At 41.0% G+C, this 57,869-nt stretch overlaps 5 protein-coding genes across 5 annotated transcripts; 4 read left to right on the plus strand and 1 right to left on the minus strand.

The window, feature by feature from the left end:
• Positions 1-9,748: 9,748 nt before the first annotated feature.
• lrrc74b (leucine rich repeat containing 74B) lies at positions 9,749-16,638 on the plus strand (the record flags this gene model as incomplete). Its single annotated transcript, XM_080852066.1, has 8 exons — positions 9,749-9,796; positions 10,053-10,185; positions 10,702-10,908; positions 11,203-11,312; positions 15,674-15,789; positions 16,055-16,133; positions 16,315-16,410; positions 16,525-16,638. 8 exons carry the CDS (start codon positions 9,749-9,751, stop codon positions 16,636-16,638), a joined length of 903 nt encoding a protein of 300 aa, XP_080708192.1.
• Positions 16,639-17,103: 465 nt separating this feature from the next.
• On the plus strand, positions 17,104-20,437 carry nipsnap1 (nipsnap homolog 1 (C. elegans); the record flags this gene model as incomplete). Its single annotated transcript, XM_080852804.1, has 10 exons — positions 17,104-17,180; positions 17,583-17,710; positions 17,836-17,881; positions 18,134-18,228; positions 18,468-18,538; positions 18,711-18,851; positions 19,059-19,090; positions 19,291-19,385; positions 19,661-19,744; positions 20,373-20,437. The coding sequence occupies 10 exons, from the start codon at positions 17,104-17,106 to the stop codon at positions 20,435-20,437; spliced, it is 834 nt and encodes a 277-aa protein (XP_080708930.1).
• An 895-nt stretch (positions 20,438-21,332) lies between these two features.
• Positions 21,333-33,729, plus strand: castor1 (cytosolic arginine sensor for mTORC1 subunit 1; the record flags this gene model as incomplete). Its single annotated transcript, XM_080852174.1, has 9 exons — positions 21,333-21,445; positions 24,960-25,030; positions 25,685-25,878; positions 26,616-26,751; positions 27,233-27,356; positions 27,803-27,913; positions 28,009-28,091; positions 29,245-29,339; positions 33,661-33,729. The coding sequence occupies 9 exons, from the start codon at positions 21,333-21,335 to the stop codon at positions 33,727-33,729; spliced, it is 996 nt and encodes a 331-aa protein (XP_080708300.1).
• Positions 33,730-44,493: 10,764 nt separating this feature from the next.
• On the minus strand, positions 44,494-47,415 carry spring1 (SREBF pathway regulator in golgi 1). The gene is made up of 5 exons (XM_080852958.1): positions 46,079-47,415; positions 45,816-45,972; positions 45,577-45,728; positions 45,323-45,436; positions 44,494-45,125 (listed from the first exon to the last, which is right to left on the minus strand). The coding sequence occupies exons 1-5, from the start codon at positions 46,169-46,171 to the stop codon at positions 45,042-45,044; spliced, it is 600 nt and encodes a 199-aa protein (XP_080709084.1). The 5' UTR covers positions 46,172-47,415; the 3' UTR covers positions 44,494-45,041.
• A 6-nt stretch (positions 47,416-47,421) lies between these two features.
• rnft2 (ring finger protein, transmembrane 2) lies at positions 47,422-57,080 on the plus strand (the record flags this gene model as incomplete). The annotated part of the gene is made up of 9 exons (XM_080852959.1): positions 47,422-47,507; positions 47,673-48,169; positions 48,799-48,875; positions 49,055-49,155; positions 49,614-49,767; positions 53,611-53,760; positions 55,460-55,525; positions 56,176-56,277; positions 56,621-57,080. The coding sequence occupies 9 exons, from the start codon at positions 47,422-47,424 to the stop codon at positions 56,753-56,755; spliced, it is 1,368 nt and encodes a 455-aa protein (XP_080709085.1). The 3' UTR covers positions 56,756-57,080.
• Between the last annotated feature and the right edge of the window lie 789 nt (positions 57,081-57,869).

Genomic DNA, 57,869 nt, shown 5'->3' on the forward strand with positions numbered 1-57,869 from the left:
CCAAACCGGTTTTGTAACGACACACCAGACCCATGACAACATTAGACGATCTCTACATATTATCAGACATATAAACCAGAACAAAATAGAGGCCATGCTGATCAGCATTGACGCACAAAAGGCATTTGATTCTGTAAGATGGAAATTCCTCTTCAAAGTTATGGAGAAATTTGGTTTCAACAAGAGAATAATTAAGACACTAGAAGCTCTCTACACCAAACCAGAAGCTAGATTAAAAATAAATGGGGGATTTAGTGATTCTTTCCAACTGGAGAGGTCCACAAGGCAAGGCTGCCCGCTAAGTCCACTTCTGTTTGCCATCTTTATAGAACCTTTAGCCCAGTGGATCAGACAAAACAACCTCATTACAGGAGTTCAATTGGAGGCAGGTGAGCAGAAACTGGCTCTCTTTGCCGATGATATCCTTATCTATCTGACCAACCCTACTAACTCCCTACCAAATCTGATGTCCATTATGGAAGAATATGGAACATATTCAGGATACAAAGTTAATAAGCAAAAAACACAAGTCCTCAACTTCCACTATAATCCACCTCATTATCTCCGCTCAAGGTATCAACTTGACTGGGATAAGAAATGCATAAAATACCTTGGAATCTTTATGCCTTCAGACTTATCCAGAATACAGGAAATTAATTATGGGCCACTTAAGAAGGTGATTTTAGATGATATAAATAGATGGAGCTCGATCCCTTACTTGAGTATATATTCACGTATAGACTCAATTAAAATGAATATACTGCCAAGACTGCTGTATATATTTCAATCCATACCTATTGAGAAACCTGAATATTACTTTAGGGAATGGGATAAACATCTAAGCAGATTCATCTGGGCAGGGAAAAAACCCAGAGTAAGGTTCAAAACACTCAAGCTGTCTAAGGACAGGGGTGGACTAGCTCTCCCATGTTTATTAGACTATTACAAGGCTGCCCAGCTTAGGTTTTTAGTCGGATGGTGTACACCCAGTTATAGATCTAGGTGGAAGGCAGTGGTGGTCCGTCAGGGCCTTCAAGGCCTTCTCTGCTGGCCTAAACATCATCAGACAATAAATGTAATAAAATAAATTTAATTTTAATATTTTCTTTTCATAAATATGTATTAAATTATTCCCCATAGTCCATTATCTTCATTTCATAGCTTCCAGCGTTGTTCATTTATGTTAGAGCTTTCATCCAATCATATTTCAGCTATCATGTGTTTCCACGCTCCGAGAAATCTTCCCCGAGAACAGAAATCTTCCTTGAGGCCTTCAGAATTCACATTGAAGGCCCGTGTACATCTGATTGGTTATCACAACTGGCTGTTTCAGTTCATTTAAGTTGAATGAACTGAAACAGACAGTTGTGACAACCAATCAGATTTCGAGTTGGCGACACTGGGCCTTCTAGAAGGCCCGGAAGATTTCTTTCCTCCCTCGCGTTGAACGTGACACGTAAACGTCCTTTGATTGGATACTGAGGCAGACCGGTGCAGTGCTTCAGTGCTCAGTTTAGCTGGCTAACGACGTACATCGGTTTCAATGCTTATTATGCTAGTTGTTTCAATTGGTAAGACTGAATATAATTACATTAACCAACTCAAATAAACTAGTTTACACCAACTTGATCATTCCAGTTTTTGATACAATTACAACGCCATTTTCAAGACGGAACTTTCAAGAAAAACTGGATATCGTGAGGATGGGAAGTTTAATGAAACTGCTTTGCAGGTGGGACAATGCGATGTTTAGTGGACAAACTTGTTAAAGCTCACAAAGGCTACTTTCGGTGGACTTAATACAACTTTGTAGACTAACCCCTGAAAATCGCCTTTTATTTTTAAGTTGTGACAGTTATATTCAAGCGATCATATAACTGAGAGTTTACTACTCGTAATGTATTGTTAATACGTATTGATTTGAAATGCTCCGGATATATGAATAAAGTCTGTTGTACTCGACTATGTTATGGTGATGCAATGCTCACTTATACTGCCTTTCTATAATGGTTCGAGAGCCATGGCGTCATAATGATGGTATTAGGAGGTGGATTCACTCAGTTTAACATCGTGTAGGACATCGCTGAAGGCCTAGTCGTGAAATGCACGGACCGCCACTGGTGGAAGGAAATAGAATGCTCAATGGGAGGGAGATATCCAACGAGTATGTTAATTGGGGATTGTTCACTAATTAACCACCTTTCTGATCCCAGTAACCCCTGGATATCTTGCTCCCTGGGGATATGGAACAATATAACCAAACGACAACACCTGAGAGACAGGATGGGTATCTTCAAATGGTTTGCCTACGACTCTGAGTTTATACCCAGTATACATGACAAACGATTTCTTATGTGGAACAACAAAGGTCTCACAACATATAGCTCTTTAATAAAAGAAGATCGGGTGCTGAGTTTTCAGGAGCTGAAAGACAGATTTGGGTTAGAGAATCAAGATCATTTTAGATACCTGCAAATCAGAGATTTTATCAATAAATCTTTTATAAGGAAAGAGAAAGAGCCTGATAAAAACACTGTTATTGACATCTTTTTGAAAGCATGTGAAGATGCTTTTTACAAGAAAACTATTTCCAGACTATATGTTGCTCTTCAAGCCTTAACAGGAGTCAATACAATGCCAATTAAATCAAGGTGGGAAAAGGAGAGTAACTTACAACTATCAGAGAAAGAGTGGGAAAGGATCTGTACTCAACAATGGAGGATGACAAGTTCACCCACTTGGAGATTCTTTAGTTGGAAAAACATTATTAGATTCTTTTCCACGCCAGCTCAAAAGGCAAAATATTCTACTCAAACTATCTGCTGGAGATGTTGTGGATGTATTGTGGCAGATCACTTACACATTTTTTGGAATTGTACCTCTGTGGCTCCTTTCTGGACAAGTGTCCACAACCATTTAGAATTAGCTTTCAATATAGGACTTAACTATGATTTCAAAAAATTATATCTCTGTGACTTTGAGGAGCTTCAATGTGGAAAAGTGGTGAAATATTTGTTGAGAGTACTCTTAGTAGCGGCCAAAAAGGCCATGACAAGAAAATGGCTTCAGAAGGCCCCACCAACTGTTGATGACTGGATTGATGTGGTGTATGATATATATAATATGGAGAGAGTAACTTTCACACTGAGGACTCAATATGACAAGTTTTATGAAAATTGGTCAAGTTGGTTGTATTATGTGTTAACAATAAGACCGGACTTTGTGTAATTATAGTACTACAGGCTACTGCTCCTCCTCCTGATGTGGTTTTTGTTATCTATTGGATTTGAATTTGACTAACTCTTCTAAGATAAGAGATGTACATTTGGAACCTCCCCTGGTTCATTCTCTGTATCTGTGCTTTTTATTTATTTTTTTATTTATTTTTTTCTTGTTTTGTTTGTCCTACTTTGGTTTTACGTTTATGTCATGTGGTTTTGTTGTATTTGTAAAATGGAAAAACTTAATAAACAGTAAATTACAAAAAAAATATAATGCCAAGAAGAGAGTGGTAATGGTCTGTAGAACTAAGGAGGACATGGATGTTAAGTTTCCTGCCTTTCATCTTTCTGGGCAAGCTCTGCGGGTGTCCAATAGTACCAAATACTTAGGGCACATTATCACATGACACATTGGAGGATGATGCTGACATGTTTAGACAGAGGAGATTGCTCTAACATGTTGGTAAGAAAATTCCACCACTGTACATATGATGTAAAAATGAATTTGTTTAGAGCCTACTGCACCCCTCTCTGTACAGCTCCACTCTGGGTGAATTACAAGAAGGAGAGCTTACGTAAATTGAAAGTAGCCTTGACTGTCTTAGGATACTCCTGAAGAAACCAAGGAGTACTAGAGCCAGTCAGCTGTTCTGTAATATGGGTCTAACCACCTTCATGGCCTTGCTGAGGAACCTAACTTTTAAGTTTATGTGTCGGCTGGACCGCTCTTCAAATGTTGTAATTGATCTGATGACAGACCCTGGCCGCAGCTCTGTCAAGTACACATTAAAGATCTGGGAACACTGGCATAAGTGCCTTTTTTTAGCCCTTCTTTCCTTGTGTATTTATATGTATTTATGATGTTATGTATGTATGTATATTTATATGTTATTTATTGATTTTATGTATTGTACATCTTCCATGTGGGCCTGTAATAAAGTTTATTATTATTAAAGTTTATTATTATAGCAGATACAACTCTTGTAGCTGGCCCGTGGCTTCAGTCACTGAGTGTTTTCTTCCTGGGTTCAGAACATTGTGGGCTTTAAAGTGAGTTTTACAGTAAGACACCAAACATTCCAGACAGGATTTAACAGCTTTGAGTTTTCTCCCAGTGCAAACGTCACACGCCACATCTCCAGGTTCTGCAAAACCGTGAGCAAGAGATGGAGTATGGATTCTGGTCTTCCTGGTCTGCTCCACAAGCTCAGCAACAATATTATTTTTGTTCAAAACTGGTCTTGGAGAGAAAGTCTGTCTGCACTGGGGGCAGCTGTAAACTCTCTTCTGATCTTCCTGATCCCAGCAGCCCTTAATGCAGCCCATACAGTAGCTGTGTCTAAAGACAATTGTGACTGGATCCTTGAATATATCCAAACAAATCGGACATGTGAAAAGGTCCTAGTTATATGGAGTTGCGTCTGCCATTCTTCTAAGGCACCCTGAATCACTTCACAAAGTTGGAAAAGCGACAGTCCAGTAGTTTAGTTTTTAGTCAAAATGGATGCGAGTGATAAATTACTTCCTTGCTGAGTAAGTGTGAGAGGGCGTGTTCGTGCATATAACGTCCTCTCACTAAAAAATTATAATGTGAATCGCTTAAAGGGCTAAAATGCCTATGACCATTACAATTAAAGGCACCCAGTGCAACTTTCGAGGCTTAAAAATAAACATTCAATTTCTAGTCTTTTTTACACGTAGTAAGTTTCAATAACTCCATACCATTACATATCGACATTCAAGGAGCAAAGATGAGACGTTGTTGTGTGGTGAGAACTGATAGAAAATCGTCCGCCATTTTTTCCCCAAATCTTTATTTATTGGTGCCACCAATAAATAAAGCAGGATTCCAGTCAATGGAAAATGGCCTCTCCCCACCAGCGATTGTTGTTGTTTACGATTTTCTATCAGTTCTCACCACACAACGACGTCTCACCTTTGCTCCTTCAATGCAAAGTTATTGAAACTTACTACGTGTAAAAAAGACTAGAAATTGAATATTTATTTTTCGAGTCTCAAGCCTATAAAGTTGCACTGGGTGCCTTTAACACCAAACCTTAATGCCACTGTTGGCCACCTGTTCAAAGTTCGGCTATCAACTACACTGCTGCCACCTAGTGGAATTTTTTGGTAGATATGTCAAGTCAAGTCAAGTCAAGTGTACTTTATTGTCAAAAATCGATGTAACAGGGTTAGCACAGAAGTTTGAAATTGTGTTTGACCAGTCTCCAATGTGCAGTTTAAAACATTTAAATAAGACATTGACAAAATCTCTCTCACACACACACACACACACACACACACACAAACATTTAAATAAGACATTGACAATAATCTCTCTCTCACACACACACACACACACACACACACACACACACACACACACACACACACATAGCAGCAGAAGTACAATCAGTGGTCACAAGGTGCAACAGTAAAGTAAAGTGCCAGTGGCATGGTGAAGTGACTATGGAATGTTCATGTGATTTTCTTCAGTGTGTTGATGAGTCTGATGGCTTGTGGAAAGAAGCTGTTACTCAGTCTGCTTGTGCGGGCCCGCAGGTTGCGGTACCGCTTCCCTGATGGTAGAAGGGAGAACAGACTGTGTGCTGGATGAGTTGTGTCTTTGATGATGTTCATTGCCCGCTTGGAACAGTGTGAAGTGTACAGTTCCTGAATGGCTGGTAGGGATGACCTGATGATCTTTTCTGCTGTCCTCACCACCCTCTGCAGTGCCTTCTTGTCTGCAGCTAGACAGCTGCCGTGCCAGACGTTGCTGGTCATATGTATCTTCTAATCTTCTTGTTTCTAAGAATAAGAAGGACTCCAATGTTAAGACACATGAATCACACTGAATAATGGAATTGCAGAGGGAATACTTTCCAAAATAGCTTAATGTCCATTATCACTCAGTCATATAATTGACTTTCTTACCTTCTTTTAAAAATACAATACAATACACAACAACACTATCATATGAACCTATGTATATACAGGTTGGTCACACAAAAAATATAATAAAAACTGAGTGGTTTCTGTGTGGTTTCTGTGGTTTCTGTGTTTCTGAGGAACAAACTCACATACACAGTCATACAAAGCACCCATTGACTGATATCTCATTTTGTAACCTCATGCATTGTCAGTGAAAGTGAAATATGCATTTCTAATCTCCCAACCAGATATCAGAAAATACTTTGTTCCCCTTGATATGCTCTGTCAAATGAATAAATGCAAAGGGTGGAGTTTCCTTTAAATGCATTCTAATGCTTTTTGTCTGTGTGTGTGTGGGGGGCAAAGTATGTTTGGTCGGCAGAGTGCCAACGGGCCTTTGCCAACATCAAATCTCTCAGCTGGAAAAGCCGTTCCAGCTTTAGGTGGACGCCAACTTATATTGACCATGATTGGTTTATAAAAGCAATAAAAGGCTTCTCTTTACCTTAGCCTTTAAATAGCTACAACTTCGCAATATTCATATTTGTACATTTACATTTTTAAATGTTTTATTTAATTTGTTTTACTTTGATCTTCATGGTGATATAAGGTGATATTAAGGGGTCACATAAACTATATCTCTGCAGAGTTTTATTTATTTTTATTTAATTTTATGCACTTTATCATAGTTTTAATGTTTATTTGATCTACTCTATTTTATGTTGACCACTGTGCATGTTATTTATTTGTGCACGTCATTTATTTTCTGTTAAGCTGCATAGTTTTTTATGAAAGGTGCTATCAAATAAAGTTTATTATTATTATAAGTTTAAGAGTTTACAAATCATCAGATTTACCATGAGCCCGGCATTTATAAGCAGCTTCTAGCTCCTCCTTACTAATTCCAAGGCAGCCACACTCTGAACAGAGACCCTGTGCTCAGGTCTGCACCATGGTAACGCATCAACAAAATAAATCAGTGGGGCATTCACCAACTCTCATTGTCCTGGCTTTCCTGTGGATTGGAGGAGAGCTGCTGGACTGTAACGCCTGCTGTTTTGCATTTGGTCAACTGCATGTCATTCAAACTGTCCTTTCAGACCCCTCCTGTGGATCAAGGTAGGTTGTAGTTAAAGGAAGCTTTCTCAAAACTCAGTTGTCCTGACTTATTTACAGTGGTACGTTCATCAACATTTGCAAGAGATTTACCACAGAGATAATGTAGCATTATCTCAGGAAAGCTATTTGAAACTTTCAGTTCACAGTTAGGATCGGTCCTAATTAGAGGTATGGTTGTGGGAAAGAGAGTGACAAGAGAGTCTCTGTTGCCGTCTGTGCTGGAGGACGATGGTCATGAGACAGAGCATGAGAGAATGGAGCTGGGTGGGATTGGAAGCCGACCGCCAAGCAGACCCAGCAAGGCCTACAGCAGAGGGAGTGTCGACAACCAGGTGCGTATCAATGTATGTGGTTGGAAAAGGCTTCAATTTTGACTTAGACCAAACACCTGCCACTGGTGACATGCAGTATGTGGGTAATATGAAGTCCAATCAGGGTTTTCATTTTGATTTAAATTTCCTTGCAAGCCATGCTTGCCACTGACATTGGTCTGTACATCTAATTATCACTGAACTGTGATACAAACCTACAAAACAGGTACTTTTGTGTGTTTTCTTGAGGTCAGTTGATAGCCACATTCTCTTTCACAGTATTAGTGTTATTTAGTTTTTCTCATAAGGCACCAAACTCTGACAGGAATCCGGCCTTGAATACTTGCCAAATATGGTGTGTGGAGACTGAAGGGTCTGAGGGCTTTAGCCTGGGGGTATGAGTGTGCATCCTCTTCACCTTCCTCTCCCTCAGATCGTGACCCGATACGATGGCTCCTCTCTGGGGCCGTCAGGTGGGGGCTGGGGGGAGGCAGTGGAGGGAGATGGAGATGAGGAATTGGAGGAGGAGGTGAGCGAGGGGAGGAGGAGCAGATCAAGTGCCAGGAATACGAGTGGCACAATGTATGGCATTGCAGACGAGGACTACGACACGGACCTGGATCTGGAAGGTTATGTATCGGTCCACTTTAAAGATGAGAACGTGGGTGTGTGTGTGTGAGATGTGTGTGTGTGTGTGTGTGTGTGTGTGTGTGTGTTTGTGTGTGTGTGCTGGGGGTGGGGTGCAGTTGCTACCAGTGACGTGCCGTGAGGTTCGTAGCTGGTGAGCCACAGAAACCGGAAGTGATTACGTAATTTTGAGCTCTAGTTGTTTAAAAATGTATAATGTATACATACGTGTATGTCTAGTCTATGGTTTTAAAATTGTCATCTGATAGGTGAAAAAACGTTACGTTTTATTGTCTAATACCAGTATGTAGCCCTCCACCAATGATATGGCTCATTTCATTTTGTCTGGAGAAAATATAACTACGGTGGTAGGATGCTAATTTAAATGACCATTTACCCAAGTCGGACACAGTTTTGAAAAAACAATTACATATTTATTTACACAACATATTAACAAGCAAACAGTTAAACACCGCATACATTGCACACAATACCAACATGTTCTACTGGCCAGTATAATTTATAGTTGGTGCACTTTCGTTGGAGCTCGTAAATAAAAACAAAAGTAATCCACTCACGACTTCCCTGTTCAGTGGAAATAGGTTGTCCTCTTCTCCCACGATCATCCTTGAGCGAATGCAGTCAGTGGCTAGTTTAGCTCACCTAGTCTGCTCACAACTTCAAGCCAACTGTCCTGTAGAAGCAGCCTTTAGCGTGGTTCGTGTTGCGCATGTAGTCCGGTTGGGAAACGTGAAACACTCCAATGCAAATGTCAATACATTCTGTCCCGTCGTTTGAAGCAAAACTTTTAGCTCCGGCATTGGTCTCCCATTATTTATCATTTCACATTTCATTTCACATTTGGATTGAAAGTCCAGTTTTGAGATCTACTTCAGCTTAGCAATACGATGTTCCATTTTCGCCGTCAAGTAGAAGTGTAGAAGGAGTCCAACCAACGTCACAACCTATACCCGACAAGTGCGCTCTCGCTCGCCTCCTTACCTGAGGCAGTGGTACTGCCTGCCTCCCCTAAGGGATTTTTCAATGAGTTTTGAGCTTGACTCAAAGGTTCTTCGCTTGCGCACACATGCGTAAAACCCAGTTTGGAGTGAATGCGCAATCCCAGGGGAGGCACTGCCTCACCTGCCCATAGACACCAATGCATCGACCGCACGTCCTGGTTCATTGGCTGATCACTGTCACTTGGAACCGAAAATGTGCAAATTCAGCGATTTTGATAATAAAACGTCCCTGGTTGCTACTCTAGGGAGAGAAAATGGCTTGCTGAAGTGAGTCATCATTCAGCCCCCCTCCACACACAATCCTCTCTGTATCTCGGCCTCTGTCCTGCTCAGTCCTTTTTCACCTGTTTTTTTTTTTTGAGATAGAAGTCTTTGAGTATGTTGCAAGTTCAGACGATCCTCATGTGCTCGTATCATTTCAGAGCCAGGGCAGCCGTACGACCGCACGGGTGAGGCTCGCTACAGGGAAGCCTGTGAAACACTTAAGGTCGTCCCTTCCTCCTACTTCCTCAGGAATATGCACAACAGTGAGCTATACATGACTCACCATGGTCTGGGTCCCCAGGTAAGGGTACAAGCAAACCCAGATGTTAATCACCTCCACACACACAAGCCTGTTTGTCATCTCACACCGCTATATTGAATCTTGGGCATGCAGCTGTATATGGCACAACCAGTGCCAAATATATAATTTGTGTTCACTGACAAATGAAAGAAATAACAGGTCCCATTATGGGATCTCATCGTCTTCAAGTTCACGTATCAATGTGTTTCTAACACGAGAGCAAAACAGTGGCTGATTGCCTGTGATTCAACTGCAGGGTACCAAAGCGCTTGCAGTTCCCTTGGTAACCAATATCTCCATTGTGAGGCTGAACCTGCGGGATAATTGGATGGAGGCGCCGGGCGGGTCTGTCGTGGCGGAGCTGCTGAAGGAGAACTGTTACATCACAGGTGCTTCCCTGCGCTAACACTTGTGCCACCCACCCATATGCCGCCCTAGAAGTGCCAACTGCGCCTGCTCCGACACCACCTCGCTCCTCTCTTCTCATCGAAAAAAACATGACGTTGAGATGATCTGGTGGTGGGGAAGCTCCAGAGAGGATGTGTCATATCTGCTTTCTCTCTCTGTCTCTCTTTCTATGTCTTTTTTACATTTTCTAAATATAAACTCATATCTCTGTGTTGTTTGGCTACTAATATTCTGTAGTTATTTTGTAACTTTGACATCACCCAGGGTGTTTCGTCTGCCATTCTTTAGGTGAAGGGTTGTGTTTTTTCCTAGTTGAATGCACATAGTACAGTACATCATGATAAAGTGAGTTTAGTAGCTAGATGATAAATAGATGTCAGATTATAAGAACCTTGCTCTAAGCTTTGGGCAATATCTTATCATTACAGTCATGCCAATAAAGCCAACCTGAATCTGATCTATAGTCTTCCTCTCTCCGCACCTTCACCCCTCCTTAGAAATCGACCTATCAGAGAACAGACTGGGAGAGAAGGGAGCTGAGGCCCTGTCCCGTATGCTTTTGGAGAACACCACCTTAGTGTCTCTCAGCCTCTCAGCCAATGAGCTCAATGATAACGCTGCCAAGCACCTGTCACTGGCCATTACCACCAATCAGAGACTAGAGAGGCTGGACCTCAGTCACAACAAACTGGGAGATGCAGCAGGTAGGATGATATTATTGTTATTATTTTTCATAATAATAATATTTAATATGATGATGATGTTGTTGTTGAATGTTATAATAATTAAATTATTATTATATTGGCCAATATCTTCCTAAAATGTTCTGTTCTGTATGTCCCAGTTCTATGTGAAGATTATGTGCAGGTCATAATGTATGGAACAAGTAACAAATATTATTTTATATCTGATTTGTTTATCTAAATGTTTAACCTAAGCCCCTTACTGCTACTTAAAGGGTGAAGGAGGGTTTAGTCCTTGTCATTTTTCCTCCACAGGGGAGACCCTGGGGCATGCGGTAGCTGAGAACATGGGCATGAAGTCCCTCAATCTGGCGTGGAACTGCATCCAAGAGAGAGGAGCCATAGTCTTGGCTAAAGGCCTCGGGGTAACCAACGTCCATCCTGCCGGGGATCTAGATAGGAAGGGACACACAAGGGCATCAACCCCAAAGCTGTGGGATGACGCTGTTTCTTTCGGTTATTTAAACAAACATTATGAGCTTGTTGTTGCTTATTTAATTAAGCAATAAGGTTCGAGAGGCAGTACTGTATCGTCAATAATGTACTAGTTTGAGGGTGTTGTTAGGCCTGACGCGCAGCGGAGGTACCTTATTGCTTTTATAACACGGTTGCCAGCGACATTATAAATATTAAGTATAAAATTCAATTATAAATAGTAATAATAATAATAAATAATAATTCATTTTATTTGTAGAGCACTCTTCATTCCAGCAGAATCTCAGAGTGCTAAAAACAGCTCTCAGCAAAAGCATAGTTTAACACAATTAAAACTTTAAATAAAAACGTTTTTTAAAAAGTAGGAAATGCCTTTCTAAATAAAAAGGTTTTTAGGCCAGTCTTAAAACAGCCCAGTGTCTGTGTTGCCCTTAAGTGGTCCGGGAGGCTGTTCCACAGTCGCGGGGCTGCAGCGGAGAAGGCCCGGTCGCCCATGGTGCGTAGCCTGGTGTTTGGGACCTGCAGGAACAAACTGTTATTGGATCTGAGGGGGCGATTTGATGTTTGGGGAGTGATGAGTTCTTGCAGGTAAGGGGGGGCACGACCGTTTATGCATTGGTGGGTGAGAAGAAGGACTTTGTAGTCAATGCGGGATGAGACAGGGAGCCAGTGTAGTGAGTGTAAAATGGGGGTTATGTGATTGTATTTCCTGACTCTCATCAGGATCCTGGCAGCGCTGTTCTGAATGTACTACAGCTTTTGGATGTTCCTGCCAGTGATCCCAGTGAACAGTGAATTGCAGTAGTCCAGTCTTGAGGAGATGAAGGCGTGGACGAGTTTCTCAGCATCTGGCAGGGTTAAAGTGGGGCGGAGATTGGCGATGTTTTTGAGATGGTAGAAGGAGATTTTGCACAGATGCTTTATATGATCGTTGAAGGTCAGGTGAGGGTCAAACCTAACTCCTAGATTTGGTGGAGAGGGGTATGACCTGACTGTCGAAGGTGAGATGAGTTATGGAGGATGACTGGACCTGGTGTGTAGTGCCAACAAGAAGGGCCTCGGATTTGCTGCTGTTTAGCTGGAGAAAGTTGTTTCTCATCCATGCCTTTATCTCCCCAAGACAGGCAGTGAGACATGACATGGCAGCAGAGGGGCTTGGGGCAGTTTTGATGTACAGCTGTGTGTCATCGGCATAGCAGTGGAAGGACATCCCATGTCTGCTGACAACACAGCCGAGAGGGAGCATGTAGATAATGAAGAGGATGGGGCCGAGGACAGACCCGTGTGGAACACCACAGGAGACAGGGAGCTGTCTGGACTTGCAACTTCCCAGTGAGACATATTCAGTTCTGCCAGAAAGGTAGGACTGGAACCACTTGAGTGCAGAGCCTGACAGTCCAATGGTGGTGTGGAGGCGCTCTAGGAGGATCGTGTGATCCACTGTGTCGAATGCAGCAGTCAGATCCAGGAGGATGAGGATTGAGGGTGATCCTGCATCGGCTGTCATCAGCAGGTCATTCGTCACCCTGAGCAAGGCGGTTTCAGTGCTGTGGGCTGAACGAAATCCTGACGGGAATTTCTCAAACAGGTTGTTGTGTTTGAGGTGGTCCTAAAGTTGAGAAGCAACTACCTTCTCTAGCACTTTGGACAGGAAGGCAAGGTTGGAGAAGGCAAGTAGTTGGCTAGGACCTCCGGGTCCAGGGTGGGCTTCTTGAGAAGGGGACGGATGACAGCGACCTTGAGAGCCGGTGGGACACAGCCTGACTGAAGGGAAAGGTTGACAACTTTGGTGATGAGAGGACTGAGAGTGGGGATGTGTGACTTGAGCAGAGCAGTGGGAATGGGGTCCAGGGTACAGGTACAGGGTTTCATTTTTCTGATGATTTCCTCAACAAGGTTCGCCTGAACCTCAGCAAGATGCAGGGGAGACAGCACACTTGCAGATAAGGTGTTGGCGTCAGAGGGAAGCAGAGATGGAGAGCTGGACATCTCAGAGCGAATGCTGTCGACCTTCGATCTGAAAAAGTCAATGAAGCTGTTGCATTGCTCTTCTGTAGCCTCAGTTGAGGAGGATGGTTGTGGTTTCAGGAGATGCTTTATGGTGGAAAAGAGCTGTTTAGAGTTTCCAGGGTTTTTATTTATTAGGCTGGAGTAGAACTGTGAACGAGCATCTTTAAGGGAATTGGAGTAGACCTTTTGATGCTCACGGAAGGCCAGCTTATGGACTGTGAGCCCAGAGTGCCTGCATCGCCGTTCCAAGACACGCCCAGCTGTTTTCATTTTCCGCAGTTCATGAGTGAACCATGGAGCAGACCGTGAGAAATTGACAATACGTGATTTGACCGGGGCATAGAGATCAAAAACACTGCTCAGGGAGGTATTATAGATCCCCCACTAATTCTTCCGCTGATGCAGATGCTGGACAGGTGATGAGCTGGAGATCCATGCTCATAGTGGCTGCGTCAATTTTTTTCCAGTTTCGAAAAGACATTTGACGCCTGTAGTGTAGTGGTAGGCAGCATAAAAGTAAAGGCCATTGAGACCACCTTGTGGTCAGATACACCAAGATCGTAGATCTGTATGTTATTGATTAGGGTAGTGTCAGTGATGACCAGATCCAGAGTGATCCCCTTGGTGTGAGTAGGGACCTCAACATGCTGCTGCAGGCCAAGACACTCAAGCACATTCAGGAAATCTGCTGCAAACAGACAGGAAGGGTTGTCGACATGGATATTAAGATCACCAACAATGACAATGTTTGTTGAGATACTGCAGAGTGAGGTCAGCAGATCACTTATCTCTGGTAAAAAAGATGAGTTTGGCTTTGGAGGACGGTAAATGAGAAGCACTGTCATGGGGTATGGATGTTTGCATTTGAAGGCCAGACATTCCATAGAGGAAAGGTCAGGCATTTGCAGAGGAGATGATGATGGCCAGTCCACCACCACGACCAGAGCTGCGGGCTTTCTCCATGTAGTGGTATCCAGGTGGGCATGCTTCATTGAGCACGTAGTAGTCCGCTGGTTTATGCCAGGTTTCAGTTAGGCACATGAAGTCAAGCCTTTTTTCTATAATATGGTCATTTATGAGGAGGGATTTATTTGTGAGGGATTGTGTATTAAACAGCTCCATGGTGATAGGAGACAGAGCTGAGGGTGGAAGTCTCTGCAAGCTCCGTAATACGTGGCGATGCACTCCATATTTTCCACTTTGCCTAGTCTTGGGTATTTTTCTATTTGTTGTCAATACCGGAATGAGACAGCAGAGGGCGCTAGATGCTGTAAGCTGCAGGGGGATCGTAGTTTCCACAGGAGAGGAGCGGAAGTCAGAGGCAGGAAGTCATTTCTGAGCATGGCGACTGCATGTCACCATAGACATCCTATTGTCTATGCATAGAAATGCATCCTATAGTAAGCTTCCTTTCAGCACAAAAAAGTTGTAGCCACCAAATATTGTGTATCGCATTTCAGCCGCCTAGAGAAAATAGTCCCCCTTTGAGTGGCTGTTGCTATGCAACAGACAAACAGCATCGGGAACATCACGTCTGTTAGCCTAGAACCAAACGTTTGTTGATGATTAGCTAGGAGATCGACATTGATCTTGCACCATTTTATTACATATATTTTTATAACAAAAACGACAATGGGACACTTTCAACTTTGTTAATATTTGTTTATATTGATTTGGATATCGCCACTAACTCTGCCTCAATGAGGGAGGCGTGTGAGAGCAACGTTATACTTATTAGCAGCGAGGCTAGCTAGATACTATGTGTTTCAATGGATTTTTGGTCTTAGCAGTAACCTTCAAATAATATTCGAGAGCTTCAGTTAAGACCGACAATACTCTGCAACATTTGTGTAGCACATAAACAACTAACCGAGTCAATGTAGACATATAAAAAGTCGTGAAGATAGCTTAATTCACATAAAATATTTCCCACTTACAGGCTCCCAACATGCCGCCATCTTGGTTCGATTTCGAATCTACTGTTATTTTTTGAGTGCTGAATAAAGCACACCCCTCACTCTCAACCAATCAGAATGCTTGATTTCATCTACCTGTGTTATAAACATGTATAAGCAGCTGATTAGGTTATTGTCAAGTTCCTTTAATTCTTTTATTTTCTTTTAAGATATTTATTAAACATTTTTAATTAGTGCAATCTAGTAGAAATCCTCTCAACTGAAGCCAGTGAACACAATGTAATGGCATAAACACAGACGGCTGCAAAGTTCTGGGGATGTTCTGTTTCCCATTTTTGACGTGCAGTGTGATGTCTATTCTCAAGGCAAACATATTTCTGCGAAAGCTGGATCTGTCCTACAACGGCCTGGGGAAGGATGGAGCCGTGGCCCTCGGAGAGGCCCTGAGAGAAAACAACACCCTGGAGGAGCTGAACATCAGGTACAGTCACCGGTATCCATGGAGGTGAAGCCGTCACCTGCATTGTGCACCATTGTTAGCTGTAAAACTGTTACAGAGTCACCAATGGTGACTCAATATATGAAATATATTGAAAGGGTCTTTCAACAGTGATGTATGTTGTTCTGCCTGAAGAGACGGTTCTATTTATGTATATATATAGATATATATATATATATCTATATATATATTATTTTCAATGTCTTACACCAACAACACGTCTATTTTTGCTTTTCTCTTCTCCCAGTAACAACCGTATACCCCCTGAGGGTGCCATCCGATTATCGATAGGCCTTAAAGTCAACAAGACAGTCAGAGTTCTCAAGGTAAGACCCATACAGTTGGACAAGCCCTGCGATAACCGAGGTTAATGCTCATAGAATAATGTAAAAGTTAAAAACAAAAAACAACCGTAAGGTTGAAGTGTTATGGTAGTTATATTGCATTTGTTTTTTCTCATTCACTCTGTGCTTAAAGTTTTTTTTGTTATATTATTGTTAATTCAAGATGGCAAGGAATCCCATGCAGTCTGCAGGGTGCTACGGGATCCTCGCCTCAATCCAACTCAACCCAGCTTCAGTAATGGAGTATTTGGACTTTAGTGTAAGACTTTTTTGAATCTCAGCTATAGGTCATGCTGTTTGCATAATCATATGACTTCAAAATCTTTGGAAATCAAAAAAATCTTTATTCCATTTTTGTTTTGTCTTTGTACAGGACATCACAGTAAATCCGGATTTTGATGCCTTGTACAAGACTGTACAGGAAACATTTCCCAGTCTACTGGTCAAACATGGGGGAAGAGTGAATGCTTACAAGGCACCTACCTGAGGACTCTTTGTTTTTTGTACTGGAAAATTAAACAATAATGTAACAATAAAAAAAACAGATTGTGATGGGTGACTTTGAATTTACACAAAAGACAGTAAAAGCAAGTCATATTAAATGAATAGAATAAGGTTTGACTGTTACTTTAGACATAATCAGTAGCAGGCTGCTACACCCTCTTTTGCCTGATAATAAAGGTGGTGGATAAACGCCAGATGTTTGATATTCAGTCTGTGATCAGCTGTGAGTCTTCCTCACCTGATATCATTTCCTTGCAGCAAGCTGTGTGACAAAACACATACGTCACAAACGCAGGCACGCTCTAGACAACCTTTGATCATCTCTGGCCTGCGCGCTACTTCCCGTGACATACAGACATAAATGGGCTAAACATTAACACCACAAACATTCATAACACTCCACTTTACCTACCACTTCGTCCTGGAAACCCGATTTTGGACGTGGAAAATGCCAAGGACGCGCTGTTTCCTTGATCTCCCACGACAATTACACAAAAGTTGTTTGTTTTGGGCACCCTTTACAAGGTAAACGTTCTCACACAAACAACGGCTTCGTTGTTGTCAAAAGTCCTTGACGTTTCGCACTGAGACGTGCGCTATTTCAACGCTCGTTTTAGATTAGGCACTGTCCAGCTGTTTGCTCCATTTTCCTGCTAGAAGACGCTGTTCCGGGTAGGCCCTGATATGTATGTCTTTAATGAACGTGTTCCATAAGGTTTTGTTGAATTAAAATTATAGTTGACCTTCTCGTATGAACCCCACAGCTTGACTTTTCAACTTTGCCCTCTACATGAGATACATGATAACCCTTCCAGTCCCCACATTTTAACTATGTTTAATGTATTTATTCTTAGTTTTTTGTGTTGTTCGTTTATCCATTGCATAAGTGGTCCTGATCTCTAATCAAGACTTAATGTTTCTACTCAGAGGTTTTGCAGAGAGCAGTGATGTGGGCTGGTTTCGGTCATTATTTGTACACAAAGTAGATTCCAGGAAAGATGCCCACTCCAATCTTCTGTCCAAGAAAGAGACCAGCAGCCTCTACAAAATACAGTGTAAGAATCGTGTGTAAAGACATATTACACAATGGCTACTACTGCCACTACTCATACCACTAGATCTGGCGTTTGTAATTCAATTTCAGTTCTGTGATTAAAGGAACATTTTAATCTGTTTATAGTTCACAACGTAAAACCAGATTGCCTGAATGTCTACAACAGTCTATCGTAAGTTTTTATCTTTTTTCCCCAACCCTTTCTCATCTGTTGTTTGCTCTTAGGGAGGGCATTGCATATATAGGAACACACACACACACACACACACACACACACACACACACACACACACACACACACACACACCTCAGCAATTGAATGCAATTTAGCAGCTGATCTGTTTTGTGCATGACTGAATTTGGTCTCTTATCAAATGTCTGCCTTCACCTGAGACATTCTGTGACCTTTGACATTTGAACGCAGAGCTGAAGTTCAGAACCAGCTTCACCATGACCAGAGCTACCCCTGTGAGGTGGTGGGCAGTTGGAACACTTGGTACGGAGAGCAAGACCAGGCTGGTAAGAGTAACCCTGAAAAAAATGGCCCACAAACCCACAGTTCGTGTTGCGGTATTTAATTGTAAGATGAAGTGAAACCTTTTTTTATATGATAGTTATTCAATGACACTTTGACATGGTCAACATGTTTGCTGCTGCTGGCATTCTCTGCTTTGAAAGCCAGCATGCTCCCTCCCACAGTGCCTTTGCCATGACACAAAATGGTACATTGCTGCAACCTGCTGTCTATGTGCTTGCAGTGCACCTATGGAAGTATTCAGGAGGCTATCCTGCTCTTACGGAATGCTTGGAAAAGTTGAACCACAATAAGGTATCGAGTCAATTATTTTTTCAGTGGAAGAGTGTAGATGTTGATAATGATCATTTTATCTTTGTGACAGTATTTTCAGTGACTTACCTCCATTATTTTGCCACTGCCGTTCAGAAACTGGAGAACACTGACTAAAAGGCCTTTGTGTCTATCGCATTTTCTGTGTGTTCAGGAGTATATGGAGTTTCGTAGAGAGAGAAGCAAAATGTTAACCTCACGTCGAAACCAACTCCTTCTGGAGTTCAGTTTTTGGAATGACCCGACACCCCGAACCGGTCCAAACATATATGAACTTCGTTCCTATAACCTGAAGGTAATTCATTTGCTCTGACTTTCTTATATATCTACATCAATTTGTATAAATACTTATTAATTGTGTGCCTTTTTTTAGAGATGATTGATGATATCTGAACAGACTTTTTAGTGTATACTTCAATGTGCCTTAAATGTTTACAATAATATGTATTACCTCTGCAATATCATATCCTTTCATTTCATATAATGTTTTACCAACAAACAGCCCGGCACAATGCTTGAGTGGGGAAATCATTGGTGAGTCAATACATTTTCAGATGCCTATTCTCGTTTTATAAATATCATGAAGACAATTACAAGAGAAGTGAATTATTAAACCTTTGATGAAACCTTTCTGGACAGGCCAGATAGCTACTGATTCTGACCCTGACCTAGTGTAGACTGGTATAGAGTCAGCTGTTATCTCTCAACTCTACACATTCTTAATACTCTTACAGGGCTCGGGCGATCAGGAATCGTCAGGAAAACGACGAGGCGGTTGGTGGCTTCTTTACTCAAATTGGTGACTTGTACATGGTCCATCATCTGTGGGGTGAGTTATTCATGACCTCGTGTCCCTTTAGATACCTCTGTTTAGAAAATGACTGACAGTGCTTAGACAGCGGTCTAGAGGCCTGTGGTGTGGGGGTGATATAACCACTCCTGACTCCTAGCTATCTATATTATTAAAGTCCTCAGCTAATTCCTATGTGTTAGAAGAGTGAGAAATATGTATTATCAAAGGCCTTACTGGCTAAAATGTCTCTATTAAGCTCCAGTGATGTGTACAAGCCATGTGAGGGGAAATTATTTATTTCCCACCTGCAGCTTATAAGGATCTACAGACCAGGGAAGAAACCAGGAAAGCTGCCTGGCTCAAGGAGGGCTGGGAGGAAGTTGTGTATTACACAGGTGAGTGTGATGTGGGTTTGAACAGTGGGTCAAGGTTTATTGTTAGCGCATAACTTTTAGATAGTGCCCTTAATTCATAATCAATTCATATATTTTTTAACACAGCATTTATATTACATTTGTTAAGGTTTCCAATTAAGGCATACTGTGTATATATTGTAATAAAATCATCCCTAAAGGTAGTTTGTGATTATAATCCGATGCACTTTTTTGTTGAATGCAGCTAAATGCTCCTCTAGTTGTGCGTTCAAGCTCTGGTGTTTCAGTTCAGGTGTATTCAGGCCTGACATTGTACATGGGAAACAAACATGTTGGCTTGGAGAGAGCCATAAATAATTCCAGACAATCAACAGGAGAACGGAAGCGAGGGGTGTAATTTTTTTGGCTGTTGTGCTCAAATATCAACAACCTTTGGAATAGTGACATAATAGAATAGAGAGGCTGAAGTTCCAGTTTTTGCCCACAGGGAATAATTTATTGACCACCAATGTATTTATGTTATGATCATGATGAAGATTAACATGGTGATTGTGATGATGATGGTTTGATGACGATGATGGTCGTGGTGGTGGCTGTTTTTGTTGTTGTTGTTAACAGACTCCTCAGACATTTAATGCCTGTCTTACAGTGCCTTTGATCCGAAGTATGGACTCCAGGATCATGATACCGATGAAGTTCTCTCCGCTACAGTAATTGATTACCAAATTGAGTCATTGTAAAGCAATGATTACAGACAGAGTCTCTTCTGCCTTATAATGGATACTATCAATAGATATGCTGTAAAACTGCTGGATAGTGATACATTAGTTTGGAGCATGATGTATGGGACGTTTCGGGTGATGACATGATTTATAAATCATGTGTTTTGCCTCTCAATAAATTCTCTTGAAATCTGAATAATGTTATGTTCTGCTATGTTCTTCTTAAGTATAGTTGGAGGAATTCCGCAACTGAGCACAGTTTTTTTTCCTTTTTCTTTACTTGAAGCAGCAGTTTTTTAACCATGACTTATAAAGTATAAGCATGACATGCTAACAAACCGGAACACTTACCTAATCTTTAACTAGAGCGAGTGTGTATGTAGTAGGCTATTTACATGTTTAAAATGACAGTGCCAACACCTCATTTTTAGCACTTCATCTCACAACACCACCGGCTGCTCTCTCAGGGCTATCAGAGGAATGTAAATCAATTAGCTATGGGGTCAGTTGCAAATGTCTAATGTTTAAGAGCGAGTAGCAAGTAGAAAATTATCGTTTATTTATCTGAAACAAAAATTGTTACTCCCAAACCAAGCTTTCTTCGGCTTCCTCTGTGCCTTTAAGAAATTAGGGGCGTGGCGCAGTGTATTTGAATACTGTAGCTTGCGAGTCAAATTACATCGAGCAGTTAGCTCGCCCCCACCCCCTTGATGTTACTGATGCAAGCTACCAGTGTCTGTTACATTTGCCAATGCAGTGCTCACTCAATTTTCTCTAGGAATGCTAGAGAACACAAGGATAACACTTGAATTGCTGCTTTTTGTGAATCTTAAGGCAACCGCATCTGCTTCTCGTTCATTGAAGAGCAGGTTTTCAGAAGAGCTGAAATGGACTTGCATATTCTCGACCATCGATTGAGGGTGACTAGTATTAGTAAAACAGGACTGGTTCATTTCACTCACCCTCTAATAAAATTAATTTTCTTGAGAAACCGGAGCAGGTAAGCACATCAGCTTGAGTAGTTTTTATGTTTTTTTGCACCAAACAGTAACGTGCCTAGAAGAATAGAGCTGCTGGCTATAAAGTTGTTTTTTTCGGGTCTGACACGAATATGTAATCGTTTATATGTGTTGAATGCTCACACATAGCTTCACCGGCGATTGCATTCTTTTTGCACGTTTTTAATGTGTGGTTCAGAATCAATAGTTTATCAAAGGCCTTTGATTAAAAACACGGTATGGGGAGTCAATGATTTTTATCCTATCTTGCCAGGCTTACCCAAGAAGCTTGCACGTCCACGAAACGTGACTACCACTGAATGAGAGATGGTGAGAAAGTGAAATGGCTTTATACTATTGGGTATTCGTATGGTCTCTTCAAACGTTTACTGTGTTTTTTTCGTGTTTATCACGTCTGCGACGGAACTGTCATGAAGTGCAACCGGGACTGGTTGAAGATAAGTTCAGTCATGTCACGTTGTACCCTACATGAAACTTTGGTAGGTGTTGGCTATTGAATGGGGACCGTTCTTTGAGCACCTCGAACCAAAATCGACTGCTGAGCAGGTCATTCTTCTTTCCCTCTTAGCGTGGAAAGTTTAGGGATTTGAAATAAGTGATAACATTAATTTCACAGCCATGAGGGAAGTAAGCGATGTTTTACCCCTCTCGACGAGCTTATCATTTCTTTTCATTTGTATCTAGAAGATCTTGGGCTTAAAGTAAGAAGCGTGGGTGGTCGACATTTGTGTTAGTCCTCCGGCCTTTGTTTTATTGTGTATTTTTTTTCTTTATTCTTTAACATCTGGCTATAGAGAACTGACTCAAATCAAAGTGGAGAAATGCTCATGACGCGTATATGTCACTGCCTTTGCAAACCTGTATTTGGAAAAAATATTATGATCAACATGATAACGTGCGTCGCATCGTGTCCTTCCGAATTCCAATCATTGTCAGATGTCAGCGCTGAACATGTCTTGAGTGACATGCATTTGTGTGGGTTTTATAGCTGTTTGCTTAACATTTAACAACTTAACAAACGTATCGACTATTTGTACTTCTCTTTGAAAGTAAACTCCGTGGTCCAGTTATTATCTTTCTTCAATGACTGTGGGAAATGTGGAGAAATATGTTGAACTCTACATTGTTTTCGAAATGTTTTATTTGTAGGCCTACCCAAAAAGATGATTACCTCACAGCAACCTGGGTGCAAAGTTGAATGTTGCTCATCTCCGTCCCTGTTTAGTTAAAAATACATCTACTGATGCGCAAACTTGGACACATCATCAGTCAGTAGCTGTTAGTTTAGACTGAGTGGAGTAGCTGTTAGTTTAGACTGAGTGGAGTAGCTGTACGTTTAGACTGAGTGGAGTAGCTGTAAGTTTGGATCAAAAGAAGTTTGGCGACATCACTGACCAGTGGAGTCATCCACGCCTGTTCATGTATAACACACTGTCGCCCTCAAAGAATGCAGTTTTTGTCTAGCATGTGTGTTTCCGATAAACCAGATCTTCCAGAGAGCTATTGTATTGAGGGAACTGTTGTGACAGGCGTCATACTTGAACTGTTTGTCAGACTGCCTCAGATGAGAATGGAATGTGTTATAATCTGTTATGGGGGCTAATAATAAGCTGCAGATGATGATTTTGTGTGGGCATGCTGACTAGTTTTTGTATCCAGTGTATACAGCTGAGGAGGCACCATACAAACAGGAAGTTTTCTCTGGAGTGTTTTTTTTTTTTTTTTTTAAGGCAGGAAGGGGGCGGAAATAATGCTTTCCTATAATTATACACCACTGGCAGCCTGTGCTGTGTTTATCACCCTCAATGGGCATGGTTTGGCTCCAGGGCTATTTTTCCTAAACACTATTAAAAGCCCCAAAAAGTCAATCAATTGCTCGTTCACCTGCATGCATTTTAATGGAGCTGCCAGGTTTTGAAAGTGAAAATCCACTCCAGGTTTTGTGTAGGCTATGTGAACTTGGCAATCAGCACCACTCGGGGGTGGCAGGAGTGAGGAATGTCAGCTGGCTCAATGCATGGGTGGATCAAAAAACATGGCATGGATTTTCTTCTTTTTACTTTGTACTACTTCTCTTCCACTCTTCCACTGCCCAACTTTATCCCAACCACTGCAGGAACCATCCCAACTTTGCAGGAAGTACAGTCAGGTATTACATGCAGAATGCAGATTTTTTTCTTCTTCTTTTCAGATGTAGCCATACTGGGAGAGTCTCTCTGGTACCCGGAGGAAGTGTAACTGTTGTGTGATGAACTATGTGTAGAGGAGGGAGTACGGGGGGATGAAAGGTTAACAGGAAGTCGGTGTGGAGAGAGTTGGCTGAACACAATGAGCTGCTGAGCTAGCCCTGTACGGGTGGAGCATCTTATTTTTTCCCCTCACTCTGGATTGATGGCCTGGACCTTGCACCGAGCATTACATTCTGCTGAGTAGCTCTCAAAACAGGATCCAGCTGGTCCGGAGGATGTTATCTAGAGGCTGAGGGAGAGAGCAGCCCTCTGCTCATCCCAGAAAAAAGATAGACATAGTGAAGGCATGAAGGCAAGTGCATTTTGACAATGCCATTGATCAGTTATGGTAGAGGGCAGTGTCACACGGACAGGCTTCTGGTAGTTTTGTACAATCAGACATACATCCCCTATAATGTATGTATCAGCATACGTATAGGCCCTGGAAAAAAGTGATCCGCAGCCATAGACAGGGACTCGGTGGTGAATTGTTGTGTTGGACATATTGAAGTCAGTTAAATGTTTGGTGGCCCCTGTGTCACTGAGAGTGTGTGCTTGTGTGTTTGCACACGTTCTCACAGAAGTAAGCAGCCAAGGCAAAAAAAAATCGCAGACTAGGCTGTTCTTTTCACGTCAGTGCGCTCGGTCCTTTCCCACAGGCGGCGCAGCCCTGTAACAATGGCAACATTGAATCAAGTGTACCAGGGTGCCAGGGCTTCCTGTTTCGACCTCTAAAGTATTTGGGTCAAGGCCTGAAATGATGCAACCAGTCCTCTTTTTTGCATCGCACACTCCCCACCACCCTAGCATGCTTCCCCTGTCCCCCTCCTCTCCCCAAATATCCCCTCTAAACAGGCTTGGGCATCACTGATGAAAAGAAATGCCATTAATAGCCTGTGCAGCTTTGGACCAGGCCCTTTTGGTGGCCGCTACATCAAGTGTTTTCAACGTTTGAGGTGGTGCTTTCGCTCAGATCTGGCTGGACTCCTTTCCAGCGAATGCATGTTGGTGTAGTCCGAGCAAGAACACTGTTGCCTCCCTGGGTCCCTCCCATAGCCCATTCTTGTCTCCCACCGTCATGTACTCCAAAAAAGCAATCTGTCAGTGTTTTTGTTGTTCAGTCTTTGCACAGACTGTTGTGCTTTCTCTCTCTCTCTCTCTCTCTCTTTATCTCTCTCTCTCTCTCTCTCTCTTTATCTCTTTCTCTTTCCCATCTTCACCTCAATCAAATCTGCTTTTGACCCTCTCCCTGTTTTTCTTTCTTTAGATGTACATTTTTCAGTCTCACAGAAACTCCAGAGAACTACACAGTCGTCCTTGACGAGGAGGGCTTCAAAGGTAAAAAAGAAATTAAAATCCATATTTTTTGTCTTTTTTGTTGCTCCCTATTTTTTGTGTTGCGTTTTGGAGTAATTACTTGCTTATGACATTTGAAACACTTCCCATTGCACACAGAGTATTTAAAGGTTCATAAAGCATCTTGCTTTTCCTGTCCTCTCTAAAAAGTTGATGAGCTACAAATATTTCTTATTATGCAGCTATCCTAGTCCCTCTTTGACATTTAAATACTCAGGAAGAAGTTGCCATATTCTACCAAACCAACATTCACTGCATTCATCGTGGCCTGGAATTGATATGTTGCAATCAAATGGGTAATAAGTGTTTATCCAGCTGATACTGAATGGTTTGGAACACAAATGTCCTCATATTTCACCGCAACTAACTCTGTAGAGATATAATAAACTAGCTAAACCCAGTAGGGAGACAAGGCATCCCCAAGCATAGTAAAACCCCATGTAACTTCCTGCTCAGTTTTCCTCGACTTTATCCCCATAAATCCCAATGACACAGATACAGATGTAGCACATGTAGGCTTGTGCAAGCGTAACTTTTCTGGAATCACAATGTCTAAATAAATTCATGTGTGAAGAGTGAGGATGTGTGTTTGTTTCCCCCCTACGTGACTGCATGTTCTTTTGTCTGCCTTTGAAGAACTGCAGCCATCAGAACATCTACAGGTGGAAGGTTCCACCTGGTTGCCGCTCAACGTCGTCTCCAATGGCAACGCCTCCAGCAGCTCGCAGGCGGTGGGTGTCACCAAGATCGCCAAGTCGGTCATCGCCCCGCTGGCGGAGCAGAAAGTGTCCGTCTTCATGCTGTCCACCTACCAGACAGACTTCATCCTGGTGAGAGACTGCAGCCCTAAAGAATAACCCTATACTGAGTCAACATGTATGATGTAGGGTTGGAATGGCTTAGGGATTGAGAAATGTACATGGTTACCAGTTAACACATAGGTCCAACTGGTATGTCCTGGTCGTACCGCTGTTCATTGACCAGACAGAGGTCAAGTTGAAAACACATGATATGCGGTAAGGCGAATGCCCCTATGTAAATTCAAATGTCTGTGGGTATTTACTTGAAATCTCTGAAGCCTGTTTATTTGTTTTTTGTTATCTTTCGTTTTTATGAGCTACATTATAAACACAGGTTCTTAAAGCAGCAGTAAGGAGTTTAGGTATGGAACATGCCAGCTAACTACCTGGAAGGCATTCAAAAACCTTGCAAACACCACCAAAAGTCTTGCTGACACTGATAAAGCTTGCTAACATGCTAATTGGTGTCTTGGCGATAAAGTTGTCAATGTTGGGCTGTGAAAGCTTTTTTTTTTTTACATTTGTGCGGGGTGTTTCAACCTGAAACACAGAATTAGATGTCGCATATCCATGATGTCTGGTGGGTACAGCACATGAGTTTATCTGTCCTTCATGAAACTGTATACCATCAAAATTAATTTGAAGATGATGCCAAAAACGAGTTGCGTGTAAAAACATATCTCAAAAAGTGGCAGATGGATGCATGGTGCTGTTTAAAGTGAAAATGTAGTTTCTTTAAAAAAGTCTGACTGTGTTTTTCCTCTCAGGTGCGAGAGAAAGACCTGTCGGTTGTGATCCACACCCTGCAGGAGGAGTTTAACATTTACAGGGAGGTGGGGGGAGAGTCTGTTCCTGTCCACCATCAGGACACCCAGAATGGCCTGCAGAAAAATGGAAAAGATGGTCAGTCTGCGCAACACAAATATACATATGTCTGAGTAAAGTGGAAACAACCAACCATATCCTGCATATGCCGATGTTTGTGTCATTTGGGATTCTCTAGCTCTAGCTCGCTAATTTCCCTAACTGTTAAAAAACATTCTATCCCTTATTACAGTCTTGTCAACCGTGCGCTTCGATCTTGGTAGAATGTAAACTTGGTTATAGAACTTGTGCTCTGCACTCACACTCTTGAACTCAACCTCACTTGTTTGACTCTTATAAGAAGTCTTCTAATGAACAAATTAAATTGTTACACAAATGCTGTGAAAATAAGTATAACTAGCACCTTCGAATTAAAACACATCCTCCTCCCCTTCTCCTCCTCGTCCTCTCTCTCATCACCCTCTCTCCCCTTCTGCTCCTCCTCTCTCTCATCCCCCTCTCTCCCCTTCTCCTCCTTCTCTCTCTCATCCCCCTCTCTCCCCTCTGTTGTTGAACACAGCTGCGAAGGCCACAGTGCACCCTGTGCTGATCCCCGAGAACCAGTTCTGCGTGATGAGCCTAGACCCTGACACGCTGCCCGCCATCGCCACCACGCTCATTGATGTGCTTTTCTACTCAAACAGGTACCGGGAACTCCTCTGGTCCTGTGTGTTCATCTCCTCTCAACCTAGCACAATTAATTATAATGACAGTGGCAGATTTAAATAGGAGTCACCATTTGGAAAGTTTGCAAAATGGAGGAATGACTCTATGATGAAATACAGTTGTTTATCAAGTTGAATATATAAATGTTGGCGGTATGACTTTATGATGCTGGTCTATTGATCAGGCTCATACTGACGCCAATCTTTAGCAAAGCTTCTGACTTGGCTCACTGTTCCTTCACTGTTATCTATCTGCTACAAAGATCATCGGTTTCAGTGTGCACTTATCAAGTACAAGATATACACATCGTACAAAAAAACATAAATAAAGGAGTACAGACGCGCAGTCTGCCTCAATCTTATGTTATGCTTTGTGATGTATTGTTGTATTGTGTTGAGCACCGTTTCTCTGCCTATTTGTCAAGTCCAAAAGAAGAAGCTCACTCAAGTGAAGACCTCCAGCGTGTCAAGTTCTTCTCATTCTCCCTGATAGAGGGGTACATCTCCTTGGTCATGGACACCGAGGCACAAAGACAGTGAGTACAGCAGGAGCACTCAATGCTTTTTATCCTAGTGTGCGATTGGTCTAGGGAGATCAGCTCTCATGCGGTTGGTGTGTGTGTGATTACAGGTTCCCTGCGGATCTCTTGTTCACAAGCTCGTCAGGAGAGCTCTGGAGAATGGTGCGAATTGGAGGCCAGCCCTTGGGCTTTGGTAAGTCCGTCATTATCAATCAAACACAAACAATGTCAGCACTCAAAAACTCCTGTCAGTGCAACCCTGCCCAAATAACTAGACCCAACACCACAGGATCTCACTGAGGTATGGTCTTATAATATTCCCCAATCATAGTTATGCCTCATATCTGACATGGTATGTCTCTTATCTGACATGTTAGGTCTCTTATCTCTTTTTAATCTACATCACTACCTTTTTGAATGCTTGCTTTAACGTGGCAGTGATATTAACCGTGGTTCTGAAATAATCATTTGTGAACTTGTGGCAGTGGGTTATAAATTAACAGCCTAGCCAAATTTGACAAAGAAACTATTTTGCATTGCGTCCAGCAAAACACAGCATTTAAGGAATAGCAGCAGCAAGCAGGTCAATGTGCCAGCGACAGACACTAGCAACCATAGGCTTTACCCTCCTTGCTAGGTTTTACTCTCACATGTCCTCTCTGCTGTCCACACAACGCAGGTAAGGCAAACACAATCTAACTCCAGGTCAGGCTTATAGCATAGCTCATAGCGCAGCAAACATGCTGCCGTCTGCCACCCGTATATAATGAGGGGGGTGGGGGCTGTCTGCTGACTAGCGCTGCTGTGAGTTTAGACTGGCACTCTGGGCTTGCTGCTGATCTTTGGACTGCTGAGTCAGGGATGCCAGCCGCGCACAGACTGCCAGGGCTGGACATGCCCGCTTGCAGTTCCCCTGGACAGTGCCCTGTAAAATTCAAGATTCAGCACAATTTTTTGCCATGTGTGAATGAGTTTTAGTAGACACATAACTTATTTTACCATTAGAATAGAAATATACTACAGCATAAGTGTTCACAATGATAATACTGCTTTTTTTAAACCTTAAAATAGTGATCGCTTTCGTTCATCCGCTAATACTGATTATGAACTCTGCCCTAGGCTGAGGTTGTTTAGCTCTCAGGCATTTCTTTGGTAAGCCTGCCACTCTTGTGTTCAGACTGTAGATTATGGATGCAGTCTGAAACACTTAAATATCTACAGTGTATTAGCAGACACGTGGCTTCACTGCTTTGTAAGCTACTATGCCAAAAACACTTTTGGTTGAAGACTTGAAACAAAAACGGTAAAGGAATAAAATGAATCTCCCAACTTGTTTTTGCCTTTAGATGAGTGTGGGATTGTGGCCCAGATCTCCCAGCCTCTGGCCGACAGTGATATCTCTGCCTACTACATAAGTACCTTCAGCTTCGACCACGCACTGGTGAGTTAAACGCACACACAGGGACTCATGACATGAAGCATGGCATAACTGGTTCCATACCCAGGGAATGTACACATACTGATGAAAACTACATCTGTACTGTACGTGAAGTTGCTTTGGATAAAAAGGCCTGCTAAGCAATGTTCCCTCTAATTTTTTTCAGCACTGAGCAAATCTTATTTATTCTGAGCGCACATTTCAGCACTGTGAGCAATTCGAAAACCACGCAACCTGACGAAAATGACCACGAGCCTGTGTTAGCCATAGGTTTCCAAAGAGATGACAGCAAATGCATGAATATGTCTTCAAGGTTGATATTAATTCAATATCCTTTATAATGGCTGGACTTTGGAACATTTTAATGATGGTGTTTTACCAGTCAGTTTAGTTGAACTTAAAGGATCTTTGGTTGAAAATAAATAAGGTTTAGGGTTTATGACTGGTTCACTGGTTATGAATGATAATGATATATATATATATTTATACAAAATAAAAGTATCCAAGGTGTTTAGTCATTTCTCAGCAGGTACAACATTTAAGCAGAACTTCATTGAAAGAAAAATGCTAATGCAGTGCTTTACAATGCATATAGTAATAATGGTGTATTTTTTCCTAAAGGTAGCCTTTATAAATTATTTAATAACTGGAGTGGTTTGCAACAAACTAAGCTACAAAACATGTCATTTGAATTACATTGAGGGAGCTTGGAGCTAGGCCTATCTGGCTGTGTGGCTCATCTTGTCTGCAGGCCTATGGAAGACACACCTTTCTGACTAAACATTTGTCAAAATGTTGTTGCAGTTATCAAGATCACTTTGAATGGGGCCTTATAGGTCTAATTGAAAATATTGGAAATTTCTACCTCAAATCTTCTCGCCTCACGAGTTTGTCTTAGTGGCATTCATTAGACTGAAACCGCGTTCACAGTCGGCGCTAGATGCTTGAAATGTGCCACAAATGTCAAGAAGTTGTACCAGATCTGGAAAATGCTCACTTTTCAATAACCATGAACTTGAATTTGTTGTTGACAAATAGTCATATTATGCTTCCTCCAGAAGCGCTTCGAACCTTTTTGCCAGATTGGTCACGTCATTCAGCCCATGATCAAATGTACTAACTGCGCAACGTGTCTGGCTCAAAGGCAGCCCACTCAGCTCAGGGAAGTGAGCATCCAAGTGCTCACAAACTTTAAGGACAAACAGAATAATGTCACTTTTGTTCACTGCATGTTTTCCCACGAGCGAACTCTTTTCGCGTTTGCCTCGGAGCATATGTAAATATGTCTGAAAGTTTTATCCTACCTGAGTCAGTTTGGACTATTTCGTCTAGCCGCTCCTGTTTAAACGTTAGGCAGACCTTTTTCTGGGACACCTGCTCTGCCTGTCTTTTCGCCATGGTAGCCTATAACTGCTGGAGCAGAGCCCGGCAAGAGAGCTAAAGGAAATTTTGTATGTAAACATTCTAGCGCACATCCGGCTTGGTTGTCAGACATGTCAGTATTTTAAATGTTTATTACCTAGCCTACATACCCTTTGATGCTCAGATTTTTAAACCCCAAAGAAAATCGTTATGCGGTCTGAACAATGTGCGCTGTCTGCAAAATCTATTGCGCGGCCTCTTCGACTGGCCTGCGCGGGCGCGCGCGTGCGCAGCTTAGAGGGAACATTGCTGCTAAGTGAATATACAGTATGTATGAATGTACAGTTTTATGCACAAGATGTGGTACCCCTCTGAGGTGTCTTGTTAATTTGTAATATGTCAGTGGTTTTCTAGAGAAAGCTGGATGTTTTTTTGACAAATTCTTTATGTAGCAGTATTGAAAAATAGGCTATGCAAAAATGTGGGCACCGTGTGTTGATTTGAATACCTGTAGTCACTTAATGCTGATTGTGAAACACACAACTCTTTATTTGCTGATTGAACTTTAAACAAACAACAAAGGTGCAACCAATTATTAAAAAGCTCATTATACATAACTAGTTGATAGTTGTGCTTCTCCTTCATTCTCTGATGGAAAGTAGAAACATTGGAACCTCAAAAACGTGTCCAAAAAGATGATTTGTCAATATAAATAAGAAGAGGGATATAACACGTTATCAAAAAGGTTTGAGGTGTCTGTCTCCACAGTCAGCAAAGTAAGAAAATGGAAAGCCAGAGGAACAGAAAGGAAAGATGTGGTAAGCCGAGAAAAAATCTGAAAGGCAAAGACTATAGACTAAAATGGCCACAAGGAACGGCTCCATGGAATAGCCACAAGGAACGGCTCCATAGAATGTCTTTTCTGTGTATTCACCACAAGCAGAGTTGCTTGAGGTATGCAAAGGCTCATCTTGACAAGCCAGAATCAATTTTGAATAAAGTGCTGTGGACAGATGAAACTAAGACAGTTATTTGTCACAACGAAAAGCGCTTTGGTGTTGCTTTGAAATACATAAACTGTATCTATGTAATGAAGTAACGGTTAAAGGCCGCTGTTTGAATGGGAGACTGGAAGCCAAATGCGGTTTCAAAGTTTCACCCACAGAGGGAGCCATGGACTGTGCTGTGCTGTTTTTGTGGTTCCAGTCTACAAGTACCAACACTGAAACGTGGTGCTTTAGACATATGTGGAAATTATCCTTTACACAGAAATTATCCGTTATAAAATATATATTTTATTTACTGAAATATCACACTCAAGCGTATGTTAAATCCTTGAAGTTTTAAATCCAGAGATCCTTATTCATGGGATATATTTGGAATACAACGACCATAGGGAAAGAACTGACTCTGAATGATTATCTAGATGTGTTTGTCAGACCTTTTAATTTAATGAAGCATTTTCAAAGAGGACCCTAGTTATTTTTCAGGCTTCATAATTACATTTTTGGGGTCATTATGGTCTATTTTTCTGATTCTGGACATCTCTATTAACCCTCTATCTGTTGTTGTATTCCAAATGCTCTGTTAGAGCTCCTGTGACTAAGTCCCCACCTTCCCATGAGCCCAGTGTGCTCTGACTGGTCAGATAGGTGAGCAGTAAGGATTGTGTTATGAGATTGCATCAACTTGTAACAAGGAAGAAGGGCTGGAATTCCCAGGAGGCTCAAAACATTGGTTTCTGTGGGAGAGGGCTTACTCACACTGGTGTGGCTGTGTAACTTTGAGGCCTTTACATGCACAAAAAGCTAAATAACATACTTAAGGAAAGAGGAAATATTAAAAGCCCTCAGTCCTCTTTAAGACGGCATTGCTATTGTCTATTTCTGTGAAAGGGGGTATATCTGTTTGTCCATACAGTAGCAGAAGAAGCAGCAGCAGTGGTGGTGGTTTCCCATATTTACCACTTGAACTGGGGTTAGACTACATAACTGTAGCTGCGATGTGCAATCTTCCACTACTCATTTGACAAGTTGAGTGTTTAGACTATGACCAGTCTGAGTCAACAGCCATCACAAGTTGCCAGATTCCACTTCCTTGCCTGATGATTGTTGGATTGGAGAGTATTTCAAACATGTTTGATTTTTTTTTTCTGAATGTGTCCTATCATAGAATGCCTGTTCCTATCACCAGCTGATGAAAAGGAGCTTGTGTTGCCTTGAAATAAAATGTCACTGGTTTCTCTTATTTGGAAGTCCGGTAGTGTGTGACCACAGTTATAGCCCAGTCATGACTTGGTATGCTCGGTCTTTCGGCCACCATGAGAATCCGGTGAAAATCAGTCTGCAAGAGTGACTTATCTGTCTTCTAAAATCGGTTCAGATTCCTGTAGTCTTACCCCAGCTTCACAGGAGCTGTTTTATCTAATTTGTAATACCAGATAAGTGAGAACCACACACCACACAAAAACTCATTTGATTGTGTGGTGTGATATGAATAGTTCTCGAAGTTGAATTTCCCCTTTGCAAGTGTATTCATAGGCAGTACAGAGTCATCGTCAGAGAATCTATAGCTATGAGCTTACATTCAACATTTCCCACAAATATGCAGCGCATGACGCACCTGCTGTCAGAAGCAGAAGTGTGATCGGTGATTAACATCATTGACATCGTTTACTGGCTGACGAGTAGGTCGAATGACAACGCTCCCTCTTCCAGATAACTGGGTATGACACGGGTCTGGAAAATAAGAGACATTTTTTAGGTTCCGAGTTGTTATCTTCGACCAGCCATTGCCACAGTCTCGTCTTCACTTCTGGAATGTTGATGTTTTTTTTGTTTTATTCCAACTTCACGCTATCTGTTCCTAGAAGCATATATGACATGATAAGTAAAGACCTAGTGTATTTATTTACTTGTGTGTTTGTGTGAATGTGTTTCTGTTGTGATTAACCCTTTCCTAGGTCCCAGAAGAAGATATTGTCACAGTGACAGACATGCTTCAGAGGCAAAGGAAGGAACCAGGGTGCTGACCTGCTGTAGTCTCAAGTTCTCCGCCACGCTGGATGTAATGGCAGAGAAAGTCTGTGTGTGTGTTTTGTGTCTGTCTGTCTGTCTGTCTGTGTGTGTGTGTGAGTGTGAGTGTGTGTGTGTGATTGTGTGTGTTCTAATCTGTCGTGCCTAACCTAACTCTGCAGCACAAGTAGTATTAACCACAGACCTGTTGCAGTTACCACCATATGTGCTACTTTGAAAGGGGTTGACAAGGATGTCTGTGACCAGGGCAACAGATGCTGGCTGCTGTTGATTCAAGTTGAATTTGGGTTGCCACTGGATATTTCTTCTTTGTGTGATAACGTGCACTGAAATGTTACTGTTCTACATGCACCTATATCTTCCAATGTTGTTGCACAAGTCTTCCGTGAGAATGTGCTGCTTACTACAATTTGGGGAGGAGAAGGTTATGAAAGCTCCGTGTGCGTTGCGATACCTTTATTTTTTGCAGTCACTGACATAATGATGTCTTATTTCAAAGTTTACTTTTTTTATGTTCTTTTTTGTCATTTTAGTGAGCATTTCCATTATTCTATGTGAATATTGGAAGTATGTAGTGATACTGACAATCCAGATTTTCCCTGAACAATGTATTTGTTTTGAAATGTGCTTTTTGTGATAACTCCATATTCAGTAAGTGGAGCATACTCACTGGTGTCACTATGTAAAAAACAAATTAAAATTACTGTGTAACAGTTCTTTACAAAACATTTCAGTATGAATTTGTGCAAACATATTACAAATGATATTCTGAAGCACCTGCAATGCTGATCTTAGCACTGTGTTGCTTTTGGTCAGTGATTTCCCATGTTCACAGACCCTCCTAGTCTCTCTTAGTATCTCTGTCAAAAATGATTCCCATGCTAAGGGATCCCATGCATATTGTGCCAAAATGGAGTGGAGTGGAAATCTGCATATTGATTTGCTTGACTTGCCCACAACTGCAGTTTTTTTTTCTTTCCCCACAGTGAAGAGAAGAGAAACCATTCTTAAATGTATTTTGTATCTGAGATGGAGATTCACCTTGTTTGAAAGTATTTCTACCATTTCCCGCCTTTATACTGCTGTGTTGCTTGCCCTAGCACGGGCATAAGTATTGTAAAGAGTAAACACTTCCTTGTTTGTTAAGGTCCACACTAGCTACTGGATCATTTTTTTTCCCGCAATCTTTTACATTTGCACAAATCATTTTTTTTTCCATAAGCCCAAGGGTAGCAATCTTTTTGTAGCAGTAGAGTACATAAAGTGTTTGTAAAGATGAGACTTTATTCAATAAAGGATGTTGAATTAAAGAAACATTGATATCAAGTCAGTTTTTGTTGATTTACATGTTTTTTTTTGGGGAGGGGGGGGGGGGGGGGGGGGTTGAAGCTGTGAATTGTTGTGTTGAAATATACATTTACATGAATAGACAAAATGATCACCATTTATATAGATGCCCTTTATATAAAGCCTCCCAACAGTCAGTCAAACTTAAACTTTTATACGGTGAAAGATCATTGGATGAACACCAACCGAAAGACCTACGTGTTCCAAGAGATTTCCCAGTCTTGCTGACCATTTATGTGTCCATGAAGGCAACATGGATGTGATGCATTCTTGTGGGTGAGGAATTCACGTGAGTTGCAACTCCTTAGAAATCATACGAAAAATACTTATATTACACTATCTTGGCGCAATACAGTTTAGTGTTACAGCTCACTGTTTACCATGACTAATGGTGAATCTGTTGTGTCAACAGATCCAAGATTGTGGGAGATCTCCACATAACTCACACGTTTCCCCCCCCCCCCAACAGTTTGATCATATTTGCGAAAAACGTTCTTGGAATACAACCTCAGATATATCACAGGAGAGAGCAGTTCACTGGGCCTACAGCAGCTGTTCTAGAATGATATACTTTGCCTCTAAAGACACCACAGTGACAGACATGCTTCAGAGGCAAAGGAAGGAACCAGGGTGCTGACCTGCTGTAGTCTCAAGTTCTCCGCCACGCTGGATGTAATGGCAGAGAAAGTCTGTGTGTGTGTTTTGTGTCTGTCTGTCTGTCTGTCTGTCTGTGTGTGTTTGTGAGTGTGAGTGTGTGTGTGTGATTGTGTGTGTTCTAATCTGTCGTGCCTAACCTAACTCTGCAGCACAAGTAGTATTAACCACAGACCTGTTGCAGTTACCACCATATGTGCTACTTTGAAAGGGGTTGACAAGGATGTCTGTGACCAGGGCAACAGATGCTGGCTGCTGTTGATTCAAGTTGAATTTGGGTTGCCACTGGATATTTCTTCTTTGTGTGATAACGTGCACTGAAATGTTACTGTTCTACATGCACCTATATCTTCCAATGTTGTTGCACAAGTCTTCCGTGAGAATGTGCTGCTTACTACAATTTGGGGAGGAGAAGGTTATGAAAGCTCCGTGTGCGTTGCGATACCTTTATTTTTTGCAGTCACTGACATAATGATGTCTTATTTCAAAGTTTACTTTTTCATGTTCTTTTTTGTCATTTTAGTGAGCATTTCCATTATTCTATGTGAATATTGGAAGTATGTAGTGATACTGACAATCCAGATTTTCCCTGAACAATGTATTTGTTTTGAAATGTGCTTTTTGTGATAACTCCATATTCAGTAAGTGGAGCATACTCACTGGTGTCACTATGTAAAAAACAAATTAAAATAACTGTGTAACAGTTCTTTACAAAACATTTCAGTATGAATTTGTGCAAACATATTACAAATGATATTCTGAAGCACCTGCAATGCTGATCTTAGCACTGTGTTGCTTTTGGTCAGTGATTTCCCATGTTCACAGACCCTCCTAGTCTCTCTTAGTATCTCTGTCAAAAATGATTCCCATGCTAAGGGATCCCATGCATATTGTGCCAAAATGGAGTGGAGTGGAAATCTGCATATTGATTTGCTTGACTTGCCCACAACTGCAGTTTTTTTTTCTTTCCCCACAGTGAAGAGAAGAGAAACCATTCTTAAATGTATTTTGTATCTGAGATGGAGATTCACCTTGTTTGAAAGTATTTCTACCATTTCCCGCCTTTATACTGCTGTGTTGCTTGCCCTAGCACGGGCATAAGTATTGTAAAGAGTAAACACTTCCTTGTTTGTTAAGGTCCACACTAGCTACTGGATCATTTTTTTTCCCGCAATCTTTTACATTTGCACAAATCATTTTTTTTTCCATAAGCCCAAGGGTAGCAATCTTTTTGTAGCAGTAGAGTACATAAAGTGTTTGTAAAGATGAGACTTTATTCAATAAAGGATGTTGAATTAAAGAAACATTGATATCAAGTCAGTTTTTGTTGATTTACATGTTTTTTTTTGGGGAGGGGGGGGGGGGGGGGGTTGAAGCTGGGAATTGTTGTGTTGAAATATACATTTACATGAATAGACAAAATGATCACCATTTATATAGATGCCCTTTATATAAAGCCTCCCAACAGTCAGTCAAACTTAAACTTTTATACGGTGAAAGATCATTGGATGAACACCAACCGAAAGACCTACGTGTTCCAAGAGATTTCCCAGTCTTGCTGACCATTTATGTGTCCATGAAGGCGACATGGATGTGATGCATTCTTGTGGGTGAGGAATTCACGTGAGTTGCAACTCCTTAGAAATCATACGAAAAATACTTATATTACACTATCTTGGCGCAATACAGTTTAGTGTTACAGCTCACTGTTTACCATGACTAATGGTGAATCTGTTGTGTCAACAGATCCAAGATTGTGGGAGATCTCCACATAACTCACACGTTTCCCCCCCCCCCAACAGTTTGATCATATTTGCGAAAAACGTTCTTGGAATACAACCTCAGATATATCACAGGAGAGAGCAGTTCACTGGGCCTACAGCAGCTGTTCTAGAATGATATACTTTGCCTCTAAAGACACCACAGTGACAGACATGCTTCAGAGGCAAAGGAAGGAACCAGGGTGCTGACCTGCTGTAGTCTCAAGTTCTCCGCCACGCTGGATGTAATGGCAGAGAAAGTCTGTGTGTGTGTTTTGTGTCTGTCTGTCTGTCTGTCTGTGTGTGTGTGTGAGTGTGAGTGTGTGTGTGTGATTGTGTGTGTTCTAATCTGTCGTGCCTAACCTAACTCTGCAGCACAAGTAGTATTAACCACAGACCTGTTGCAGTTACCACCATATGTGCTACTTTGAAAGGGGTTGACAAGGATGTCTGTGACCAGGGCAACAGATGCTGGCTGCTGTTGATTCAAGTTGAATTTGGGTTGCCACTGGATATTTCTTCTTTGTGTGATAACGTGCACTGAAATGTTACTGTTCTACATGCACCTATATCTTCCAATGTTGTTGCACAAGTCTTCCGTGAGAATGTGCTGCTTACTACAATTTGGGGAGGAGAAGGTTATGAAAGCTCCGTGTGCGTTGCGATACCTTTATTTTTTGCAGTCACTGACATAATGATGTCTTATTTCAAAGTTTACTTTTTCATGTTCTTTTTTGTCATTTTAGTGAGCATTTCCATTATTCTATGTGAATATTGGAAGTATGTAGTGATACTGACAATCCAGATTTTCCCTGAACAATGTATTTGTTTTGAAATGTGCTTTTTGTGATAACTCCATATTCAGTAAGTGGAGCATACTCACTGGTGTCACTATGTAAAAAACAAATTAAAATAACTGTGTAACAGTTCTTTACAAAACATTTCAGTATGAATTTGTGCAAACATATTACAAATGATATTCTGAAGCACCTGCAATGCTGATCTTAGCACTGTGTTGCTTTTGGTCAGTGATTTCCCATGTTCACAGACCCTCCTAGTCTCTCTTAGTATCTCTGTCAAAAATGATTCCCATGCTAAGGGATCCCATGCATATTGTGCCAAAATGGAGTGGAGTGGAAATCTGCATATTGATTTGCTTGACTTGCCCACAACTGCAGTTTTTTTTTCTTTCCCCACAGTGAAGAGAAGAGAAACCATTCTTAAATGTATTTTGTATCTGAGATGGAGATTCACCTTGTTTGAAAGTATTTCTACCATTTCCCGCCTTTATACTGCTGTGTTGCTTGCCCTAGCACGGGCATAAGTATTGTAAAGAGTAAACACTTCCTTGTTTGTTAAGGTCCACACTAGCTACTGGATCATTTTTTTTCCCGCAATCTTTTACATTTGCACAAATCATTTTTTTTTCCATAAGCCCAAGGGTAGCAATCTTTTTGTAGCAGTAGAGTACATAAAGTGTTTGTAAAGATGAGACTTTATTCAATAAAGGATGTTGAATTAAAGAAACATTGATATCAAGTCAGTTTTTGTTGATTTACATGTTTTTTTTTGGGGAGGGGGGGGGGGGGGGGGTTGAAGCTGGGAATTGTTGTGTTGAAATATACATTTACATGAATAGACAAAATGATCACCATTTATATAGATGCCCTTTATATAAAGCCTCCCAACAGTCAGTCAAACTTAAACTTTTATACGGTGAAAGATCATTGGATGAACACCAACCGAAAGACCTACGTGTTCCAAGAGATTTCCCAGTCTTGCTGACCATTTATGTGTCCATGAAGGCGACATGGATGTGATGCATTCTTGTGGGTGAGGAATTCACGTGAGTTGCAACTCCTTAGAAATCATACGAAAAATACTTATATTACACTATCTTGGCGCAATACAGTTTAGTGTTACAGCTCACTGTTTACCATGACTAATGGTGAATCTGTTGTGTCAACAGATCCAAGATTGTGGGAGATCTCCACATAACTCACACGTTTCCCCCCCCCCCAACAGTTTGATCATATTTGCGAAAAACGTTCTTGGAATACAACCTCAGATATATCACAGGAGAGAGCAGTTCACTGGGCCTACAGCAGCTGTTCTAGAATGATATACTTTGCCTCTAAAGACACCACAGTGACAGACATGCTTCAGAGGCAAAGGAAGGAACCAGGGTGCTGACCTGCTGTAGTCTCAAGTTCTCCGCCACGCTGGATGTAATGGCAGAGAAAGTCTGTGTGTGTGTTTTGTGTCTGTCTGTCTGTCTGTCTGTGTGTGTGTGTGAGTGTGAGTGTGTGTGTGTGATTGTGTGTGTTCTAATCTGTCGTGCCTAACCTAACTCTGCAGCACAAGTAGTATTAACCACAGACCTGTTGCAGTTACCACCATATGTGCTACTTTGAAAGGGGTTGACAAGGATGTCTGTGACCAGGGCAACAGATGCTGGCTGCTGTTGATTCAAGTTGAATTTGGGTTGCCACTGGATATTTCTTCTTTGTGTGATAACGTGCACTGAAATGTTACTGTTCTACATGCACCTATATCTTCCAATGTTGTTGCACAAGTCTTCCGTGAGAATGTGCTGCTTACTACAATTTGGGGAGGAGAAGGTTATGAAAGCTCCGTGTGCGTTGCGATACCTTTATTTTTTGCAGTCACTGACATAATGATGTCTTATTTCAAAGTTTACTTTTTCATGTTCTTTTTTGTCATTTTAGTGAGCATTTCCATTATTCTATGTGAATATTGGAAGTATGTAGTGATACTGACAATCCAGATTTTCCCTGAACAATGTATTTGTTTTGAAATGTGCTTTTTGTGATAACTCCATATTCAGTAAGTGGAGCATACTCACTGGTGTCACTATGTAAAAAACAAATTAAAATAACTGTGTAACAGTTCTTTACAAAACATTTCAGTATGAATTTGTGCAAACATATTACAAATGATATTCTGAAGCACCTGCAATGCTGATCTTAGCACTGTGTTGCTTTTGGTCAGTGATTTCCCATGTTCACAGACCCTCCTAGTCTCTCTTAGTATCTCTGTCAAAAATGATTCCCATGCTAAGGGATCCCATGCATATTGTGCCAAAATGGAGTGGAGTGGAAATCTGCATATTGATTTGCTTGACTTGCCCACAACTGCAGTTTTTTTTTCTTTCCCCACAGTGAAGAGAAGAGAAACCATTCTTAAATGTATTTTGTATCTGAGATGGAGATTCACCTTGTTTGAAAGTATTTCTACCATTTCCCGCCTTTATACTGCTGTGTTGCTTGCCCTAGCACGGGCATAAGTATTGTAAAGAGTAAACACTTCCTTGTTTGTTAAGGTCCACACTAGCTACTGGATCATTTTTTTTCCCGCAATCTTTTACATTTGCACAAATCATTTTTTTTTCCATAAGCCCAAGGGTAGCAATCTTTTTGTAGCAGTAGAGTACATAAAGTGTTTGTAAAGATGAGACTTTATTCAATAAAGGATGTTGAATTAAAGAAACATTGATATCAAGTCAGTTTTTGTTGATTTACATGTTTTTTTTTGGGGAGGGGGGGGGGGGGGTTGAAGCTGTGAATTGTTGTGTTGAAATATACATTTACATGAATAGACAAAATGATCACCATTTATATAGATGCCCTTTATATAAAGCCTCCCAACAGTCAGTCAAACTTAAACTTTTATACGGTGAAAGATCATTGGATGAACACCAACCGAAAGACCTACGTGTTCCAAGAGATTTCCCAGTCTTGCTGACCATTTATGTGTCCATGAAGGCGACATGGATGTGATGCATTCTTGTGGGTGAGGAATTCACGTGAGTTGCAACTCCTTAGAAATCATACGAAAAATACTTATATTACACTATCTTGGCGCAATACAGTTTAGTGTTACAGCTCACTGTTTACCATGACTAATGGTGAATCTGTTGTGTCAACAGATCCAAGATTGTGGGAGATCTCCACATAACTCACACGTTTCCCCCCCCCCAACAGTTTGATCATATTTGCGAAAAACGTTCTTGGAATACAACCTCAGATATATCACAGGAGAGAGCAGTTCACTGGGCCTACAGCAGCTGTTCTAGAATGATATACTTTGCCTCTAAAGACACCAAAGACCCTATGATATTTCGAGCTTTAAGCCAGTCACTGCAGCTTTAAAGTACTATGCAATTGTCTGCTTCTCGCTCTGTTTCAGTCAACCCAAAGAGGAGTGGTCGTTTCCATCTGTACAACTACCTGTAATCAATTATCTGACTGCCCTAATCATAATGTACAGCCATGTGTTGTTACGAGTTGTAAAACTAATCAATTCAGATGAATATTTGTGCCAATGAATTGCCCTTAGTTATGGCAAAGCGCACAGTAACAAGTTAACTAGTGCTACTTAAAGCAGCAGTAAGGAGTATTGGAATTTGAAGATGACACCAAAACAAGTTGCCCGCAAAAACATAGCTCAAAAAGTTCTGCATAGTGTTGGTTGAAACTCAATTAAATGTAACCATCTGTTTCTTAACTGAACTACAACTGTGATTGATCTTGAACGGCCTAATGGAGTGGATCTCTGTACACCCACATGTGACACATACAAGTTTAGCAATTCTGCTGATAAGATGGGGTAGTACTTTGCATAAAAGACAGAGACAGTAGCAACATTTTACTTCATTGCAGGTTAAGTCCCTCTGACAACACAGTGGACCTACTACTCTTTGTAAATGACAATGGCTAAAGGTAATGGCTCTATTCTTTTATTCTCCTCTCTTCTCTTCTACTATTTGATGTCATGGCTATGAGTTTTGTGGCTTACTTTAAAAAAAAAAAAAAAATCAGAAACCAAATTGTGGGGCATTTATATTCCTAATATATTATTTATTAATTGTAGATTTGTTGTCAATCTAGGACTTGTGAGAGTGGTATGCTGTCTGTTGATGCTCCTCCACCAGATGGTGGAGGCTGGATGCACATTTCATAACCTTGTGGGCATCATTTTGAAAGAAACCAAAGATGTGATGAATATGTTTGTGAGTATGAGTGCAATTTCTCAAAAAATGTATGACAGGTCTTCATGTACCATTTGTATAATCTTTGTGACAATTCAGACAACCTTGAAATCAAATGTGTTAGACAAATAGAGAATGCGTGAGAGAAATAGGAAAGTTAAAATTAAGCAATTCAAATATGTTCTTTTTAAGTTCTGATCATTTCTCTTCCATCCCACATAAGTTAACTCCCACATTCTGCTCTTTTGCAGAGAGAAGCATTTGTACAGCCAATACCCGTAAATGTGGAGTTTGAAGTGCTCAAACCTCTGAATGGTTCACATCCAGGAGAAAATCTTATGAACAAAACTGGCTGTGGACTGAAGTACATGATCAAAGCCATTAGTTCACTTAATCAGGTCTATTCACGTTTCTTCTCAGGGAATGAGTACTTAGAAAGAAACCTGACTGACTTGGCTGCAGTAATAAATCGAAGCTGTAGATATTTGAACTTTACTTTGGGTGGAGGGTGTTCCATAAAAACACCTGAACCCCAACTGCCAAAAAATACTTTCGGGAAAAAAAGGTGGTGTCTCAGTGTATTGCAAAGGTTTGATGACTTTTTATCCTCGCTGAAAGAACTACCTTGTTTGTACGAAAGAAAAGGGGGCAACACCCATTTGACACCATCCCTTGAGTCTGTTACTGCTGCATAAGGCTGTGTTTTAGAACAAGTGTCAAGAACATTTTAGAATAACTGTAAAAATTCCAGAATTCAGGAATTTGTGTCACCTGTTCTGTTGGTGTTCATGAAGTTTTTAGTTTTTTTAGTTTAACTATATTAACACATTTGAAATGTACATTTGTCTTTATATTTGCCACTGCAATATGTAATATTTATTTTAATATATATGCTAGGATATGACATGTATTTATTTATCTGAGTGTATGCTTTGGATAATATGGTAAAAACGATTGTAATGTGACCACTAATGATTGGAGAAATGTTCTGGTATATATTCACTCAATGGCTGTATCACAGCTGATGTTTTGGTATACCTTCACTAAATGGCAGCAGATGTACTGTACTGTGTATCTTTACTATCTCAGCTGCATATGTACTCTTACTAAAAAGCAAATTATGGTGTTAAAGACTTCTCAACAGAAAACAAAAAAATTAAAAGTACATATTTTCCCCAAAAAACAAGTGTCTCAACCTAGATATTGTAGATAGGATGTGGCCTTACAATATTTGCTTGACTTCTCCAAAGTTATTATATTTTTGTATTAATGGTTTTGTTTAGTTTTCCAAAACAGCTCATCTGGGCACAACTTCGATGCACGTTTTCAGATTGTGTTCTTTCCCCACTGGTAATTCATCAGTCATAAATTTGACTTGCGCTTTAGACAGCATCTTCAGTAGAAGCAGGTGCAGGTTCTAGTTTGATCAGTATCCAGTGGAGTAATGAATCCCACGTGACCCCTCATTAATCAAAAGTGTCAAAGGACGGAAAAATTTGGTGGGGGCATAATTATTATTTTTTTTCTTAATTTCAATGCAGATTTTGTATTCTGTGTTAGCAGGATGATTAATTGTCCAATGATGGCCTGGTCCTCCCATGTGAACACGATAGCCAAAGAAAGGCATGTTGTTTCCTCTATGGAGTTAGTTGGTCTGATGCATCTGCTGTCTCAATATGAACTCATGATGTAAAAGAGGATTGGGGTTTCCCCTGAAAAACTTTCCAGATGACTTCAATCGACATGTAAGATAACTTCGGGGAGTGAATGGAAAGTTCATGGCTGAATAATTAATCAGAGAATTTCATCATTCCGTCTTAATAAATCACAACTTCCCACGGTAAACATACATACATGACAGGTGGCTTGCAGTTCCATTTCAGAAAGAAATAATATAGTTTACATTTCTTATAGGACAACCTTAGTCAAAGTACATGGTTCAGTCACAGTTGTTTTATTAAATAAAAACACTTAATATTGTAGTAGTTAATGTTACATATGGCCTTTCTTTTTGTAGTTTGCAATACTCTCCCATAGGGCAATAACAAACGTATTGGTTGATAATGGTTTCATGAGTATGACAGAAAAGAAAGCATCACTCCTGAAATTAGGTCGAAAACACAGACGAAACACAACAATGCAACCCAGGTAGCCACTGGCTGGGATGTATCCGTCTCTTATCGGGCCCAGACTAGCATATCTGCGCCAAATTTGGGCCCAAGGCCAGCTGCTACATGGGCAGAAATGAAACATGAGGGTAATCTTCAATGAGGTAAGACAGCAGCCTATGCACTTATGAAGTGTACACTTTCAGACATGATTTTCAACTTCCCCAGCCCAACCCCACCAGCCTACTGCAGATGGAAGGGTGTGGTTCAATGATTGGTCCAGTCTCAGTATGACTGACACCAGAGGCACAGGCTTCATAGAGTGTCAAAAGTCTTGACTGGTGTATGAAGTTTATAGCCAGTGGGGATCTCTGAACTTCATTATTCTGTTGGATTTTTGAAAGCCTCACGCAGAGAGGCCACGTCTGTCAAATCGGTAGAAGCTCTGGTGGACTTTCCCCATAGCAGTATTTTGCCTGTGGATTCCTGTATGTGTTTTCATGCTGAACGCTCTGGAAAAGCAGAGGAGAGACATATGCAATGCAGTTGGGATTAAATGCAGTGACATTAAGTGTGCAAAAAAAAGAAGGAAACAGATTGCAATCTCTCATTTTCTATCACAGGGGCAGCCAAACAGTCTGGTGCTCTACCAGGATGTGAACAAGTACGTTGAATATCCCCTTCCAACACTTTTTGGTTTAGCACGTACTTGGGAAGAAGTCCTGCACTTGGCAAGGCAAAGCTCAAAATGATCTTCTACTGCAGTGAAGAGGTTCTGAAATCCTTCTGCAGCCCGGTTGAGGAAGCGCTCCAGAAGAAGTTGCTATTAAAGAACAGTGTAGGTAAAAAAAGGATTTGTTAGCCAAATTCCTCACATATTTCCTACCACTTTTGAAAATACAAATGCCACCATGCTATTTTTTTTTTTTTTACCAGTCAGTGTAAGGATAGCAAAATGGGCACCTTGTCAGGTTGAAGACAACAAGACACACAGTATTCATAGATGTTGCAGCATCCATTGGCCAGGCAGGTTTTGCAGATGTACTGGCGGGAACTTGGTGCATTTACATTGCAGCAGCCATTCACCAGCATGTCCTTTCGCTCACATACATAACCTGTAGGTAAACATCATTCAAGTTGAAATGGTCCCAGTGCAATTGTAATACAATGGTATTCTCATAACTGCACATATACATTTGTACCTAATTCGTCTGTGAGGAGAACCTTGCCCTGTACAGAATTCCTGCATTGTGTAATCTGTCTGCTGCTATTTCCTAGGTTGAATCGGACCTTCCATGGAATGTGGTGGTCGGAGTCCCTCAATTCCAAGAGGGTCCGGTCTCCAATGGTTCGCTCCTCCTGCATGCGCAAGGGGAGAATTTGTATCAGTGTTGTTTTTATGCAGCTCGAATGGATTAAGTTTCAAATGTTTTATATTCAAATAACAAAATAATACAACACCTACCCGCTTTAATGTACTGGTGAGAAAGTAGATTAGGGACAATCCAAAAACAACCCCTAAAACCCAACGCTTCCTCAAGAGTCTACGTAACACCATGGAGACGTTCTTTGGAGTATGTGCCAGGTCCAGGTAGCTAACAGTTAGCTTGTTGAGCCTACCCTTGACCTATTTCGGTCAGCCAGTAAGGAATATAAATGTATAACGTATAACCTTGCGACATTAGTCAGCGCAATGTACAGTGCTACAAGCAGAACTGCTAGTTATTTAAGCTGACACCTCGGTTCACTAACGAGAAAGGGATCTCGCTAGCTAGCGTTAGCTAAGTGTTGATATATTTTTGGCCAGCTAAAATGTGTTAGTTACATAGGACGGACCCCCGTTTCCATGCAGCGCAACGGTGATTTTCTAACCCATTTTAATAAAACATTAAAAATATTGCCGGTGTGAGCCTATTTTCTACCAAGCAACCACACCGAGTTTTTTTTTTTTTTTTTTTTTACAGTACAGACTAGATAGCAAGACAACTGTGAGACAGTATGTAACTTGCTAACTCTTAGCCAGGTCTTGCTAATTAGCTAACTGGCTTTTAACTTAACTGTTTTGCGTCAAAATCGAATCGTTTGTAATTCAAAAACTTTAATTCCAACATTAACACATTCAAGTGAAAAACTCTATTTAGAGACTCTTATTAATCAAATGACATAACACTTAGCTGTTAACGAGTTGTCAGCCCTGCGCTGTCGCTAGCTAAATGAATACTGTGGCCTTGTCAGAGGGACCGACCAGACCAAAACAATTTCCCAGGTCCCAGAGGATCCTGGCCGAACGAGTTGTGTGACTGGCTAGAAGATTCTGAAAATGTGGAAATTGGTATTTTCTGATTGGTTCTGTAAATATCATGTCATTCCGGAAAAGAGTAACTAAGACCCGCCCATGTGCGCTGCTGCTGTTGTAGTAGCAAAGACAAGTTAGCTACAGCAGGCTACTACGGAATGAGCAACTAACGTTTAATGTAGTATGTATACGGTAAGAAGGCAATAGTCGACTATTATGTCATAGTCATTAAGTCATTGTTTCAAATAGTCTTCAATGCCATTCAACATTGATAATTTGCTTAGCAGTTCTACCATACCTAGCTAGCAGCAATTTTTGATTGAGTTGCAGTGTTGCTTTAACCATTCGAATTAGCATTGTTTATTTCCCAGCTTTCCCCCACCGAATTTTAGTTCATCCTGTATGATGTGCTATTCTTTGGTAAAGTTGTTTATAGCACAGAGTGACCGCTATTGTATACCTCCACGTTAGCCTTGTCATCAGATACTAATGTTGGCGATTTATTTGATCCCATGGTCAGCTTTGGAGTACTTGCTGACAGACTGGCTGCCATGCAGAGAAGACACAGCAGCATCACTGACGGCATGCCGCCAGATAGGTTTGCATGCAATTCCAGTTCATCGCCATATAACGGGGGAATACTGCAGTTTTTGTGTGGTGGTGAATTCCCTGCCTGCACAATGAACAATTCCTGATTAACATAATTATAGCTCACCAGCTATCAGCTTATTATGGACTTAAACCTTGTGCTTCTTTATGGCAGGAACAGGAGCCAAACACTAGGTTCTGAAAGCAGCCTTGATGAAGGTGGAGTATTCGACTGCCTCAAGCCAGACTCCCCCACGACTCCCCAGCAGCTGTTTTCTGGTTTGGTGGCGGTGTCGTCTGGAGCAGTGACCTCTGCACCCTTCCAGGCTGCCGGGCTGGTCTTGGGCTCACCTCCAGACGTGTTCATCCCAATGACTGCGTCTTCCAGGGAGGAGGGTTCCCATCGCACCGAGAGCCAGCCGTTCCTCCCTCGTCAGGGTCAGCACCATCACCACCACCACCACTTTCACCAGGCGATGCAGAGCCGCACCTCGCTCCTGCATTCGGCCTCTGTCGCCACCGACCGCCACAGCAGCAGGGATGAGGGGAGCGATGACCCCTCCACCCCAGCGCCAGCCCTATCAGAGCTCAAGGCAGTGGTCAGTTGGTTGCAAAGAGGCATCCCCTTTATCCTGATTCTCCTCGTCAAAGTGTGTTTTCAGCACAAGCTGGGTAAGGAGCGTGTGTACACATAAATACACGCACGCACACACACACACACACACGCACTCTCATACATGTGCATACTCACACACTAAACTCAAAAAACGAAACTCTGTTAAAACAAAAAAACACTTATGAATTAAAAAATAAAGGCGTATGGCGTAATGTGTGCACGGAGGTCGGAACATGTCTTTACGTAGCTCAATAAACTTTAGATGACACATTATGTACTCTCTGAAGGTCTCTTCCATCTTTTAAGTAGATTTCTAAATGCTTAGGACACAGCATAGATCTCTCCAATCATGTTCGTCAAATCAATCACTCATGAAAGCACATTGTTGATTTTCTCTCAGTTTAGAATAGAATCAGTCTGGATTTTTTCCGGCAGTTTTTTTTAGTGTAGCATATCATACGCATAACACACTTTTTGGAAAAAGGGGAGTTAAGGTTATCGGACAGAATATGAATAGAATTATTATTTTTTTTTCTTGATTGTTCATAATGATTCATGACCATGAATTATTGGCAATTTCTTCTGCATTTAAAGGATGTGTTTGGTGTGTTTAAGTACTACCCTATTGAGAAGATTCCCAACATTTTGATGACATTATGTATGCTATGTAATTTTTCCTCTCTAGGTATTGCTGTATGCATTGGAATGGCAAGCACATTTGCCTTTGCAAACTCGGCTCTGAAACACCAGGTGTCTTTACGGGTAATCTTTTACAGTATGCTTCTCTAGTGATGTTGTTGATGCAGTACAGTCCTCTTAACCAGATGTAGGTCTGGGAAAGTCCCTTTCTTATTCAGACTGCAAGTATCCAGCAAACCTGCCTTTCAGCTTCTGGAGTGAATGTGTGCCTGAATCTGTGTTTGGTTGTATGCGTGTTACAGGACGAGAGGTCTGTGTTTGTTACTCTTTGGATCGTTGTTTTCCTCGCCGGGAACATTGCATATCTCTACTACACATTTAGTTCTGAAGAACTCTACAACAGGTATCTTGACACACTTTTTAATGAACTGCTTTAAGTGCACCATCATTCATACTCACTTTCATACACACACACACACACACACACACACACACACACACACACACACACACTGTCATTACTGTAGTCAGTGGCATCATCCTAATTCATTCATGTCATGTAGAATTCAGGTACTGTGTTTTTTGTGTCTGCTTTGGTTTTTCACACATTTGTCTTTGGAGTCTGTTCACATGTTTTTACCTCATTCGTTCATTCATTCATTTGTATCAATTTCCCTGCAATGCATCTTTGATTTTCCATAGGTGTATTTTACCATGTGTCGCCTTAGCATGTGAGTATTTCTGTTCTATTTCATCATCAGTTTGTGTCCCAGTGTGAAGGCCTTGACAAGCCCTCATGATCTCATTTTGATCCATGTGTAGTTTTTTTTTTCCTGACTGTGGGGCCTTGCTGTCTTTCAGCCTTATGTTTGCGAAGCCAAACATCAGCAGCTTTGACTTCTTCGATCTCATCTGGGTGGTGGGCATCACTGACTTCGTCCTGAAGTATGTCACAATTGGACTCAAATGCGTCATTCTGTTTCTTCCCAAAATCCTCCTGGCTTTCAAGTCCAGGGTAAGTCATTTTCATAAGAAAATATCTTTGGGCTTTAGCTAGAAATGGCCATTTCATAAATGTTTTACTCAATTAATGTTTTAATATTTAATTAGGGTAAACGTACCTATTAAGCCCACCAAATCTGCTTTTCAGACATTAATAATATATACCGCCCAAATTTAAGTGAGAACATTTTAGTTAAAATGATAGTCTAATGTCTCATTTGAAGTGTCAATAATTCATTTATACCAATTTTCAATGTTTATATTGTTTAATTTGTCAAAATATGTCAAAAGTCTGGCATGGGCTTAATGGGTACTTTATGTACCCTTTAAGCCCATGGGTGTTCCAAATAAGCCCCCTTCATGATTTGTTGATAAATACAAATACATATTAAAAAGTACTAACAATCCAAACTTGTTCTATTGAAATATGCAATCTCTTAGCCCCCAATAGCTATTTTTATTTTGTCTCTACTCCTTTCCTCTGGCCTGTAAATGGCATTTGAAATAGGCGTGATTATGCATGATCGGCCTTTTCAACACAGAAAAAGCTAAACTTACAACATGTCTTCTAAGGAATGTAGCCAAAAAACTATTCATGAACAAAATCAAAATGAGAATGGAAATGTATCTTCAATACTTCATCTTTCAATATGTGTTGCCATTTTGTCTGTATCTCTATCCTACATTAGACTGTTGGCATTTACAACTGGCCAAAATTTCTGGTCCAGACAGCTGGTTGAAAGTGCAGTTGTTTTCATCTAGATATCTAAAGACCTAATGACTGAAAGAAAGACAGTTTCCTGGTTCAATAGTAATATTCTAAGGTTAATACACGAATCAATTTCAGTAATTAGGTGAGGTCAAAGTTAGGCAAGGAAATGGTTCAAAAGTCAAAAGGGAGAAAATCTCCATTGAAACACAGCCAAGTGGGCTTAATGGGAGAAAATCTCCATTGAAACACAGCTAAGTGGGCTTAATGGGAGCAGGTGGGCTTAAAGGGAACATCAGTGAATATCTGGTTAAAAGTCAGAATATTTTATTCTACACACATGACATTAAAGAAACAACTACATGCCATGAATCTATATATGCTGCACTAACATAACATGAAAATAATCAATTGATCATGCATTTAAGTAATTAGCTATACTCATTTGCATCCGCTGTAAATGGTGTGATTTTTTTGCTAGTGTTCCCTTTAAGCCCACTTGGTAAAAATGTTTAATAAAAAATAAATAAAGATAAACCCACACATATATTATCAATTTAATAGTAAAATAGTATATTCTGCATATAAAAAAGTAAACTATACATGCTTATCATGCTTTATGTCATTGCAATGAACAATGCTATGCAGCAACTGTATTGATGCAGCATGTGGGCGGTTTGCTAGTATGCCAATATGCATATTTTCACTTAAAAAATATATATATGTCTAATTCTAGTGAAATTCTAACATTTGTTTTATTTAAAGCACTAATCTCTTAATTGTGTATAACAAATGAGTACTGACCAAAAGAAGGAGCAGAAATACGTCAGAAATGTTCTTTTTTCAGAGCATCAAAATACATGAAGTTTTTTGGTGTCTTCTCCTGGGAGCAGTAGGCACATGTCGCACATGTGCTTCGATAACTCAAGATCGACAAATCTGATTGGTTTACAATAAAAGTATAGTTTATGTAACAAGCAGCTTCATTGGAAGAACCATGAACCAGCAAAAATGGTGATGTAGTTTTTATTTTATTTGACTCAGAAGTCACAAGTGGGCTTATATGGTACGTGGGCTTAATAGGTACGTTTACCCACACTGTCTACTTCATTTATGTTTTGGATGAGTCTGGCAAATTTCCATTTCCATTTTGGCCAATATAATTGTACTACTACCAAAGTGTCATGATAATAGCAATCTTACCCTCCTGTTAGACAGAGCATCAGCATTTACATTGACTAGTTCACAAGGCAGTTACTCTTTGGAAATCTATATCTGGTTCACTGTCCCTGCCTAGCGTTCTCTCCATCATGGTGTCAGTAGTCTGTGTGGACGTGGTCCAGGGGTGACAGAGTTTGCCCGCGTTGCCCTGATAAACAGGCCAATCAATGAAGGCAGGCAGCCTGTGAGCTCATGGCCCGCCGGGAGAGCAGAGGGGTGAGGTCACCGCTCCCTGGGGCTCCGTCTACGTCTTGTTTATGGGAGAGAGCATCTCAGTCACCGTGCCACCGCATCTCCTCTGCTCTCCTGTCTTCTCCTCTCCTCCATCACTCCTCCACAACAACAACAACAACTTCTCCTGTCAGATACATTTTATTTGCCATACCTGTTGTTGTGTTGTAACTACGCAGTTAAGTTCAGGGTAGCACACCAATTATCAGAGTGTAATAGCAATTTGCTCTGATCTCAGTTCTCTTTCCTTATGATATGAGAGATATGTCAATGTTTCATATCACAGCTCAGTATAGTATATGTGCCATTACAATTCTATATGAACCACACACTAACACTGACAGAATCAAACTTAAGCAGAATATTTTATACAAACACTAGTCAGAAAAAAACCATACTAGCATCAATGTGGCATATATACACTCTAGGATTTACTTCAGAGAGTAGCCAGTATTCAGAATGTGTAACAGTTTGCTCATAAGGTTAATACTATAAGGATATTTAGAGCTGTGAAGCCAAAAACTAGGTCAAGGATGTTTTTGAGGCTGGTAAAAAATATTTATGTAAGATGTGTCATAAGCAGAATAGAAATTGTGCATAGCAGTTAGGTGGGAACGGGCAACCGTGAGCAGAGGGCTTCTGCACGTGGATTAGATGGAAAGGCTGCAGCAGCTTCTCACAGTGGAGGTGATCTAGAGTAGGAGGAGAAGAAAAGAGAGCGCAGTGAGCGCAGAACCCTTTCAGCTGGTAGTGGTACATCCTTCAGTCTTTGGTTCTGGTTTAGTTGTAGTTCTGGCGATGCGCTAAAGGAATGAAGGCAGAGATAAATTGCCTAGTTGAAGAGGTCTCCCACCTCTGTCAAACGGTTAGTGGGGATCCAACAAGAGTGATTAATTGCTGTCAGGCGATATCCATGGAGTAATTACGCATGCCAGGATGTTCATGGGCGTCATGTGATCAGTTAATGTTGGTGTTTTTTTTTTAACATTTGATTATTTATTTACTTTGTCTGGGACTTGATCTGTCAGTGGTGCTGTCCCTCGGCGAGGGGTGAAGAGTGGCACCCACGGGTTGGCGCTGTGGCTGAGAGCGGAGATAGAGACAGGGTGGCAGGTGGTGCGGGCGGCTGCCAGCTCGCCGTGCAGTGTGGGTAAATTGCCCCGCGCCGCTGTGAAGCAGCCGAGCTCTGGAGGCCAGCCAAGCCCACGTTTCTGCCGCCTGACTCCTAGAAGCCTGCAAGCACACACACACACGGGCCTGTCGCAGAACCAGTACCAACTCCAGTTTGGAAAGGCCCCTAGCTGTACTGTAACCCTTAATGGTGGCTTACTCAATGGCAGATTTGGCTGGGTCATGCGCCAGGTCAAGGCCAACTTCATCCCAGCCTCGGCAGCTCTGTGGGACTCGTTATTGAGGATGAGTCATACCCCAGCGCAAAATCCATCCTGGTCTTTTACTGAACCCTTCTAGACTGCTGTGGAATGATTTACTTGTACTTATCAGTTCCTATTGTTAGGCAGATATTAATCAATCACTTGCTGGAACATAGTAGGATAATGTACATGCTGGCTTTATTTTGGCATGGAACTTGTTCAAGCGTCACCTATTTGTAATTGATCATCATTAGTTCGTAACCGTTACAGCCTTTGGATATCTTCACCCACATTGATAATCTCTATCTTCTGCTATTGCCAGGGCAAGTTCTATTTGGTCATCGAAGAGCTGAGTCAGCTGTTTCGGGCACTGGTGCCCATCCAGTTGTGGTTCAAGTACATCATGGGGGAAGACCCTTCAACCAGCTACTTTCTCGGGGCCATGCTTATAATCATCTACAGCCTGTGCAAGGTAATGCTGCTTGGTGCTTTGATGTTCCATATCCTTTAACATCACAGGAAATTACAAAATAATAACAGAAAAAAACAGTTCAGCAGAGCCACAGCTGTTGTCTAGAAGAACCAGTCCATAGAAACAGCCCACTGGGGTGAATGGGAAGGTGTACACATGCAACAGGGAGGTTGGATTTCTAAGATAAGGACATCCAGATAACTGTGATCACTGAGAGAGCAGAGGTGATCTTAGGACCATGCCGACACAGTGAGTGCAGCAAGATGTTGATCTTAACTACAGGCATTATTAAAGGAACCTGAGACGCCTCTAAGGACTTTGAGGGAATGAAAAGCCGTTAACGGCAGTTTTGCCAGGTCCGCGGTTTTCCCAGGGGCTACTTTTGAATTGTATCCGCGGGTTGAATTTTTTGTCCGCTTAAATTATTTATTTATACCCAAATCATACCAAACTGACTCCAGATCAGCACGTAAACACATGGGACAAGCTTACATTATTTTAATTCAGTAAATACATAGCCTATTGTAACGTTCCGGCATAGTCGACCCATAATGCCGTGCGGCGGGGGCATACCTTTCTGTGTGTGATGCACTAGTGCTCAACGATGTCCCCTAACAATGCTCCTTACTGTAATAATTGCATGTTGTTGTTCTGTGTTGGGACAGCATTTACACAGGTGTGTGACGGTAACACAGTCTGTTCGAGATAACTTGTAACAGGGCATAAAGCCCGTGCCAATTTGAAATTGTTTAGTGTATAGTGCAATAAAAAGCAAGATTACGTGTACGTGATTTGCAACACTATTTACACATGTACGAACTATAAGTACATGATTTAAATATAGTGAAGCAACATGATGAGGTGTTTCAGTTGAAATAAGGTATTGCATTAACTACAGTAAATGCATTTGAAGTAAAAACAGTACATTCATGTGGTCCAGGCACGACAATAATATATGTCATCTGCATTTGAAAAATATGTCAAAACTCCATTGCGGGGGAGGGGGCAGGGTCCCCGACGAAGTGTCATCTTTTCCACAAACTCAAATCTGGTCACCCTATATTAACATATTATACACGTAGCATTTAAAAAAAAAAAAACATAGCTAATACACAATACATGTACAACTGTGTGCTAACTGCTTAGTGTCTTATATATGAAAGTTTAACACAATTGAATATGTAATCACTAGTCAAGGAAGACTCTGGGACAAAGATATTCATAAACAGTAAAACATTTTTTTTTTACTTCTTATTTGGGTCAGCCAAGTCTCACACTATGTTATTATCACGTGACCAGGAGCCCCCTGCCCCTGCATATATACAAGATGTACATGGCAGTTCTGGCTTGAATTTCTTCTGTGTTGGTATGATTTTCAGATTGTGTGTTACACTGATGTACATCATATGTGACAATTAAGCAAAAAATATTGCAACAGACACACCAAAACCCTGAATACCTGAATTCCACAAAATGTGCACCTCAAAATGCAGGAAATAGCGTTTCAGACAGTTAGGAATAAAAAAATTGACGCGGGGGGGGGATGCCCCCGGACCCCCCTACAATACTTGCGACACGCGCGTGCTCCACCGCGTTAGGTTCAATGACAAAATGGACCCCCCCTAAAACAATCCTAGCTAAAAGCCTGGTTACCATAATAACTGTGTTTGACCAAGTTGTCATAATGTCTTTGTTTTAGTCCTTTGATGTCTGTGGGAGAATATCGGCCATCCGCAAAGCTACGGTGGTTCTCTGCAGCTCTCAGGTACGTGCTGAACTTCTCCTGTCATCTCTAATTTTGGTCTAAACTTTTGTCACAGACTGTGACCTCCCATAACAATACATTTTAGTCTTTGAATAACATAACATAAATACTTGAGTTGAGATTCGATAAATCATTAGCAAGTATTTAATGCTCCCTTGTTTATACTAATAATGATATTCATGTTTGTGTTCATGTTCATGACTGTTATGTTCATTCATGGTAATTAGTGATTCGCCTGAGATTTGAATCCAATACACTTTTTGTTGAATTGAGAAAATGCTTCTCATGTACCTCTAGCTGTCTGTTCTCTGTGTGCACTTAAAGACAATGCTGTTAATAGGAAACAAACATAGTGACTTTGACCGAGCCGTAAACAACTACAGCCAACACATTGCTTCAGGAGAATAGAAAGGGGAGGGGGTGTAATTTGATTGGCTGTTGAGCTTAAATGTCAGCCACCACTAACTTTACCTTTAAGTAATGTTAGTTAAAGGAACAGTAATATAAAGTGGGTTACAAACACAATCCTGCTTTTTAGCTAGGATGATCTCAAGCCATGATGAAGTTTGGGATTACCGGTTACTTAGTCTCACGCAAATGCGTACTGTTAAGCATCACCTTGTCATTCATTTTGTTTGTCATTCTTGCAGAGTTATGGTATGAGGGCGAGCAGCCAGGAGTGCACTGAGGCAGGAGACATGTGTGCCATCTGCCAGTCTGAGTTCAGAGACCCCGTGGCTTTGCTCTGCCAGGTATTGTATATCGTCACTGATCACTTCTGCTACACCTTCCCATTCTTACTCAGGTCAGCAGGTCAAATCACACAGAGGACGGTCGCTAAAGAGTGCTTATGTCTTTGAGCTTGGACCACAGACTTAAAAAAAAAAAAAAAAAAAATGTAGTTGTTGTTGTAGTAGTTAGGCTAGAGCTACATTAATAAAGCACAATGTTGAATATAGGTTTTAATTTTTCAGCTGCTAAAAGAAAGTTGGTTTGCAGGTTGCATGGTTGCAACCTCTGAAATAATTAATGCAAAAGCAAGTAGGTTCACTGCTGAAATGAATCATTTCTTATTTGTGTTTTTGTGATACCCAGCATGTCTTCTGTGAGGACTGTCTGTGCCAGTGGTTCGATCGAGAGCGAACATGCCCACTGTGTCGCTCGGCGGTCATCGAGACGGTATGCTGCTGGAAGGATGGCACCACCTCAGCACACTTTCAGATCTATTAGCCGCTTCTATTCACTCATGGGTGGTCTGGCACAAAGGGGCCTCTCTCCAGTCATAGGCTTATAGCTTTTAGTTACTGGTTGTATAATGAATGTACAATTCATGACAATGTGTACTACAAAAGAAACAGGAAACTCTGAACTTTCATAAATGTGTTAATGACTATGTTGGCTACCTGGTACATTTTCTCAGTCTATCATACTAATCTGCCTGTCTTTCAGTTGCACTATGACACTGTATGTTTGTATTGTCATAAAATGTGAACACAACATTTTCTTAATATCAACAGTAATTTTATTTAAAAATCATTATTGTCCATTATTTTATTTAAGCTACTCAAAACATTGTAAATAAAATTGCAGATGTCGGTGTTCAACAGTCTTATTCAGTGTATATCTTTCTTATAAATAATCGTAATATGCACAGCCTTCACAAGGTAATAAATATTTGACCTGCCATATAAATAATGAACTGGACAGACTGAACACAGGTTGCACAAATATGTAAAAGCATTTCATTATGTAAACATCATTAACATGCCACTTGCTGCCCTGTTTGAAATAACACTGGCACAAAGTTCCCAAAGCCCTTTAGAAAACTTCTAGAAAATATTTCTGAAAGATTTATCAAAATGCATTTTGAAAATCTCGTCATACAAAGAAACAAAGAATACCAAAACACCTCACCAAAATTCATTGGTCATATTTCAAAGTTTAACAGTGAATGAAGACTTTAGCCATTGTGATTGCTTACAAAAACATTTCAGTGCAATGTGCAAATGAAAGCTTTTAATCCATGTCTTTTTACATGGTTATAAAAACCTAGACACGTCCCTTTTCCAGCTTATTCTGTAAATATAGCCATATAGTGCACATAATATTTAACATTGGTTGTACAAGAGGTTGTTCAACAGTGCTATGACAAGGAAACCTTGAGAAATATTTGTCAAATTGTCCCTTAGCCAACACCAAGGGAGAATGACGTCAGCGTGGTATTGATCATGCCAATGTAGATATTGCGCAGAATTCCACATCGAGAGCCAGTCCAATGCCAGTCCACTGAGAGCCATTGCGTCCATGTGGCGTACCACAGTCGCATTACTCTTATGTAAAAACT

The sequence above is a fragment of the Sprattus sprattus genome (assembly GCF_963457725.1).
Source record: "Sprattus sprattus genome assembly, chromosome: 15".
Taxonomy (NCBI): Eukaryota; Metazoa; Chordata; class Actinopteri; order Clupeiformes; family Clupeidae; genus Sprattus; species Sprattus sprattus.

Excerpts from the sequence above, each read along its gene's own strand:
- spring1 (XM_080852958.1), bottom strand. The coding sequence starts at position 46,171 with ATGGTGTTACGTAGACTCTTGAGGAAGCGTTGGGTTTTAGGGGTTGTT. Across the intron at positions 45,973-46,078 it reads TCACCAGTACATTAAAGCGG|GAGGAGCGAACCATTGGAGA; the intron begins GTAGGTGTTGTA and ends TTGCGCATGCAG. Across the intron at positions 45,126-45,322 it reads AGTGCAGGACTTCTTCCCAA|AGCGTTCAGCATGAAAACAC; the intron begins GTACGTGCTAAA and ends CTGCTTTTCCAG.